We start from the raw sequence: 52,666 nt of genomic DNA on the forward strand, positions 1-52,666 counted from the left end.
TGTGAAATGGTTATATTAATCCTCTACAAACTGATAAATCTAAAATGCATATTTTATCTTATTTTTTGAGACAGGGTCTCATTTTGTCGCCCAGGCTGAAGTGCAGTGGTGCAATTTCGGCTCACTATAGTCTCCACCTCTCAGGTTCAAGTGATTCTCCTGCCTCAACCACCAAATGCCTGGGACTACAGGCGTGCACCACCACACCCAGCTACTTTTGTATTTTTAGTAGAGATGGGTTTTGCTATGTTGCCAAGAGTGGAATTGAACTCCTGAGCTCAAGCCATCTGCCCACCTTGGCCTCCCAAAGTGCTGAGATAACAGGCATGAGCTGCTGCACCCAGCCTAAAATGCATATTTTAATCCCCAGAGTAAATATATTTTTCTAAAAATGTTTATGAGATTAGCTAAGAAGCTATGGGAAGGTTTTCCTTGTCATCTTCCTCTTCCTCTTCCCCATCTCTCGCCAATCCTTTCTAAATAATTTAGAACTAAAGCCAGCAGGTGGAGCCAAGTAAGGTTGGTGTCTATGCCGGAGTTGCAAGGAACACAAAGGCCCAGAGCATGATGTCAGAGTACAACTAAGGTGAGAAAGATGTCCACATGGGGGTGGAATAAATAGGGTTGGGAGTCAGAATTCTAATATACTCCTGTAGTATTAATAGTTTCTTAGGGCTGTTATATCAAAGTACCACAAACTGAGTGCCTTAAACAACAGAAATTTATCTTTTCACAGTTCTGGAGCCCAGAAGTCTGAAATCAAGGTGTCAGCAGGGTTGGTTCCTTCTGAGGCTCTGAGGGAGGAACTGGCCCATGCCTCTCTCCTGGCTTCTGGTGGTTTTCAACAATCCTTGGTGTTTTTGGCCATGGAAGCATAACTCTAATCTCTGGCTCTGTCTTCACATGACCTTCCCTGTGTCTCTGTCTTCTCTCTGTCTATGTGGCTTTGTGTTCAAATACTCCTCTCCTTTCTCTTGTAAAGATACAAGTCATTGGAGTTAGGGCTTACCCTGAATCCAGGTTAATTTCATCTTAACTAATTACATCTGAAAAGACCCTATTTCCAAATAAGGTCACATTCTGAGTTTCTGGGTAGACATGCATTTTTGGGTGATATTATTTAACCCATAGTAACCTGCCAAGACTCCCACCCCCTGAAAATGTAATAGCATTGTGAGATGCTAAGCAAAGAACCCATATGCCATGCCTGGATTTCTGACCACGGAAACCGTTAAATAATGAGTAAGTGTTGTTTTAAGTCACTAAGATTGTGGTAATTTGTTATACAACAGAAAATGAATACAGAGGGTGTCTGCAAAATAAAGTGTCCTGGTGTAAGGTGTAGGAACCTACATGGTATGAGGAGGACACCCGTACAGAAGGCATCCCAGCCTGGGATGTTGGAGTCCCAGTGGCATTAGGAACGTGTTTGCACAGAGGATCGCCTAACATAGGGCATCATTGCCAAGGGAGTGCCTGAGGACATGAGTGTAGGAGGGTAGCACTGGTGACTTGTCAGAGCCTAAACAGAATGAAGATGCTTTCATGTGGGAGGGAAAGTGGCCCAGTGAGGGGAATTGAAGGAGAAGGGTATTCACATGTCAGGGCAGAACAATATGGGTTGTAGAATCTGAGCTGGGTGTGACTCAGTGCCAGGTGACAGAACCCAAATTGGGTGAGAAGGAAATTCATGTAAAAGGACAGCCCAGCTCAGAGTGTCAGAGAGCAAGTGGAGTGAGGGAGGTATCCTGGTGGTATGCTGCTGGTGTGGGGTATCAGAGCCAAAGGGGTGAAGGACGGATTCACACAGGGGAGCAATCCAACATGGGTGCCAGAGCCTAAGCAGGATAAGGAAAGGGCCATGGGTCCACGGGCAGGGAGAGGGTAACCCAATACACCGTGTCAGGGCCTGAGTGTGTAAAGAGGGCTTTCATGCAGTGAAGCAGCCCAGAACAGGCAGTTGAGAAAGGGATAGAATGGAAAGGGTATCCCCACCGGGTAACTGGGGTATGGGAGCCCAGTGTAGAAATTGGAGTCCAACTGGAGAGAGGAGGTAATTTGCTCAGGGGCCAGGAGCAGTGGTGATAGGATATTAATTACATCAGAGAAATTGACTAAATAAGTATAGTAAGGGGCATGTTCTTAGTGCCAGAACAAAAAGTTAAAAATATGGAAAGGAAAAAACTAGAATGTAACTCATAATGTTAGAATTGATTGAAAGTTATGAATGCCTGGTTTTCAATATATCTAGTTATAAGAATAACTATAAATGTAAATGTCTGTATGTGCATACACATTAACGCATATATTCCCTAGCTTTGTCCACTGAGAAGACTTGGGAACAGCTATACCAAATGCCCAAATTTTGTTTTCTAAATAATATATCCATTAAAAGGAACTAGAATTTTTTAAGGAAAATGGCTGACTCCAAGGCTGGGGAGGAAACAAAAGATGAGCTTGTAGCCAGTTTTTGTGTTAGAAAGTAAGAAAAATCTTAAAGAATGAGAGGACATGTCTAAAGAATAAATAAGTCACATTGAAGGGGCAACCACTGGCCAGATCTGGGATGATTTAAGCATCAAAACAAAGAGCAATAGTAATAGAATACAGCCCAAATACAACCCACTGAATAAAATAGGAAACCATGAGTCCATACAAATATAAATTACTAAACGAAATTGACAATTTGATGAGGAATAGCTCACATAGTCTCAACGTACCTCCACCTGAAATACTTATTATTTACAAAACAAAAAAGTGTAACTTCTCTGGGAGAAGCCTCCAGACACTACCTTAATCAAGGGATCAAAATGAACATCAGTAATGGGTCAGACTGAATTTCAAATTCATTAAGAAATACAAAGGCTGGGCTCATGCCTGTAATCCCAGCACTTTGGGAGGCCGACGAGGGTGGATCACAAGGTCAGACGATCAAGACCATCCTGGTCAATATAGTAAAACCTCATATCTACTAAAATACAAAAAAATAGCTGGGGGTGGTGGTAAACGCCTGTAGTCTCAGCTACTCGGGAGGCTGAGGCAGGAGAATTGCTTGAACCTGGAGACAGAGGCTGCAGTGAACAGATATCACACACTTCACTCCAACCTGGGTGACAGAGCGAGACTTCATCTCAAAAAAAAAAAAAAAATATATATATATATATATATATCTTGAAGGATGTATCGAAGTTTGTCAGGTGAATGGTGGGAGGTCATTCTATACCAAGTGAATGCATGTAGCAAAGGCACATGACTAACTGTGGTGTATGAGTTAACGATGGAAAAGAGGAGTTTGGGGAGAAATTGTGTGTTTTGCACTAAGTCAAAGCATTGAGCTTCCATGGTACAAACCAATGGAGATTTTAAAGTAATAGTGATACGATCAGTGCATCTTTTAGTAGTGTGAAGGATATCCTGGAAAAGGAAGAAATTGATGCCAGAGTCCTGGGCCCTCAATGCCTTTTGAACGAAACTGCCCTAACCATAGCTCTTGCTTGAGTGCATATTTTTATCTTTGCTCTGTTGTTGTTGTTTGTTGTTTTGTTGTTGTTTTAAGATAGGGTCTCTCTCTGTCATCCAGGTTGAAGTGCAGTGGCATGATTATGAGTCACTGCAACCTCTACCTCCTACCTCAACCTCCTGAGTAGCTGGGACCACAGGTGTGCACAACCATGCCTGGCTATTTAAAAAACTTTTTTTAGAGATGAGGTCTTGACATGTCTCCCAGGCTGATCTTGAACTCCTGAGCTCAAGCCATCTGCCCACCTTGGCCTCCCAAAATGCTAGGATTACAGGCAAGAGCCACCATGCCCAGCTTGAGTACATATTTTAGAGTGATGATCAAGACTGTCCACTGAATAACCTGGAGGTTTTCCTGGTTTGCATGGCAATGAGCTACCCGAAACTAATGCTTCTCACAGTGACAGCAGGTGAACACGGCCTTACCTATGACATATCCAAATGCTATCAGCAAGGGAATGCAACTCCCCAAAGCAGTTGGAGCCCAAGACCAGACCGTTTATCCCCCATTCACAAGGACATTCTCATACTTGCCTTTTAAAAAGCAAGAGAAATGTGGAGCTAGTGTTTCTCTTTCTGGAGTACAAAAACGGTGTTTCCAGGTAGCCCAAATACACTTCCGGAGGATGAAAAGATGTTGCTGGAGTTTTCCAAAGGCCCTTTTGCCCTATAGTATTTCCAAACTTCCCACAGTTCATTGGACCATGGGTCGTCACCTGTGGTGACCCAAGAATAGCCAGTTCATAGTTTGTTCACCAGCTGACAATGCATAGTCTGGAGTAAAAAGATGAGTTGCATCAGTGAGATTCTTCCTTTTGAGAAGATGAAGTTAGGAGTGCCAAAGGCTTGGTCATTTCACAACTGAAGCAGTTGCTGGAAGAGCATCTCAAAGTGGAGTACCAACTATGGAAAGCCCAAGCCACGTAGAAGAGAAGCAAAGGGGGAACTGGAAAAAGGAGGGTGGTCCAATGTGCGGGGAGAAGTAGGACTCCATGAAAAGGTAAGAAAGTAGCCAGGCCCCAGAACCCTCTTGGTGCAGGGCAGGGAAGGGTTCCAAATTAAGTTTTAAGTCTTATTGGTTGTTTCTTTCATTCTTCCATTACCCCATTATCCATTTTTCTCTTAAGTTAAAAGAGTGGGATTTTTGTTCCTTGCTCTTTGCAGCCTTTGGAATGCTATGGCTATTGTTTTGGGTTTCTTGGTAAGCTGTCTCTCATCCTCACTTTGTAGTTACAGACCCTGACTGCTAGGCATAGGGGAGGAAGGCAGACGTGTCCAGCGGGCTTTTGAAAATTTAAGACGGCAACTATTGTGAGAGTTTGAGCTGAAAAGAAATTTTCTAGTTACCACCATATAAGTAAAAATAAGTCAGGAAATAATATTCATAGAGCACTTTCAACAAAGGTACTGTGTTGGGCATATTACATATAAAAATACCAATTAATTCTTACGATAGTACATGTAGAGATTATCATCTCTACTGTTAGATAAGGAAACTGAGGCTTAGAGAGTTTACATGGCTTGGCCAAGATCACCCAGCTTGCAGGAGTCAGAGGGACAGCAATTGGTCTTCACAGTCCGTGATCCTCAAACCACGCCCAGTTCAGGGGAGAGCATGAGGTCTATCTCCTAGAAAGATATCGATGGTGAACTCTGGAGGCTTGGAACTCTGGAGCACTCCAACGTTTGAGAAGAGGAGCTAGTGACAGAAAAAGTAAAGTCAACCAAGTAGAAGACCCAACTACCATGGTGCGGTGGAAGCCAGAGGCAGTGAATGTTTTGAAAAGCAAGAAGGTGGCTGCAAACAGGTGGTTCAAAAACATGACGCAGAGCAGGGAGTGAGGTGAATTTGGTAATTAGAAGTTCAAGCTTCTAATTGGTGACCTTGGTGAAAACTGATTCTGCGGTGCTCAAAGCAGAAGCCAAGTTTTTGGGTTTTGTTTTGTTTTGAGACGGAGCCTCACTCTGTCGCCCAAGCTGGAGTGCAGTGGTGTGATCTCCGCTCACTGTAACCTCTGACTCCCGGGATCAAGTGATTCTCCTGCCTCAGCCTCCCGAGTAGCTGGGACTACAGGTGTGCTCCACCACGCCCAGCTAATTTTTGTATTTTTAGTAGAGTCGGGGTTTCACCTTGTTGGCCAGGCCTGTCTCGAACTCATCCTCAGGTGATCTGCCCGCCTCGGCCTCTCAAAGTGCTGGGATTACAGGCTTAAGCCACCGAGCCTCGCAAGAAGCCAACTTTTAATGGGTACACATGTGCACAGGAATTGGAGAGTGGGGAGTGTGAGTTGACTGTTGAGTAGGGACTGTGTGTGTGTGAGTAGGGAAGGAGCCAGTGCGGGGAGTGAGAGCTCAGAACTCGGTATTCGAAGCGGGTAATTTATGAGGAGGGGTAAACCTACGAGCAGACAATGCACTCAGACAAGGAAGATCTGTGCATTGGACAGAAGAGACACCCTTTTCTTCGGCAGTAAGAACTAAGGAGGTAAGTAAGGGATCTGATACGAGTTTGTGCATGTGTGCAAGGTGAGAAATTGCGACAATCCATATATTTAAGAAAAAGTGAAATCTTTAAAGGTAAAATAACAAAATTAGCTGTAGCACCTATTGGATGAGGAATTACCAACTGATGATTTAGAAATGCCTTTAAGTGCGTTCGCAGCTCATTTGTTATCCCCATTTTCCAGATGCGCAGCCCCAGAGTCACGTGCTCTAAATGAGACTGCATAGATCGACTCTGGCCCCCGGCAGCTCTCACCTGAAGCTGCCGCGCTGAGGTCAGCGGTGAGTAGGTGACCTGACAGCGCCCGCGGGCCTGCAGCCGAGGACAGGGCTGGAACTACACTTCCCAGTGTGCCAGGCGGGGCGGGGCGCGGCGGGGAGGGCGCAGGCTCCTTCCCAGAAGCAAAAGCGGAAACAAAAGAGTCTCGCCGGCGTCCCCGCCCGCACACTCGCGCTCGGGCGCACACGGAGCAGGGACCGGCGCCCGGAGCGAGCCTGGGAGCGGCGAGCCGGGGACCCACCGCGCAGAGCCAGCCGAGACGACAGAGCCCAACCCGCGACGACCCACGCCCCCGAGCCCCGCAGTCGCCCCCCGCCGGCCGGTGTCCCCACCGCCATCCCTGACCCATGGCGCTGAAGCGGATTCAGAAAGTGAGTGCCGAGGCCGGGCCTGGGGCTGCGGGGCGGGCAGCGGCCCCCTGCCCCGGCTGACCCGGCCGGTGGTCCCGAGGGACGTGCGGGGAGAGCACGGGATGGGAGGGTGGGCCGGGGCACGGGCAGGGAGCCGGAGGCTCGGGCCGGACCAGCGGGCACCGGACAGGTGAGGTGGGAGCTGGGGCAGGTCCCAGGCAGCCGGAGGAGCTTGAAGGCTGGGGGCCCGCTGCGCGCTCGCGCCGGAGCCGCTCCCGGAGCCCTGGGGTAGAGAGCCTCCTCCGCCTCCAGACCGCCCCGAAATCTGTGCTTGACGGTCACGGCTGGGTTTCGCCCTCCGTGGGGCTAGTTTTGACCCCTGTCATGCTGTGTTTTCTCCAGGCTGTTTCTTAAGCCTGTCTTCTTTTATGTTCCTGCTTCTCCGGGCTCCCCGGGAGGGCACGGAAGGTGGGGTGGGCCTGCAGCCTTTCTCCGCGGAGCTGTCGGGGTTGGTTCTTTCTCTCCTCTGCGGTTGGCTCTTGCTCAGTTGCCCAAATGGGCTGGAAAGCCCATTTGCAGCCAAGAAGCCAGGAGAAGGCTCCTGCCCCTTCTATTTTGGTGCCTCTGCTGCTGCTGCCACTTCAGGTCACATAGCTGTAGCGAAAACATAGTTGCTGATACACAACAAGATGACCTCCTGGCTGTGATTCACGGTGAGTCAAGCCAAACAGGTTTTTTTCCCCCTCATGATAAACTTAGATGTAAAGTTCGAGACACAACATAAACTGTCACAAATTAAATTGTTTTGATGCTTTGACACATGGGTATAGAATGAGGAAGAAATGTATATCTTCATCCAACGACTGTTTAGCCATCTCAACCCTGTGTATGGAACTGTCTTCTTTTCACAGTATTTATTGCAACCATTTCAGATCTGAACATCTTTCGGAATTGAGATTCGGGCATTTCTTTCTGTTCATGTTTATTTCTTGTTGGTCTGTGTACTGACCCAGGTTTTAGGTTTTACAGTTATAGTTCACAGTGGGAACATTGAGAATGTGTTTGCTAAATAGGGAGTGTTTTTCAGCAAGTTAAGCAACAATGGACAGTGTGTTTTATAGTTGTTTCAGAATACACTGATGCCCACAAAAATTTTTATCCACTTTTTTGACCAGGAGTCAATATAGCAATATATATGTTAGAGCAATATATATGTTAGAGCAGTGACATTGTATTCTGATTCACCACCGGTGGCATCTTTAGGTACAGAGGACAGCAACTTTTAGAGCCTGCTAGTCTTTTATTTTCAAATTCTGAATCTGTGGTTGACTTGTTATTTTTTTGTGCCATTTAAAGGTCATCTCATTGTAAAACAGTTAACAATCAGCATTTATTAAGTGATACTGTTTTCTTGTTTGAAGGTAGTACAATTATACATTTTTTCATATAAATATCCTAATTTTGAAGCCTCAGTCAGCATGTTTACCATACGTTGCATGCTTACTAATGACGACATAATATTGATTCACATTTGGATCAGATAATGCACATCTTCCAAGGAAGTTTTCAAAGTTTATTTTCTTCTTTCCTAGTTGTGAGAATTTTTCACATGACTTTGCACATACAAGAGCTTTCTAAATTTTCTTTTCTTTTTTTTTTTTTTTTTTAAGAGATGGGGGTTGGAGGGGTCTCACTATGTTGCCCATGCTGGTCTTGAACTCCTGGCCTCCAGAGAGTCTGGAATTACAGGCACAAGTCACCATGCCCAACTAACAATAGCTTTTAAGTGCTGTGTAATTTGTCCACAGTAAGTAGATATTCAAAGAAATACGGACATTATTTGTAACTACCATGCTTAGCAGTTCTCATCAATCCCTATGCTGAACTAGTGTATTTGACTTATAATATGGTATGTGTCCATATCTTTTCTTTTTAGTATTTACGGTTATTAGTTTATAGAGTTGTCCAGTAAAAAAAAAATTATCTACATAGAATTGACATCAAATGTGACGAATTGATATTTTGGAGAAGAAATTGGGGGTCATATACCATCACATCTCTTTGTGTTCATCTTTGGCTTCCCTTTCTGATACCACGCAAGTTGACTTAGACAAATCTTGACATTAATCACATATTCAGACCATTCCCTCAAACCTTAGGGGTGATTATTTTGATTGATTCCCTACTTTTCCTCCTTTACCTACCTCCTTGATTAGAAGCCAATTCCAGGTTGGATGTGCTGCCTGCCATATGAACAGTTACATAGTCTTTTTTGTTGCCATCAGTATACAAATTCTTATTTGGATCTTGCATGTTCCAGCAAATGAAGATGTATACTAACTTTTGGCCTTTCTTCTTAAGCTCATTGAAATATTATTATAATTTTCCTCTACCTAAAGTGGCAGGCCGTAGAGCTGTGTGGAACCTCAGATAAGTCTGCAGTAGTGTAGTAGAGTGTACCAGCAGGGGAACGACTTCTAGGGCAGTGTCTCAGAATCTTCTGTGGGACATTTTCAGACTATCATCACTTCTGTAAATGGATAGATGCTTAATCCCTCAGATGGGTTGCGGTGGAAAGAAGACTGAGAACCACTGATGTTCTGTCTTGTCCTTCTTATTCAAGGAAAGATCCAGAGGCCTGGAGTGGAAGAGTGTTTTGTCCAAGGATAATCTCTCTCTCTTTTTTTTTTTTTTTTTCCCAAAGTCTCGCTCTGTCGCCCAGGCTAGAGTGCAGTGGCGTGATCTCAGCTTACTGCAACCTCCACCACCCGGGTTCAGATAATTCTCCTGCCTCAGCCTCCCAAGTAGCTGGGACTACAGGCACATGCCGCCACACCCAGCTGATTTTTTGCATTTTAGTAGAGACGGGGTTTCATCGTGTTGCCCAGGCTGGTCTTGAACTCCTGACCTCAGGTGATCTGCTTACCTTGGTCTCCCAAATTGTTGGGATAATAGGCATGAGCCACCCCATCCGGCCAATAATCTCTTAATTGATTTGGCGTATTTGAGAATGTTAAAAAGTTTATGATTTCACATTTCTTCATTATGAAAAGAATAAAGATGATTGGATTAAAATATGTAAAGATAGAGCATGGAGATATCAATGCTTAAAATATATTTTCATATTAGAGTATAGTAAATGATTTAATGCTCTGATTTAGACATCCTGTGCCAGTTTTGCATTCCAGCTCATAAATTTACACACCCATGCCCTGTTTTTAGATACAGTGAAAGATGTTATCGCAGTCACCTAAATCATTAAAATAAAAAAGTTTGAATGAAGTCTAAGGAAAGATACCTAAAACATGTCTGAAAAAAGAGGACAGTTTTTCAGCTAGTTATCTATTTTCTAGAATTAATTTTCTAAATGTTTCTTCTATCAATACTATTTTCATTCCTAATACACTTTTTCCAAGGGGAGGGGATTATTTTTTAAATTACAGATGTTAATATCCCAATATTGAATGTTTTGAAAACCAAAGGGAGAAAAAAAGGAAATTCTAAAACAGTCATTATCATCCTCATGGATTTTATTTGATAAAGATTTTGAGGTAATGAACATCATACTTGCATAATGTGTTGTGATGCGATAGGTTTGTTTCCATTTTTGTCTATCTTTTGAAAAGTGAGGCAATAGAGTTTTATTTTACAGATATAGCAACCCAGAGAACTATTCCTTAGTGTGTAGTTCTGGCCCCCAAATGGAACATTAGTTATTTTTGTTTTTTAATAATCAATGTAATCTAAAACATATATATAGACATAGATTAAAATAAAATTTTATAAATGTTTTGAGCTGCTGAATTTTTTTGATTCATAGAATTTTATGTTCAACTGTTTATGGCAGCCTAAAAAACCTTAGGTTACTTAACCCAGCCCTCGATGGTTGGATGGAACATTAAATGGAAAAAGAAGGTCTGGGATTTTTTTTTTTTTCAGACAGGGTCTCACTCTGTCACTTAGGCTAGAGGGCAGTGGCACAATCTCGGTTCACTGTAACCTCCACCTCCCAGGCTCAAGTGATCCTCCCACCTCAGCCTCCTGAGTAGCTGGGACTACAGGCCTGCACTACCACGTGCAGCTAATTTTTGTATTTTTAGTAGAGACAGGGTTTCACCATGTTGGCCAGGCTGGTCTTAAACTCCTGAACTCCACCCACCTCAGCCTCCCAAAGTGCTGGGATTATAGGCATGAACCACCATGCCCAGCCAAAGGTCTGGTTTTTATTTCTGGCTATGTGGCTTACTAGCTTCATACAATGAGACTAGTACATATTTTCCATACATATCCAGATATGTATGGATATCTATACATATGAGGCTACTGACCTCAAAAACCAGGGTGTATATAATGGTTACTTTGTGCTTTCTAAGTAGTTGACATATATTAATTGACTTAATTCTTAGTATACGCAACAGGTAGAAACAGTGTTATTTCATTTTACAGATGATGACATTAAGGCAGGGAGATACTGAGTAGTTTACTCATGATTACCTTATCTTATCTAGTAAGCGACAATGCTACAATTCCAAAATAAACAGTTGGCTTCAATTCCATATATATATTTTAGTCTACAGTCTTTTATTTAATACCCTCTCATGCCCAATTAACACAAAAATAGTTGCAGTTACATGTAGCTACTGAACACCACCAAACTGCCTCTCCGAAGGGGGAGAGTCAAGGATCCTTCTCTTCCACCCCTGTCCTTAGGAGAGAATGATATTTTTTGGATATCGAAGAGAGAGCATTCACTGAGATTGCTGAACTCATCAGATATTCTATAAAGCTTTCTGTCTAATGTAGCCACTAGCCATATGGAAACAAATTGGGTATGAAAATTTAGTTTTCAACCTTGAGCTTTATGAAATCTAAATATAGATCAAGTATTACTGATGAGAATATAGTATCCAGATTGAGATGTGCTGAAGTGTAAAATATATACTTGAATCTGAAGACCTAGTATAAAAATCTAAATAATTGTAACTAATGAGATATTTATAAACAGATATTTTTATATTGATTAAAGTTTGAAATGATGACATTTTGGATAAGCCACCTAGCCAGGTAAGACTAATTTTTTTTTTTCTGTATAAAATGAGGGAGTAAATCACATCAGAGTAGATGGTGAAACCCCCTTGTAGGACCTAATTGCTTTATTCTGTCTTTACGTTTGGGTTCTAGAAAGTGGCTGTGGGCAGGGCATTTTCTTCCTTGTTCAGGCAGAGCAAGTTTTGTGGCTTTTAAAGAGGGTAACATTGTTTCTTAAATCACTTTCTGTAATTTAATATCAGTAATCTATTTATAGAAGAGAACAGCCACATTCCTTGAGAAAGTTTTATATGACTTTACTTTTTATTTTGCTTTTAAGCTTGACTGCAATATTATTGCTAAACCTGTGACACTCTACTTAAAATGTCAAATCCTTTAGTGGAGAGGGTGTTATTTCCTTGTCTTAATTTTTTTATATGCCAGTGATTGTGCCCGCTAGGCTAGCAAATAAAATCTGTCAATAAACTGACTGAACAATGCTGTCCACTAGAAAACAATGTGAACCACACATTTAATTTTTAATTTTCTAGTAGCCACATTTTTTATAGAAGGAAGCAAAATTAAATTTAATATATCTTATGTAATTCCATATTCTTAACCACTTCAGAATATAGCTTCTCTTATCCATATGGACTCATGTCTATTGTATTTAAACTGGAAGGCATAGAGTCAAATGAGTTTACAGGATGTAAGTGCTTTGCAAACTGGAATGTTCTATGCAAATGTAAAGTGGTGTTATAATTAAGACCTCAGCATATTTAATCATTTTCACTGACATATTGCTCAAATGTGTTGATTGTGCTTTGTAAATCTCTGCTCCAAAGTAATGCATGCTGAGATTGTTTAACATTGTAAATCGGTAATATAACTTTGATCATCTTTGTTTTAATCACTTTGAATTTCTCTCCTCCAAAAGGATTTAGAAACATTGGTTGTAGTAAATGCTCTGTCAAAAGTATCATTGCATTGTGAAGTTTTTATTTGAGATAACTGTTTTTGAATTGATAGAGTCATTTAGTTCCTGTAGCAGTTTTCAGCAGCAAACTGTTAATATTAACGAGATTAAATCCAAGACTCCAGTTCTTTCTAGAAAGAAGGATATAACTTAAAGAAAAAGAAGCACAGTACTTGTGCTTTTTGGGATAAATGGTTTTCCTTGAGATGGGAGAGATAGTGTTCTTTCTCTAATAAGCCACCATATAAATGTTTCTTTTAAATTTTTGTAATTAAGCTTATTCTTTCTTTTGCCCCGATACCATATTTTTCTTTCTTTATCACAATCAAGGTGTAAAAAAGTGAGATAACCTATGATAGTTAAAAAGTTCTGAGATTCTTCTCTGTGGAAATAAATAGCCTAGAACTAAATAAGACTGTTTATGCCTATTTTAAGAAGCCAGGCACATATGAAAACCAAACCTAGCAGGATGTGGGATTGCCTCCAGGAAAGCAGAATAGCGTCCTTACTCACTTTCGTTGCCTGAAATACGCATAGAAAACATATGGGCCCTTTATTTTCTTTTAATGAGTGCTACTAATAGAAATGATAAACCTAATATTTAGCCATAAAACTGAGTTAATGGTTGTCTACTAATGTAATAGCCCCCTCCTTTCTAATAGTGAATAAACTGATATCACATCGAATTAACAACAGGAATGAGATTCTTGTCCTCCCTCCTCTCCTGTGAAATGCTGGAATAAATGATACTAGAATATACAATATGACCCATATTTGCAGAGTTTGGGGATTGGAGGGGTGGGTCCTCAGGCCACCTTAGCACATGTGTCTGAAGGCAGGACAGGTTTTATTTCTGGCCCATCTTGGTATTGATGGTCTCTGAGAAGCTAAGGTTTTTCTGCGTTTAATTTGGTTCTAAGATGAATCTGTGAAAGTTCAGTTTCACACATTAGACAATAATAACAGGCTACTGTGTTCCAGGAGTTGTCCTTAGTATGGGGAGGAAGCTGCTATCTAGAAACATACAGTCTGGTGCTGTCCATTCCACCATCGTGCTCTGCATCGTCCTGTCTTGCCTTTTTCCAGATGTTTTTCCCATGGTCTTCTATTCATATGGTCCCTTTTGTATGGCCCATCTCCTTTAGTGACACCACAGTGCTTATTTAGATTCTTGGTCTTTTTTTTCAGACTTAGGAAACTTCTCCAATGGGGGTGAGCTGAGGAGTTGCTTCTTTCACCTTAAGCTTCCACAAATAATAATCTGATTGTTCTCATTCCAGGTGACCACCCTCCTTATGTGCAGAGTTTGGGAGTAGTATGGTTGGATTGCTCTAGAGAACACCAAGTGGACCTAAGGAATGGTCTAGGCTCATTGTTCTTATCTTCTTTCTTTTTTTTTTTTTGAGACAGAATCTCGCTCTGTCACCCAGGCTGGAGTGCAGTAGCGTGATCTTGGCTCACTGCAACCTCTGCCTCCTGGGTTCAAGCGATTCTTCTGCCTCAGCCTTTCAAGTGGCTGGGACTACAGGTGCATGCCACCATGCCCAGCTAGTTTTTGTATTTTTAGTAGAGACGGGGTTTCACAGTTTTGGCCAGGCTGGTCTCAAACTCCTGACCTTGTGATCCACCTGTCTCAGCCTCCTAAAGTGCTGGGATTCCTCCTAAAGTGCTTAGGAGGCCTGTCTCAACCTCCTAAAGTGTGTGAGCCACCGTGCCTGGCCTCTTCTCTTCTCTTAAAACAAAGAATTTCTGGCTTGTGGTTTTGCTTCCCCCAAATTTTGTTATATTTTATTTTCATTTAACTTTAAAGATATTTTCTAATTTTCCTTTTTATCTCTTCTTTGACCCTTGGATTATTTAGAAGTATATTATTTACCTGCCTTATGTTTGGGGATTTTACAGATAGGTTTCTGTTACTGATTTCTAATTCCATTATGGTCAGAGAACAAATTCCATTATTATTTGACTGCTTTTAAATTGTGGGGACTTTTTTTTTGAGATGGCATTTTGCTCTTGTCGCCCAGGCTGGAGTGCAGTGGCATGATCTCGGCTCACTAAAACCCCTGCCTCCTGGGTTCAAGCGATTCTCCTGCCTCAGCCTCACAAGTAGCTGAGATTACAGGTGCCTGCCACCACGCCTCGTTAATTTTTTGTATTTTTAGTAGAGACAGGGTTTCACCATGTTGGTCATGTTGGTCTTGAACTCCTGACCTCAGGTGATCCACCCACCTCGACCTCCCAACTGGGGACTTACTTTATGACCCAGCCTTTCAGTTGTTCAACAGCACTTTTGAATGAACGATGTTTAATAGTTTCTAGACTTCATTTTGGTATTTTCTGGTGGTATTTCTATTGATTGTAGGTTATTTCTAAGAAATGGATACCAAACTAAGGTGTACACCTTCCCAGTATCTTTTTTTCTCTTTTACCAGTTTCTAAACAGTTTAATGAATAATAAACATCCACTTTTCAAAATGGAATAGAAAATATTAGTGCTTTGTATGTAGTAAGGGTGTTGTTCATGAAACTTTTGTTTTAGTTATGTATGTGTGTCTCTGTGTGTATGTGTACTAGGTTGTAATGTAAAATGTTTTTCTTATTATAAATTGCTGTAAGGAAAGCTAGAAAATCACTGTTCCATAACATAAGATCCTTAAGTAAAATTAATGTTGTCAAAAATACATGCTATACAAACACATATATACATGCGAACATATGTATTATATAGGGAGAGCAAATGAATATATATACACACACAGAGACACACAAATATATTGATACACATAATGTAAACTGTTCTAGCCTTGGAAACATTTCCATTTGATACAGACTATCTGCATTCATTGTTTTCTATTACAGGTAGCAACATTTTAGTGACTGATGTACAACCATAATATTCAAGAATAATACTGGGTGATACTAACAGAGAGTAGTGAATTTCTTATGAAATACTTAAGTGTCCACTCTATGCCAGTTATTAGGTGTAGAGTTGTAAGAAGCAATATTTAATAACAAATATTTGGTAGGTATTGGTAGGCATGTTCATGTTTTACACATGTTTTAACAAATAGGCAGCTAGGTTTTCTCTTTTTTATTCCCGAAAGCACCATCTTTTCTTTGGTTACTGTAAAGTAAATAGTAAGTTTTGATAATGGAGCACTCAAAATGCTCCATGTAGCATATTTTATGTCAAAATTCTATTTTTTTTTTAGGTCGTGTATAATTTCCTATCATGTTTTTCTTGCCTCTCAGTGTCTTTGAACACAACTCTCCTGAAAGCTTATGAAGTAGGATTCATTTCTAACCTTTTATATGGTATAAGTGCCTGAGAAAAGATAAGAATTCCTTCTCATTCCGAAATAGAAACACTTTTACACTGTTGGTGGGAATGTAAATTAGTTCAACCATTGTGGAAGACAGTGTGGTGATTCCTTAAAGATCTAGAACTAGAAATACCATTTGACCCAGCAATCCCATTACTGGGTATATACCCAAAGGATTATAAATCAATCTGTTATAAAGACACATGCAGACGTATGTTCATTGCAGCACTGTTTACAATAGCAAAGAGTTGGAACCAATCCAAATGCCCATCAAAGATAGACTAGATAAAGAAAATGTGGCACGTATACACCATGGAATACTATGCAGCCATAAAAAAGGATTAGTTCATGTCCTTTGCAGGGACATGGATAAATCTGGAAACCATCATTCTCAGCAAACTGACACAAGAACAGAAAATCAAACACCACATGTTCTCACTCATAAGTATATATTGAACAATAAGAACACATGGACTCAGGGAGGGGAACATCAACACGCTGGGGTCTGTTGGGGGATGGGGGGCTAGGAGAGGGATAGCAGGAGGTGGGGAGATTGGGGAGGGATAACAGGAGAAATACCTAATGTAGGTGACAGAGGGTGGAGGCAGCAAACTACCATGGCATGTGTATACCTATGTGACAATCCTGCAAGATCTGCACATGTACCCCAGAACTTAAAGTAAAATTTAAAAAGAAAAAAAAAGACTTTCTCATTCCTTCACTCATCACACTTTTTTTTCCCTGGAGGATAGTTAAAAATATGCAGATTGCCTTAATACAGTACTGGAGCATTGTTTGCTTCAGTATTGGTTGAAAATAATGTGCTGTAGCTGTTACAGTGTTGAGGTGAGTATTGAATTGGGGTGGGCAGAGTGCTGGAGTAGAAGTCAGATGGTCTGAACCTTTGTCCTAGTTTCACTTTGTGACCTCGGCCAAGAGACTCATAATCTTTATATTCCTCACCTGGAAATTTAGTGGATTGAACTTGATACTTTCTATCATCCCCCATCATAATTTTAAGCAAACTTAAATAATGTTATTTGCTGTTTGTTGTTTTTTGCAGCAACAGCTTCTTTAATTCCATTTAGCTTCTCTCTATTTCACAGGTGGCTTTTGTACTTAAAAGATTGTTTTATCTACATATTTAGACAGCCTTATAAGTAATAGTTTTTTGGGTTTTTTTGTTTTTTGTTTGTTTGTTTGTTTGTTTGTTTTTTGAGACAAAGTCTGGCTCTGTCACCCAGGCTGGACTACAGTGGTGTGATGTTGGCTCACTGCAACCTCCATCTCCTGGGTTCAGGCATTTCTCATGCCTCACCCTCCCAAGTAGCTGGGACTACAGGCATGCACCACCATGCCTGGCTAATTTTTGTATTTTTATTTTTATTTATTTATTTATTTATTTATTTTGGGAAGTAGTTTCGCTCTTGTTACCCAGGCTGGAGTGCAATGGCACGATCTTGGCTCACTGAAACTCTGCCTCCTGGGTTCAAGCAATTCTCCTGCCTCAGCCTCCCGAGTAGCTGGGACTACAGGCACGCACCACCATGCCCAGATAATTTTTGTATTTTTAGTAGAGACGGGGTTTCACCATGTTGACCAGGATGGTCTCGATCTCTTGACCTCATGATCCACCTGCCTCGACCTCCCAAAGTACTGGGATTATAGGAGTAAACCACTGCGCCCGGCCTAATTTTTGTATTTTTAATAGAGATACGGTTTTGCCACGTTGGCCAGGCTGGTCTCGAACTCCTGGCCTCAAGTGATCCACCCACCTTAGCCTTCCAAAGTGCTGGGATTACAGGCGAGAACCATGGTGCCTGGCCTATCTAATAGATTTTCAGTGCTAGGCATGGTGGCTCACGCCTATAATCCCAGCACATTGGGAGGCCTAGGCAGAAGAAAAGATTGAGCTTAGGAGTTTGAGACCAGCCTGGGCAACATAGTGAGATCCCATTTATTTAAAAGAAAAATTAAAAAATAGCTCAGCATGGTGGCACATGCCTGTAGTCTCAGCTACTTGGGAGGCTGAGGTGGGAGGGTCACTTGACCTCAGGAATTCAAGGTTACAGTGAGCTGTGATTGCACCTCTGTACTTCAGCTTGGGCGACAGCAAGACCCTGTCTCAAAAGATTCAAGTTAATGCATTTATTGAATACCTTCTGGTATAAGGCATATACTAAATGCAGTAAGGAGATGCTAGTTATATAGAAAAACAAGGTATCACCATTATCTAAGAAATTTAAAATTAATAAGTGTAAGAAAAGTCCTGTGACAACTAGATGGATTTAGGAAAGTACCAAACAGAAAATACAATTATTTAAACAGAAAGGGAATCAAAGATGGGAGAGACCAAATTTATTTGGGAAAATCAGGAAAGACTGTGGAGAAGATAGAATTTGATACAGGTTGGGAAGACTGGATAGCATTTTGAAAGACTTAGGGGAGCCAGGCTTGTAGAGGAAGCTACAGAAATGAAGACACCAGAATGTACTTGGCTTATCTGGGAAGGAGCAGATAATGCTGTTTTTGAGAATCGTTTAGAAACAGTAGACTATAAAGTTTCATATTGTGGATGACCTTGAAGGCTCATGCTGAGAAATATGTACTTAATGCAGAAGATTGGGAGCCCATTGAAGGTTTTTGAGTAACAGGAACTAATACTTTTTTTTTAGACTGGGAGTCTCACTCTGTCACTCAGGCTGGAGTGCAGTGGTGTGATCTCTGCTTACCGCAACCTCTGCCTCCCGGGTTCAAGTGATTCTCCTGCCTCAGTCTCCCCAGTATCTGGGACTACAGGCGTGCGCCACCATGCCCTGCTAATTTTTGTAATTTTTAGTAGAAACTGAGTTTTACCATGTTGGCCAGGCTGGTCTTGAACACCTGGCCTCAAGTGATCCACCTGCCTTGACCTCCCAAAGTGCTGGGATTACAGGTGTGAGCCATCACGCCCGGCTGGAACTAACACTCTTAATCATAGTGCATCCTTGCCCTCATCATATTCAAGATTGTTTACTGTTGTCATTATAATTTTGATTGATGTCATGAAAAGGGACACACAGAGTGTTCTAGGAATATAGAGTTCAAGGAAAACCTCTTGAAGGCAATGATGTTTAAGATGAGACATGAAAGTAAAAATAGATAAAATGAATGACTGAGGGAGACAGTGTGTTTTGGGGAGGGGAGGTGATTAAGTATCTTCTGCCTAAAAGGAAGCCATGTTTGAAACTAACGGCCAGATAGCATGTGGAGGAATTAAAAGTTATGGCTGGTGCAGAGAGCACTGGGGAAAAGTGATTGCAGATACGAGGCTAGAGAGGTCAGATCTTGGAAGGTCTGGTAAGTCATTTTAAGGATTTATAAGTCTTACTTGAAGGTGATGGAAAACATTGAAGAGATTTGAAATCACAATTCAAGAAGATGCTTTTGACAGCAGTGTATAGGTAGAGAAATAGGAGGCCAATAGGTAAGTTAAGATATTACACTTGTTAAGTGAGATCCAAAGAGGGTATAAGCTACAGTGTTAGCAGGGGACATTGAAAAGAGGGGTGTGTGACAAAAATTTACAGGGTGTTTGCACCACCTGGCCCTTTTGAGTTGGTGTGATCCACCTATTCCTACACTTACTTGGCCTTTTGAGTCAAGTATCACAGGCTTCTTGGTCTAGGCAGTCTCTTCAGATTCCTCCTCCTGTTATCCAGTCTGGTTCCAGATATTAATATTGTCTGCTTGGCTGAAACCTTGGCTGCTTTTCCTAAGCTACCTCTCCTCTGGCTCATATCAAAGTCTTCTGCACATTGGACCTCAGCTTTACTATTTGATCAGCCTTCTGGGACCCTTTCAGAGGGAGGGATCTAGACAGAAGGAGAATCTGAACAATTTGGTACTGATCAAATTGTATGTAGAGAGTGTGATCAAGAGTCAGAGTCCGCCATCTGAACAGGAAGCCATGTTTGAAAGTAGAGGCAAGATAGCATTTTGGGAAATTGAGTCATTATGGCTGGTGCAGAGAAAACTGGGGCATTGAGTAAATAATGTCTGTAATTCTGATCTCAAGCTTTAATTCTAAATTACACTCTTTATAGTTCCCATTCAATGTATATGACTGATGCAGCAAAGTCAGATATCATTGCTTTCTTCATCTTCCTTTTTTGTGGCATTTGGCTGCATTATTATTTTTTAAATAAACAGCTTTTGCCAGAAAAAAAAACTTGATCCAAGGAGACAGCAAAGCAGCCAGGGCCAGTTTGTTAAAGTGTTTGGTTCCTATAACTTAATTGGATGTTGTCAGCATTTTGAAGTCTTCTGGGAAGAATCTAAATGGTTTAGATGTACTTTAATTCACAGGCTTAAAGAGGTTCTGTATTTGGAGATATTTCTGATGATCGTTTGACATTTTTCTATTGAAATAGCTCTAGTCAACTGGATAAAGAGATCAGGGCTTGAACTGTAAGCCCATGAAATGTTTATTTACAGACAAACCAAATATAGCTCATATATCCTTTTAGAGGCAACATGAAAAATACAATCCAGTAAGAATCACTGTCTTGTTTTAGGAACTTTGAGGTAAAGACAGTTGTGTCATGTTAATTAATTACTAGTTGAGCCAGGAGTTTTGAAATGATGCTTTCATAGGCTTTGGATTCAGTAATTTAAATTTTGGGCTGTAAATCAGCCCGTTGCATGGACTGTTTTATGTCCTTTACACACACCCAGTGGGGTATGTATTATATCCATTATGGAGATTTAGATCTTCTGAATGTTGAAGCTAGAAAACAACAAAGCATTTTCAGTCTAGTCAGCATAATTTTTTAGGGACTATTAACTGCATTGTGTCATATTAAGTTTTATGATAAATAAGACAGTTCTCACTTGTTAGCTTTCATTCCTCTCTGTTCAGATTGGCCTGTTACCCTTCTGGGAGCCAGGAGATTAATGCAGGCCCCTTCTCTTACATTCCCTTCTTTGTTTCCTTTTGTTTGTTTACTTTGTTTGAATTAGGCTGCCTCATCTACTTTTAGATTTTAAGTCCCCTAGAGGCAGGGATTGTGTCTAGGTTGGTTTTATGGAGAACACTTAGCATATTGTGGGGGTGTTATAAACATGCCATCTGTGGCAATTTAAAATTCAGTTTCAGACCTTTCAGTACTTTGTGTCTAGTTGTTTATAGAAATCTGAACTAGAATAGAGGTGCTTAGCCATGTAAGGCTATATAAATCCATTAAATACACATTTCTGTGGCTTTATTATAAGTGCTTTTATAGTTCTAGACATGATATTAAGACATTATCATTTAATCTACTGATTATTAATATATTTTATTTTAAAATTTACATACTCCTAGCTAGATTTTGTATTTGAATGTTAATCACATTAGAATAGAAAATTGCTTCATTGGCACAGACTGCTTTTTTCTGGAACATACTTTCACTAGTTGATATTTATTGCTTGATTTGTTTAGATATAGGGTTGATTTGTTTTAAGCTTATTTTTATCTCAAAGGGGAAGAAGGAAATAGAATCAACAATGCATTTCAGTTTTAGATTTTAAGTCACCGGAAGTGAAACTGAAACACACACACACAAAATATATGTATACTCAAACAGTGTGCCTCTTTAATGAGTTCTTTTCATATACGGATTTCTAACTAGTCTCATTATTTGATAGTCATCTTTTCCATTATGTGAATTGTATATATCCTTGCCCATCTTTTTTATGTTATCATTATGCTATTCATTATGGCAAAATACATTTTACAAGTTATAATGTAAACTTTTTGTTTCAGTTATGCAGACATAAAGTATATAGCTTGACCAATTTTTACAAAGTGAACAAACCTGTGAAACCAGCACCCAGCTCAAGAAATAGTATTACAAGGACCCTAGAAACCCTTTCTTCTCCCTTCTTAGCTTTACCTCTGTCCTCAAGGTAAATCACTATTCTAACGTCTATCACCGTACATTACTGTAGCCTGTTTTTGAAAGTTATTTAAGGGGAATCATACAGTATGTATCATTTTGTCTCTGGCTGCTTTTGCTCACAATATTTGTAAGATTCATCTATATTGTTGCCTGGAGCTGTAGTTCATTCATTCTTCTTGCATGAATATACTTCAAGTTATTCATTCTACTGTTGATGGACATTGGGTTGCTTCTGGTTTGTTCTGGTTTGGGCCTATTACAAATAATGGCACTGTGGCATGCATATATTCACTTTTCTGTTAGGTATATACCTAACAGTAGAAGTATTTTTATGTTTACCATTAGTGGTTACTATCAGTTTTCCTCTTCCACCAGGAGTTCCAGAGTTTCAGTTGCTTCACATCTTTGCCAACACTTGTACTCTCTTCTATTTCATTTAAATCATTTTGTTGGATATGTAGTGGCATAGCATTTTGGTTTAAATTTGCATATCCTTGGTGACTAATGAAGCTGAGCCTCTTCTGTTACATATATGTATTGGCCATTTGGTAGCTTCTTTTGTAAAGTGCCTGTTTAAGCCGCTTTTTAAAAAATTGATCTGTAAGAATATATTTTACATATTCTGGATGAGTCTTTTGTCAGATATATGTAATATTGCAAATATTTTCTCTCACTTGGTGTCTTGTCTCTTCACACTTTTAATGTGTCTTTTGATGAACAGATGTTCTTAATTTTAATCAAGTCCAAATTATTCATTTTTTTAAGTACTCTTTGTGTCCTGTTTAAGAAATCTCTGCCTTTGTGGGGTTTTTAAAAGCTTTATTATTTTACCTTTCACACGTAAACCTTCAGTCTATTTAGAATTGATTTTTGTATAGTCATGTGTTGTGTAATGACAGGGATAATTTCTGAGAAATGCATCATTAGGCAATTTTGTCATTGTGCAAACATCATTGAGTGTACTTACACAAACCTAGATGGTACAGCCTACTATACACCAAGGCTATATAGAGTAGTCTATTGCTCCTAGACTAGAAACCTATGTAGCGTGTTACTGTGCTGATACTGTAGGCAGTTGTAACACAGTGGGAAATATTTGTGCATCTAAATATAGCTAAGCATTAAAAAGATACAGTAAAAATATAGTATAAAAGAGAAAAAAATGGTACACCTGTATAGGACACTTACCATGAATGGAATTTGCAGGACTGGAAGTTGTTCTGGGTGAGTCAGTAAGTGAGGGTGAGTGAATGTGAAGGCCTTAGGCATTACTGTATACTGCCATAGACTTTATAAACACTGTACATACACTTAGGATATACAAATTTATATGAAAATATTGTTCTTTGGCCAGGTGCGGTGGCTCACGCCTATAATCCCAGCACTTTGGGAGGCTGAGACGGGTGGATTACGAGGTCAAGAGATCAAGACCATCCTGATCAACATTGTGAAACCCCGTCTCTACTAAAAATACAAAAATTAGCTGGGCATGGTGGCGCACGCCTGTAGTCCCAGCTACTCGGGAGGCAGAGGCAGGAGAATTGCTTGAACCCAGGAGATGGAGGTTGCGGTGAGCCAAGATCGCACCATTGCACTCCAGCCTGGGTAACAAGAGCGAAACTCTGTCTCAAAAAAAAAAAAAGAAAATATTGTTCTTTCTTCATTAATAAATTAAACTTAGCTTACTGTAACTCTTTTAGTTTATAAACTAATTTTTTTTAACTTTTGGACTTTTTTGTAATAGCACTTGGCTTAAAACACAAAACACATTATATAGCTGTATAAAAATATTTCCTTTTATTTCCTTGTTCTATAAACTTCTATTTTAATTTTTTTCACTTTTTTTTTTTTTTTTTTTTTTTTTTACTTTTTAAGTTTTTTTCTTAAAAACTAAGACAAACATACACATTAGCTTAGGTTTACACAGGGTCAGGATACTCAGTATCATTGTCTTCCACCTCTACACCTCTACATCCTGTCCCACTGGAGGGTCTTCAGGGACAGCATGGAGCTGTCATCTCCTCTGATAATAGTTCCTGCTTCTGGAATATCTACTGAAGAACCTTCCTGAAGTTTTACAGTTCTTTTTTTTATTTTATAAGTAGAAAGAGTACGCACTGACATAATGGTTAAAAGTATAATGTAGTAAATACATGAACCAGTAACATAGTTGTTTGTTATCACTGTCATTTATTATGCACTGTACACAGTTGTATGTGCTATACTTTTATAGGACTGGTAGCACGATAGATTTGTTTACACCAGCATACTAAAGCGTGTGAGACATTGCAGTGTGATGTTAGGATGGCTCCAAGGTCATTAGGTGATAGGAATTTTTCAGCACCATTATAATTTTATGTGACCACTACATATGCAGTCAGTTGATTGATATGTTGTGTGGCACATAACTGTATATTATTTGAGGTAGGGGGATCAAGGTTGCTAGTTTTTTCCTCATATGGATACTTAATTGACCCAGCACAAGCTATTGAAAAAAAAAACTTTCCCTCTACTAGAATGTCATTGTTTTCAAATTTTAATTTTTGAATTCTGGGTTTGACTTTTTTTTTTCCCTCCATTTTTGACACATTAGCACAGTAGCTAAGGGTAAAATAAGTCCTCTTGGTCCCATTCAGATGCCAAACACCATCACTTTTGCTTCCACATCAAAAGTACTGTTTGCCTGAGACAGTGATGACATGCTAAGTTAGGTTTAAAGAATGTGTTCATTTCCTATGTGCAACTTTCTGTATTAAGGCTTTGCAGAACTCCCAGGGAGCAACACTAACTTTGTGGTCTATGTGAATGGTGTCCCTTGTTGTCGGTGGCACACGGTCTGTGTGGCAAGATGACATCAGCCCTGAGTCCTACTTGTAATAACTGGCAAATTAAAAAAAAGTTATGGATGTAGTGATAAGTGCCTGGAATCCCAACTTCCTGGTGAGATTAGGGTGGTAGGATTGCTTGAGTGCGAGAGTTTGAGTCTAGCCTGGGCAGCATAAGGAAACCCCATCTCTTACAAAAAAAAAAAAAAAAATCACTAATGTTTTCTATGCCCCCAGCAATCTACCATTTAACAAATAAGGTGTTTTTTTAAAAAAATAAATACAGTACTAAAATGTGCCCCAAGTTTAAAGAGTTGGATAGGAAGTAAACTCTGATGCAATCCTTGTGACTTTTCAGAATTTACCAGATCTTATAACCTTACTTTTTAATGTTTCATATATCAGTTTCTATTTTTGATTTAGAAGGTAGTTTACATCAGTTATTTTACACTAGTTCCTTACTAAATCACCCTTCTGTCCTAGGAGAAACTTTCTTTCCAGGGTTCCCTACAGTATTCTAAACTTCAGTGAACACATTCAGAAGGGAACCCTTGAGGCTTATAAGTAAGTACTCTTACATGTATTTCCTTGGAGGTACAACTGCTGTAGCTACTTTTAAGCTTCTAAGAACCTAGAGGACCTCTTTACTACCTTTTAAACTATATCTTAGAAAAATTTTTTTTTCACAAATGAGTAACTTCTCCTTTAATTTCATGCCCCAGTTTAATCATAAACAAATGTGCCTGACCAGTGATTTATGAGGATTTTTATTAGCATCAAAATCTGATACTATTGCATTAAATCTTTAATGCCTTGAAAGGGTGTAGTTGGGATAAAAGTGTAAAATCTGAATAGTGCCTATTAGAAAGGATGTAGAAGTACTTAACAAATTTCTATATTTAGCCCATCTGGTTAAGTTAACTCTGGAATAAACAAACAAAATCTCTGTCCAAGCCATAGACTGCAGCCCTGTCTGTGGGCAGCTCTGTCACTAAGGATTGCCAGTGGTTAGAAGACGACTTACTTTAAGATGAGGTCAGCTCAGCACAAACCCCTGACTCCCCTTGGAAAGCAACCCAAAGCTGTGTCCTGAAAGTAGGTCAATACCATCCTAAATAAACAATAAGAATGGAATATTTAGAGCTTTGAGCTCTTCTAAACCAGAGAAATGGAAACAAAAATTTAACAGGAATTTTGGTGGCTTTGGATACGTTGCTAGAATATATAATACATTCTATAAATTGAAAATAGTTGTGACAGTGCTATAATATCTTAGTATTCTTTTGATATTCATTTTTATATTTCACCATGTTATTTGAAAGCTCACCCTAGTGTTTTCAAGTGACCTGCACTATTCTAACACGTGTTATACTTTTTACCATATGCAATTTGCATATCTACATAAAAGAATGATTTAACTCGATTCTCAAATCTAACCATTTGCCTTTGTAAAATATTGAAATTTGAGATATTTATGTTCTGTCGATGACTTATTAAATTTTATTGCTGATTCAAATAATACCAAACACCTTATGTGAAAGGCATTGTGCTAAGTATTATGGAAGGATCCATAAATAAAGTGCATAAAATTCTTATTTTGAAAAGCATTCCATGGCCAGGCATGGTGGCTCACACCTGTAATCCCAGCACTTTGGGAGGCTGAAGTGGGTGGATCATTTGAGGTCGGGAGTTCGAGACCAGCCTGACCAACATGGGGAAACTTCATCTCTACTAAAAATACACAGTTAGCTAGGCATGGTGGTGCATGCATGTAATCTCAGCTACTCGGGAGTCTGGGGCAGGAGAACCGCTTGAACCCAGGAGATGGAGGTTGTAGTGAACCGAGATTGCACCATTGCACTCCAGCCTGGGCAACAAGAGCAAAACTCCATTTCAAAAAAAAAATCCAGTAAAAGAGGAACAGATGGGGGAAAGTTAGCAATTATTAAGCATCTATTATACATGTAAGGTATTAAGCTAGGTGCTTTACCTATGTATTTTGATACATAGGTATGAAATTTTAATTCTCAATACAGTTCTTAAAGGTAAGCAGAGATGTCCATATATTACATATGACACGCTTAAGACTCAAAGAGGTTAAGTAAATTGCCCAAGGTCACACAGCTAATAGTTGGACTTTGAAAAGATAGCATTAAGGAAAACAGGTAAAATTTGAGCGTGGGGAGATGGAAGGAAGGTTATTTTAGCAGAAGGAGAATTATAAGGGCCAGAAAACTGTGTCTAGGAAACATCCAAGCAGTCAGGTTATACCTGCAATTCTCAAACTTTTTGGTCTCAGGACCCCTTTAATGTTCTTTTTTTTTTTTTTTCTGTTGCCGCTGAACAAATTAACCTTTAATGTTCTTAAGTATTGTAGAATCCAAAGAATTTTTTGTTTCTGTGGGTTAAATGTATTATTATTTACCATATGAGAGTTTAAAACATTTTAAATATTTGACCGGGCATGGTGGCTCATGCCTGTTATCCCAGCACTTTGGGAGGCCAAGGCAGGTAGATCACCTGAGGTCAGGAGTTCGAGACCAGCCTGGCCAACATATAGTGAAATCCTGTCTCTACTAAAAAATACAAAAATTAGCTGGGCATGGTGGCGCGTGCCTGTAGTTCCAGCTACTTGAAAAGCTGAGGCAGGAGAATCACTTGAACCCAGGAGACGGAGGTTGCAGTGAGCAAAGATTGCACCACTGTACTCCAGCCTGGGAGTCAGAGCAAGACTCTGTCTCTCATAAATAAATAAATAAATAAATAAATAAATAAATAAACATTTTAAATATTTAGCAAATAATTTAAGAATAATAATAAACTCACTGCATTAACATAAATAATATTTTTATGAAAAATAACTATATTTTCCAAACAAAAAAGTAGAGTGGCATTGTTTTATGTTTTCAAATCTTGTAGTCAAGCTTACAGATGACAGCTGGATTTTCACATATGCTTATGCATTAATTTGTTAAAATACCACATGTCATTAAGCCTCTGGAAAACGCTACTGTATACTCATGAGATATTGAGAATGAAAAGACAGATAACATCTGAGTTTTATTACAAAATTAATTTTGATCTCATAGCCTTCCTGAAAGTGTTTTCAGAAGACCCAAGGGGGTTCTTTGGAGAATCACTGGGCTAGTTTGTGAAAGGAAACCCAACTGAGAATGTAGGTTTGGGACTAGATAATGAAAAGATGTTCATTGGGGGAATTTGGTCTTTACTAAGCAATGGGGAGCCGCTGAAGTAAAGCAGAAGAGCGAAATAAAAAGAGCTGTGCTATTAGAAGATTTTTTTTATTGCGAGTAATGCCTAGAGTGGAAGCAGTTATAATTGAACTGTAATTGACATTTGAGATAATTGGTAAGCAATGTAATGTGTTTTGAGGTAGAATATATTGTACTGTACATCTGTCTAAATACGAGGACAAGACAAAGAAAGTCAAAACAGTGCTGAGATTTTGAGCCTCATGACTGGTTGGCTTATGTCCCATTAACAGGCATGGGGAGTACAGGAAAAGAAGTAAGCTTGGGAAAGAAAGTAGGGAATTAAGTTTTAGATTGTGTATAAAAAGTTTTACTTCTAAAATTTTGAAATAATTTTGTCTTACAAAAAAGTTGTGAAAATAATAAAGTTCATATATATCCTTAACCCAACTTCCCCAATACACTTATATAACGACTGTGCAGTTATCAAAACAAGGAAAGCAACCTTGGTATAATGCTATCAACTACACACATAATTCAAATTTCACCTTTTTTTTTTCCACTAATGCCTTTTTCCTGTTACAGGATCCCACTGGGGATCCCACGTTGGATTTAATTGTTGCATCTTCCTAGTAACTATTCTCCAATCTGTGACAGTTCCTCAGTTTTTCTTTCATTGTCTTATAAAATATTTTTAATGAAAAAAGAAGATGCTTAAAATATATGTAGAGGAAAAAACCCAATTCCATTTTATCTTTTTTTTTATATTTATGTATTTATGTATTACCTCCATTCTCTCAGAGTGGGATATTTTATCTTTTAAAATGCATAAAAACCTGAATAAAAATCTTTGTTTTTCTTTAAAAAGTTACAAAAGTATTATAAAAATTTAAACGATATAGAAAACATAAAGTAGCAGCAACCCAGTAGTATCTTCCAGAGATAACTACCATTAACAGTTTGTTGTGCATCCTTTTATTTTTGCATCTAGAGTTTATATATATGAAATTATAATTGGCATACTGTCCTGTAACTTGTATTTTTCATTTAAACACTATATTATGTTAACTTAACGTTTTTCAGTGTCAACATATATAGATCTGTTTCACTCTTTTAAATGGCTACTCAGTATTTCATAATATAGCTGTATCATTTCATGAAGCCATTCTTTACTGATGGACCTTTACGTTATTTCAGTTTTTCATATTTACACAAGATGCTGCACTAAATATCCTTATATATGTATCTTTAGCTACCTGGGCATTAATTTCTATGAGGTGAAATTACTGGGTCGGAAACCATATGCATTTTCTACTTTTGCAGTTATTATCAAATTGTGTTCCAAAAGACTGTATCAACTTACCCTCCCTCCTACAGTGAGTGACATGCTTATTTCCCAACAAAGCTGTGGATGGATATATTGTAATTGACAATGGTTTGGTTCAGGTAACGGTCTTGTGGGTGCTTAACTATACATTTTTCTCTCTATTTTTTCCTACAAATCACTGCTAACTTTTGTAACACACATACGTAGATAAAATACTTAATGAAAAAATTGAATGCTTTTAAATCCTTTGTCTTTGAGATCTTTTAATCCAACATGCGATTAAGACAAAAGCATAGCCATAAAGAGTTCTTGGCAGGAGGCCTGAGGGGCTTATGAAATCATTACTGGGAGGCTATTTATAGGGTGCATCTTAGGTTTCTAGGTAGTGGTGGAATAGGAAGAAGTATTCAAGAAGTGGGAGTCTGGGGTCATACCTTGTTCTCAGAAGGGACTTCTATGAGAGTGAAGAATGTGGAGTTACACCCTGCCTCTTGTGAGGCTCCTATGGTCTTGAACAAGTTGTCTAATTCAGTGTTAATTCTTACATAATGAGTAGGGGAGAAGGGCAAGGGAAGAGAGTACTGATCCTAACATATCCTTTTGGTATAATACAAAAATCATTAAATTATCTTTAATACCCCATATGTAGCAGTGGTGCTAAAAGTAGATACGTAAGAATGGCAGTTATTAGCAGAGAAAGCATAAATCAGCTAGTAAGGCAATTCCAGAAAAACTTAGAGTAATCTAAATCAAAATGAAGAATTCAACAAATAAAAGTGGTCCTTGATTTTGTCTGTCATCTAAAAGTAGACTGGCTGCTGCATAGACTAAGCGAAAAGAGTGGGGGTTTCGTTTGTCTAGTTGTGGTTTCTGTTTGTCTTACATTTTCACCTCATTAACACATCTCAGAATGTTCCAAAATATCTTCATTTTTCTTTTTTCAAATTTAAGGTCTGTATTTTTGTGGGCCAGAGTGGGAATGTATCTTTTGTTTTTTGTAGGTCATTCTGTCTGCACATATGCATCCTAGTTTCAGTTACATATTTCTGAAAAAATAACAAGACGTATTTCTAGACACATGTATTGACAAAGGGATAGAACATTAGGAATCTAGACTCTCCTAAAAGGTCTAGGTTATGTAAGTCTCTCCGCAAAGCATTACTGTAATTATTTGTAACAAATAATGATCCATGTGAATATTAAGGATGTTTGATATTCTATCAGCTGCCTCTTTCCTATGTGGATGAGCTATAATAAAGTAACAGCTTAAGAACTCTGCCTTTTCAGGTGTGTGTTAGATTTTCTCTCTCTTCCTTAGCCATAACTTCTAACAGAGGAGGTAGAATCAGGACATCAATAATAATAATAATAACAAGAACAAGTTAACCTTTGTTTTTATATATAATATAATATTTTAAAGGTTTTGAAGAACAGCCTGACGTGAAATTTGAATATGGTTCAAGGCTGTTCCAACTAAAGTAAGGTTTTTGACTTTTCTTGTTAACAAACAAAATATGTATTTGTGCCTATATATGATTTATTCACATATACATTATCTCTGTAAAATATATACATGCAAGTCATTAACAGTTTTTTAAATCTACAGACTGTCATTTTCTGATTAACTAGTCTTCTAGTTAAAATGAGGGCAAAGAAATCCCATTTACACTAATGTTTAGAAAATTCAACATGATGAATAATTACAGAAGCAATCTTGCCCAAATTAGAAAACCGTTATAAGGCACAGCCTTCTAAAATGGGGCTGTGACTTGGGAACTATTCCTCCCTCAGTCTTTTAAACTATTTTAATAATTGTATTCTGCTCCTAGAGAATTGGAAGGCTGTCAGTTCCCTTTATTTGAATGCTTACTATGTGCCAGAGACTGTGCTGTACACTTGACATGTATCATTTCACTTGGTTGTCATAGAAACTATGGATGGAGGTAGTGCCACTTGAAAACTGAGCTTTGGAGAGAAAAAAAAGATTTTTCCCAAGATCATGTGGCAAGTAAGTGGTGGCATCCAGACTTGAACTTCAAAGCCTTGCTGCTTTTAACTGGCATATTTAAGTCAAAGTCTGAAATCCATCTCCTTATTGCTTTTTTTTTTTTTTAATATGGTCTTCTCTGTCACCCAGTCTGGAGTGCAGAGGCCCGATCATAGTTCGCTGCAGCCTCGAACTCCTGGGTTCAAGCGATCCTCCTGCCTTAGCCTCCCAAGTAGCTAGAATTACAGGCATGAGTCAGCCTGCCCAGCCCCTTATTGCTTAACTGTAACATGGACTGAAGAAGTAGCTAACCCTGTTAGTTAATTCTTATTAGGAAAAAAAACACTGCACCAACTATTAAAAAAAAAAAAGCAGCAAAACAAAAACTAAAGTACCAAAGTATACTGGAAAAGAATATTGGGCTTGGAAGGAGACCTGAGTCTGTACTTGGCTCAGTTACTTAGCTCATGTATCACTTTCTTAGGAAGGCCTTTCTCTGCCATGCCCTCCTTGTTTGTCTCTATTAGAGCACTGAACTCATTGCCATAATTACCCTATTGCAGTGATTCTAAGGGACACATCTTTCACATTTTAACATTTCTAAAGTGTGGATGCATCTTATAATTGATGGTGTTTTGAAATAAATTGGCAGCATTTTTCCTTAATTATTGGTACTTAAGGATGTGATTTACAGTTGATGACAGATTTTATTAAGTACAGTATTTATTTATATGTGTTCCCATACAAATGTTTATGTCATTCTCATGGTTTTAAATATCAGATACATGCAATAATTTTCCAATTTCTAGCCTTTCTTAAGGTCCACCCCTGTAGATCACATTTTTTCTTCATAGCACAGGGATTACAGATTCAACATATCTACTTCTCCAAATCAATTTGTCTTATAATATTATCCATCTCAGTGAATGGCATCCCCATTTGTTTGAATCCCAGTTCCACCCTATAGTAGTTACTCAAGCATGCAGTGAGGTATGTCACCTTAACTCTTCACTTGTCAAATGGGAAACATAATAACACCTATCTCTGAGGACTATTAAAATGACTAAGACATTGAATAAATGTTAGCTGCCCCTAATCTTCATCGTACATATACATGACTTCTCTCCCTACTCTGCACATGTAATTCATAAAATCCTTTGATAGGTAGGCCCTTCAGAGTGTCTTAGATGTACCACTTCTATCTTGTTGCTACTTCTCCCATCTGAGCCCCCATTTTTCTTGCCTATGTAGTAACTAATCTTGTAGCTCCTCCTCTTTCCCATTTCTAATCCAGTCACAACCATCCATTAAATCAGAGCATGCCACTTCTTAAGACCTCCTTCACCCCCTACCCAATGCATTTGTTATAAAACCCCACATCCTTAATGTGGTCTGTATGGTTTTCTGTTTCCTGCCTGGCTTCTGCCTATTTTTCCAGCCTCATCCTATGCCACTCTGCCTCCCAGTGTCACTCTTTTCCTGCAAAAGTAACTCCTACTCATCACTTAGATTTCAGCCTAAGTGTTACTTCCTCAGAGATGATTATTGATCTTCCAAACTAAATTACATTCTTCAGTTATAGTCTTTTATATTGAATGTGTACCTTTCTATTTGAGATAATCAGTTTCTTTCAAACTGTGGGTAAAGAAGTGAAGTAACTTCCCCAAGGCCATAGAGTGAGATCTGTTAGAACTGGAATTATTCCATCTGTTAGAGCAAAAAATAAAAAGTCCGAAAAAGAAGAAAAATCAAAATTAAAATTAAAAAAAATAAGAAGAACTGGAATTTCAACCTGGGGGGATAAACTCTAAAGCTGAGTCCTTTCTGTGATCTTTGGTCCCTTGAGGGCAGGAAAGAGCATATGAATCAACGTTCTCAGTTTTAAAACATGGCCTGACTGCTGCTTGTTTCTTTCCCATTTCAAGTGGTCCATAAATGAGCTAAGTGCAGTGGCTCATGCCTGTAATTCCACACTTGGGAGGGCAAGGGAGGTGGATCACTTGAGCCCAGGAGTTGGAGACCAACCTGGTCACCATGGCAAGACCCCATCTCTACAAATGAAATTAGCTGAGTGTGCTGGCTACTATAGCATTCCTATAGTACCAGCTACTTGGGCTAGGGCTGGGGGGCCAAGGTAGGAGGATCCCTTGGGCCCAGGAGATTGAGGCTGCAGTGAGCTCTTGTGCCACTGCACTCCATCCTTGGTGACAAAGTGAGATCCTGTCTAAAAAATAAAAAAAGGCTTTCCTTTATTCTTTCTGAGCCTTTATTCTCCCTCATTAGATTGTAACCTGTTAAATTAGGACCTGTTTTTTGATATCTATTATCAACCTAGCACTTACATAGATTACCTTGCATACAGTAGATACTCAATATTTTTTGTCTTAGGGATGTTAAAGAAAAACAGTATTTTATTCCATTTAATCTTTCCAAGATTTGGAGCTGACTCATGGAGGAATTGAATACCTTCTTCCTTCTACCAGTCAATAACAGAGTACATTTTATGTTTTTGTATTTTGAATAGAAATGCTTTAAATGTTTTTAAAGCTAAGCTAATAGTTTGCATCTTAATGGATTATTACCTTTGTTTCATTTGGAAAAGAATGAATTAACCTTACATGTTTTTGCTTTCCTTCAGGAATTAAGTGATCTACAGCGTGATCCACCTGCTCACTGTTCAGCAGGACCTGTGGGAGATGACTGTAAGCTTTGCTCTATTTCTGGGATTTTGCTACCATTAAAAATGTAGGTTTGAACATTTGTTAATGACTCCAAAACTCCTTTGTTTGTTTCAGTGTTCCACTGGCAAGCCACTATTATGGGGCCCGTAAGTATGATTCATATATATGAAATTAACCCCCTCAGCCATACTTCATTCTTGCCATTTCACCTTTGATCAGATGTTTGTGATGAAGGTTGAATATTCTTGTACTCTGAATCACCTAGCAAGCAAAATATTATTAAGGATTTACAGTGATTCTCTAGAGCATTGGTGGCAAATATTTGCTGAGATCCCTATTATGTTTTCCTTTGCTGAATCCCAGATCATTGGACATAGTGGATTGCCACAGCTTGCAACCAAGCTCTGTGTTTACCTTTTTCTTTTGTCACAGAGAGTCAGTTGTGATTAAGCATAATCATTCTCACATCCACAGTTTTGGTAGGTTAGAAATTAGTCTAATGAAGCCAGTAATGGAATTCCTACAAGAAACAGCGTCAATTTGCTGTACGTTTCATCACCGTTCTTTTTTTGTGAAAGAGAATCAATAAAATATTACAATGGGTTTATCTTTGCCACCTTATAAATTTGCTGCTTTTACTTTTATTGGATTGTCCTAAACACAAAATTGTCTACTGTTTTATAGTTGGCTACTCTCAATACTTATTACCTTTGTTAAAATTATTTTCAATACTTGAGAGGCAGTTACAAGACTTGAAACAGGCTTTTTCTTTCTATGAGCAAAAATCTGATTGCATAAGAATGAGCACTGACAGCTCAAATCTACTTTCTGGGTGAGAGTACATTAGTAACATGTTTCCATGAGCATTATTCTCTCCTCCCTCCCCGAAAGAGCTTTATCTAGTGAGTTATAGAGTTTTTAATTATACGGCCTTGTGTTTAACTTTAAAAAACACTGAAACTACTGAATTTCAAAGCAGGACTCTGGGCAGTTGTCTCAAATTACTAAATAGTTTTAAGTTTGTTTTTTTTAAAAGGTAAAATACAACATATTTATTTATGTAATGACTTTCAATAAGTCTAGTTATTTCTGTTTGTTTTTAATTAGCTACTAAGAACCTTCAAAAATACTCTCATTTAAAGGCCCATCCTTACCTTTTGAGTTATGGCCTTTCACAAATATTCTTTAGGTGAATCACATGTAACAAATGGTTATGATTGTATTCTTCATAACACCCTTCCTTTAGTAATATAAATATTTACAGTACTCTGTATTATCATTTGAATATCTCAGCAGACCATATCTGTCATTGCAATTTACCTTCATTTTCTGTATTTCTTACAATTGTTGGTAAACTAGAATTAAACAATATATATAGTAAGAATTATTACACAGTATAATCCTCTAGTATATATATTGAAACTTGAGGAAGTAATGACAGTCCTGTTTTGCTGTTGTTACCAAAATGCTAATATAACATCATATATTTAATTAAATATGAAAGAATTAAAATAGAATTTTAGGTATATTTTCTATCATTTTTCTTTTTTATTTATAGTTTTGCTTGTAATGTTATATTTTCTAATAGCCATAAAGAAACATGGTCAAATTTAAATTTCTCCGGTAAAGTTGATTGCCAATTTGATAGTAGTATGAATATGTAATTTTGTTTTGGACATTTTTGGATTCTCTACATTATTTTATAAATAATTATTAATTGAAGATTTGGCAGATAAATTGTGTAACAGGGTCCTTAGCATTTTCTTTCCATGACAGCCTCTTCAGTTCATCTCTGTTCTTGGCTCTTAAGTGACCATGAGAACTTAAGTTTTACTAGCCCCAACCCTTTTGAAAAAAAAAACTCATTATGGCTGCAGAAAATGATCTTCTCTCACAGCAGTCTTGTATGTATACTGATCTTTAAAAATTTGTACTCATAACCAGATTTGTTTGGACAAGTCACACTACTGTGTGTGTCCTATTTTAATTTTGTTTTAAACTTTATGATGTCAGCATAATTGTTGGAAAATCCTCCTTCATGCCTGCAAAGAGAAACCTGTTCTCAAGGTAAAGATTTGAACTTATGGCAAAATGGTTGCATTTTTTTTCAAACTGGTAATATTTAATGAAATTATTTTAAATATGATGGCATTTTTTTCAAACTGATAATATTTGGGGGAAATAATTTTGTTATAAATATAGTAATCAAATGCTGATGCAAATCTTTTGTAATTTCAGCCTGATAGCGCATATCAAGGTGGAGTCTTCTTTCTTACTGTACATTTTCCAACAGATTATCCTTTTAAACCACCAAAGGTATTTTTATTTTTATGATTGATGTGACTCTCATGTAAGGGATTTTACTTTTTATCTAGTGCTCGTTTCATGATATTAAAGACTGTGGGAGGTTAGCATTTTCAAACTGTTTTGTAAAAACCACTGAATCTAAAATCTGTTTTCATATATGAAATTGTATTGAGTTTATAAACAAAAATCAGTATCTGTGATGCCATAAATTAGATTCCTTGCTTTTCTTTCCCTTCTTATTGTATATGTGTAGTTTGGGACATTTTTATGATTAAGAGTCAGATTTTTTATTCATGAGATTGTCTTTCCTAAGATAATCCTTGATCCTTCTTTCTCTTTTTTTTTTAAGTGTTCAATAAACATTTACTGAGTACCTACCATGTTCTTCTACATTGGGGAATCCAAAAGTAAATATGAAACAGTCCCTTCATTTAATATGGTAGGAGACAGAAAAACATGTTCATATTAAGTTTAGATATGCTCTAAAGAGGAAATAAATGACGGGGATACCAGAGAGGGGAAATATGAGCAGATTCTGTCACTCAGGAAATAATTATTTTAACTAGTTAAAAACAACAGATTAACATTGTATTTATAAAATGATATGACAACTCTTGTGGAAGATTAGGATTCTTGATGGATTTCTTAACTGAGACCCCTCAACTTTGCCCTGAAATAGTATCAGCACCCTGTTTTTAGATCCAACTATCACTTCCAGGTATCACCAATAATCAAATTAAGAACAGGATTACTTCTACGTATGATGAAAGCCATGGTTAATTACTTTAGATGCTACTCAACCAGTCATAGCAGCTACTACAGAGTTATTTATTACACTCTCCAAAATACTTTTCAGTTCCTTGGAGGGGGAAGGAAGGAAGCTGACTTATTTGTATTCACATTCTCACTAGCTAGAACTGTGTGTAACACAAAGTAGATGATTCTTTTATTTGTGCTGAAGACTTTTCTCCTCTAAGGTTATATAAAGTTGAGGATATTTTATCCTAGAGCAGATTGGTTCTGTTTTATTCATAGTTGATGCACAGGTCACATTTTGTTGTTTTGTTTTATGTTTAGATTGCTTTCACAACAAAAATTTACCATCCAAACATAAACAGTAATGGAAGTATTTGTCTCGATATTCTGAGGTCACAATGGTCACCAGCTCTGACTGTATCAAAAGGTAATTTCATTGATCAGATTTAAAACAGTTCATAACAGTGAAACAGTGAAAATACAGCAGAATTACCTATGGAGTAAAGTTTTAAGAAAACATCAACTGTGCTTTCTTCTGTTTTGATTTTGTTTTGCTCTCTTTGCTCTTATGTTACTCTGGCTTTTGGTAGTTAGCTTTGGTTGCAGGGAGTGTGGATGGAGAAATCTAAATGATGAAATGAGAAAAAACTTAAAATAGTAGAGCTAGAAATTTGGGAGTAAACCTATTGACATTTTAATACTGGGAATAAACCTATTGACATTTTAATACTTTTAGCTTGGATGTTGTCTTTTTAAAAAGAGAGACTACCCAGGCGCTGTGACTCCTGACTGTTATTCTAACACTTTGGAAGACTGAGGTGGGAGAATTGCTTGAGCCCAAGAGGTCGAGACAAGCCTGAGCAACATAGCAAGACCCTGTCTCTACAAAAAAAGAGAGAGATAATAAGAGATAGTAAAAGGAAGATTTGGGGACTAGTTGTCCCATTTATTAAATGGAAGTGTTGACAATAATAAAGCTTTACAGCTGTTTTACTTCATTGACGAAAAAAATACCAGATTTGATTGATAAATGATTCAAAATGCAAGACATTTTACACCGTAGGATAATGCAGTACATACAGCATGTTAGTCTAAACTTTGAATAATCAATAGCATCATTATAGTGACTGACACATGATCTGTGCTGATTCTCAACTTTATCGGATGTATACATAGGCCATCTGAAGCCATTTTATTTCATTAGCCAATACTACTTACTGTACTAGCACTCTTAATTTATGTCTTGTTTCTCTAAAAGAAGAGAACCTAATAGTTGGAAAATATTGTTAAGTTAGAAGCAGCTGCACTGAAGTAACCATCAAGTTTTCTGTTTTTATAAAATTGAAGAAAATGTTTCTCTTGAAGGGATTTATGGAAGCAATCTGTTCTCATTTTTTATTTTTAATAATTGCTGCTTGAATATACGACATGTTTTTAAAAGTAATAAGGTTTGGGCTGGGCGCGGTGGCTCACGCCTGTAATCCCAGCACTTTGGGAGGCCGAGGCAGGTGGATCACGAGGTCAAGAGATCAAGACCATCCTGGTCAACATGGTGAAACCCCGTCTCTACTAAAAATACAAAAAATTAGCTGGGCATGGTGGCGCGTGCCTGTAATCCCAGCTACTCAGGAGGCTGAGGCAGGAGAATTGCCTGAACCCAGGAGGCGGAGGTTGCAGTGAGCCGAGATCGTGTCATTGCACTCCAGCCTGGGTAACAAGAGCGAAACTCCGTCTCAAAAAAAAAAAAAGTAATAAGGTTTATAGGAAGCAGAGTCCACAGCCATAGCTTTTTCAAGTATTAGATAAATAATAGCTCTTTCAGTTCAATTATTTATGAATGGTAGTTTTTCTGACCTAAGATGCTCATCTACAATATTCATATAGATTCTCATATTCTTTTAAGAATCTTTCACACAGTGTGACTGTCATGCATTAGATATATGAAAGATTCTGTGTTGAAGGGTAATTCAAGTTCATATGCTTTTTCCTGGAATGATGTCACAAAATGAATCTCATTTGGCATAAACAGCTAAGTCCTTATACATAGAAAAGAAATGGCAGACTGCCAGATGCTGAGTACTTATCTTCTGACATTGGTAGCTTTTTATAAAGAATCAGTAGTGTTAGATTCCAGAAACCATCCTTTGAGAAATGAAACAGCCTCAGTTTCCTTATAAGTAAAATGGGGAGTCTTATAGTATTACCATATAGGGTTGCTATGTTCCTAGCACATAATGGGCACTTACATGAATGTTAACTGTTACCCTTTTCCTTACCTTAAAGGATAGACATGGTTTGTTTGCATGATAGTAATTTTCAGGCAAATTGCTCCTGGCACTAGTTGTTGACAGAGGAGGAACTTCCTTCTTGCTTATTTTTTATAAGATAGATGGTACCTTGTTCATTTTTTTGTATTTTTTTTACTTTTCTATATATTTTTATTTTTTTAATTTTTAATTTTTTTATCTTAAATTTTTTATTTTAATTAAATATAGACAGAGTCTTGCTGTGTTGACCAGGCTGGTCTCAGACTCCTGGCCTCAAGTAATCCTCCTGCCTTGGTCTCCCAAAGTGCTGGGATTATAGGTGTGAGTCACCTTGCCCAGCTTATTTTTTAAATTTTTTTTATTTTTGAGATGGGGTTGCTATGTTGCCCAGGATGGTCTCGAACTCCTAAGGTCAAAGATTCTTCTGCCTCAGCCTCCCAAGTAGCTGGCATCATAGGTGTATGCCACCATGCCTGGAGCTTTTCCATATTTTAAATGACTTCTTTTGCTTTTTATCATGAGGTTAGTCTGGAAGCATTCTGGGGCTGTAAATTAGCCTGGAAAATCTACCCTGTTGGTTTAATATACAAGGCTTGAAGTTTCATTGGGCAGATAGAAGATAAGAAAGATGCATAAAATACTAATTTTTTCTTTAGTTCATAATACCTGCCATTTGCCTGTCATGTAAGAGTCAACTCTGCTCTATAAATCCACCTTTGGACTTGAAAGAGTAGGAAAATAGAAGGGAAACACAGTGAGGTGGGGGCAAGTGGAAATGGGAGGTTGGTCCAGAGGTTCCCTGAAACTCCTCAGAAGTGGTGGCATGCAATTGAAGCAGACAAATGAGGAACCACAGTCCTTGTTCCCTCTTATTTCAGATACTTAGATCTTAGATTGTCTTTTTTTTTTTTAGTGTAGCTATTCGCATTGGGATTTTGATATACTGGAGTAACAACTACTTTTTCAATTTTCATTTCTATTTTAAAATATGCAAGTTATATGAAGATAGCTGTTCACATTATTTTTAAATGCATACAACATGAATAAAGTACATGAAGTAAAGATTCACTGAAAAAATTTTTACAAATTTTTCTTCTTTGTAGACAGACTATAGCTCTAAGCCAAAGTAAAAGAGTGTCTGAGCACAGTATCCAAATGGTATATGGACTGTTAAGTGTAATTTGATTGTTGTATAGAGAACTCTCAAGTTTAAAGGTTGTTAATAGCTACTTTGGAGGGTCACTTTTTTAAATAAATGGAAACTCAAATAGAATTTAAAACTTCAAAAGCTAAAATAATTTTATATTTTATCCATCCTAGGGTAATTTTATAACTTTAAAAATTAAAGATGAATTTGCTATCAACCAAAATAGAATAAAATGTAATTTCATATGTTTGTTTTTTGTTTTTCTAATAAATTTAGTATCTGTATTCACTAAAATTATTTTCACATGTGTAATTTATATGAACTAGAAGGATTATTGTCTAATATGATGTTCTTTTTTAAATCTAGTTTTATTGTCCATATGTTCTCTACTTTGTGATCCTAATCCAGATGACCCCTTAGTACCAGATATTGCACAAATCTATAAATCAGACAAAGAAAAGTAAGTGTTTACTTATCTTAGTTTCTGTATGGATACATTCCTATATAGTATGCTAAAACATGAATATTATCAATGTATTTTAAGTACAGCTTGTTATGCATATATTGTTTGATCTTTTTCCAGTGGAGTAAACCTTTCTTTTAGAACTCAGTTTGTCCTTTTACAATAAATCCTGTTTCTTCCCACTTCCTGTTCAATAGTATATAGTCTGTATTTGAAAAATAAATATATATATTCTAGGTGGTAAATTAAAAATGAAAGCATTTAATCATTGGAAAGTATTAAATATTGTATTGCCTATCTTCTCCCAGGAAGATGAGTTCTCTCTATGCCCATCCTAATTCTATGCCCACTGACCTAATTCTCAAGCTGCTTCATCTTGCCAGTACTGTAGATTTATTTGCAATTTGTAGATAATGCTTCTTCGGGGTTGGCTTTGTAAATTTCTGTTAGAAGTTGGTTTCTGCATTTTGTTTTTTGTATATTTGGATACATTTTCATACAGATTGCAGAGAAATACATTAGTTGAAAAATTGTTTTTCCTGTTTTATTTCTGCATGGACCTAAGTCCCACTGACCCAATAATTGATATATTGTGATTATTGCAATTAAATATAAAAAGATAGAATATATAGTTTTATATAGACAGATGCTTCTAAAATATTAATTTTATATGTTTTTATTATATTCATTTTTTATATCTACAGATACAACAGACATGCAAGAGAATGGACTCAGAAATATGCAATGTAAAATCAAAAACATTTTCATATATACCAGAGTACTGTAAAATCTAGATTTTTTTCAACATTAGCAGTAAATTGAGCACTGTTTACTGTTTCATTGTACCATGAAACCATTTGATTTTTACCCATTTTAAATGTGTTTCTGAAGCAAGACAAAACAAACTTCCAAAAATACCCTTAAGACTGTGATGAGAGCATTTATCATTTTGTATGCATTGAGAAAGACATTTATTATGGTTTTTAAAATACTTGGACATCTGCATCTTCAGCTTACAAGATCTACAATGCAGCTGAAAAGCAACCAAATTATTTTTTGCTGAAACTAGATGTTTTTACATGAGAAATACTGTATGTGTTGTCTAAGATGTCAGTTTTATAAATCTGTATTCAGATTTCATTCTTTGTTAGCTCACTTTATAATTTGTATTTTTTTACTGTATAGACTAAATATATTCTATTTACATGTATGTCAACTCATTACTTTTTCCCTGTGAACAGTATTGAAAAACCCCAGCGGCTGATAATTAAGTGAATTAACTGTGTCTCCCTTGTCTTAGGATATTCTGTAGATTGATTGCAGATTTCTTAAATCTGAAATAATCTTTACACTGTAATAATCAGCATACTGATTATGGAGAAACACTTGTTTTGATTTTGTTATACTTGACTTAACTTTATTGCAATGTGAATTAATTGCACTGCTAAGTAGGAAGATGTGTAACTTTTATTTGTTGCTATTCACATTTGAATTTTTTCCTGTATAGGCAATATTATATTGACACCTTTTACAGATCTTACTGTAGCTTTTTCCATATAAATAAAATGCTTTTTCTACTATTTGTCTTGATTACTTAAAAATATAAAAATATAATTAAGGATCAAAACTCTAAAATTTTGCATGAAAATTACTTCCAAATTGTGAAAATCAGATCTATTATGTTTGGCATTAGTCACCATTAGTTATATAAATTTTATTGTTTTAGATTAGTATCTCTTTACTAAATTGTCAGTCTATAAGATGATATATGTTGATCCCTTGCTGTGGAAGAGAATTTAGAATAATTTGGGGTTTGTCTGGGATTATATCTAAATGGATTATTTGTTAAAAGTACTGAAATGAGTATGAGGCAGTATCACCTATCCTGAAGAAAGGTCTTTATAGACCTGTACAAATCACTAGATTAATTCATTAAAATACCCCACCCCTATGTAATTGACGTATTTCTTAAAATTTTTAAATCTAGAATTTCTGAAATGGAATTTTAATGCCATCACAATTTGAAAAGCATTTTTTTTTTTTTTTACTATAGAAGTTACAAAGGAAGTTCTAAAATTATGCCTCCTTCTGCTTTTATAAGTGGCCATCCAAAAGTGATTTAAATAAGCAGGTTATCTTTATAGATTTTAAAGAAAACTAGAAAGTTTTAATGTTTTAATGTGGGGGAAAATACATCTCTTTAATGTTTAGCATGCTTATCAACCTTGAGCGAGTGTCATTTTTAAGAAGAGTTGCAGCCCTTCTGATTATTCCAGTAGCTGTAGAAGTGTGTAAGAGTCTATGATGGGTGTAGTCATTAGCAAAACATTTAAATCACTTGAGTATTTTGTCATGGTTCATTATTATTAAAGCACAAAATAACCTATTGTTAGAAAATATGTGTTTTTATAAATGAATGTAAAATAAATGAATTGTGAAATGGATGTTTAAGAAAATATAGGCTTAAAAAGTAACTCTATAAAGTGATGTCTTAAAACAGCCATATCATGAAAAATTCTACCTAGCTATATTATTATAAGCTACATTTGCCCTGAATTTGAACACTCAACATCATTAGATTTAAGTATTTAGTATATTTTGATAGTAAAGGGTTTTGTTTCTTGAGTATCTTCCCTTAAAAAAAGAAAACAACTTTCATTTGTGTGGCATTTATTTTTGGAAGTGTCTTTTTTTCTTTATTAAAGTTTTTGAAACTTGTCTAACTCGTTTGCCTTTGCTTACATCTGGATTGTACTAGACTCAAGGAGTAAGCAGAAGTTCTCATAATTAACTAAAAACCTTGAGTTCCACAGTGGCATCATGATCAGTCAGATCACCATTTTGGGCATATTATTGCTTAATTCTAACAGGGAGAACATCAGTTACTTTTTTAAACTATAGATGAAAAGCCAGGGCCTTTTCATAGATTAAGCATTAACTTAAGGACTTCCTTGGAGTGAGAGAAATTGGTAGTCTTTTGGGGATTTAGGATCCCACCTCTTGAAGTTGCATAGCTGAAAACCATGTTCAAATTGGATTCTGAACACTTGTAACTGCCGTATACAGCAGTTATCCACACCAGTGATATGGGTTGTAAGGGCAGCCTCACCACCATCCTCCAACTATCTCAAAAACATGATTCCTGAAGTACAAGCTTTACATATATGCCTCTGCCAACCATATTTAATTATTCATTTTTCCATTATCTCCCTGTTTTACCCCTCTAAACTCTAGGAGAAATTAAAAATTACTTTATAAATGAACTACATATCAAGGGCAACTCTTAAGAGTTAATGTTCAAAAGTTACTTTATTAAATGATAAAAATATATTGCAGTTTTACATTTTTCTTATTTATCACAGTGATCTATCTTTGATGATTTAGTCATTGACATTTGTCAGGATCCTGCTCTCCCACAGTTCTGTATTTTTTAAATGGAGAGATTAAGGAAATTAATTTCCCTCCCAAATTAAAAGAGGTTCTTGATTATGAAACTATATCATGCCTGTTTATTGGTAGTTAGTTTGAACTACACAAAAGCCCAGTCCAGTTGCTTATGCTTTAGAATTTGAGTTCTGCGGTAGAATCATCAGTCCTCTTACTCTGATCTTCTTAGGACTAGCTATGAAAAATGTGATCAGTGCTTTAGCCATGGCCATAAAAACAGCTTCATTGTATTCAGATTGTTGAAATACTGTTTATCTTTGTTTCAATCTTTTAAGTGATTGTTAATACAATAAAACAATAAATCTGATTTTTTAAAAATTAATTTTATCATTTCAGCTGTAAAGTAAGACTTCCACAATTTTTTTTCTTTAAAGCAGAGGCTTAATTTAATAGCTGTAAAATATAAAGCAGGTTATTTATGAAAGATCTTATATCTTATAATGCTTCTCTTTTATCATTCTGATGATTGTGTTACACAAATAGGGCAGCAGGTAGAGACTCATCTAATTTCACTCATAAAGTTCCTATGTGTAAATAACTAGTCATTTCTACTCTTTTTTCTCTCTCTCTTTTTGAACTGAGTAATGTGTCTGTAAGCTCTTCTTAAACTGTGTGATTAATATGTTTTCCCTAGGAGTTTTTGTCAGTAGTAGTGATAACTGAAAATTTGTAGACAGCTGATAGTGTCCTGGTAGCAGCCTAATAGATGTTATATCACTTATTTGTATTTCGTTACATTTACATTTCTGCTCCCATTATCCTGTTATATATAAATATAAGAATATGGTTTTAAATTGTAAATGAACTGAACTAATAGGAAGAGAGAAAATTCACCTAAAAGTATTAGTATTGGGGGACATTTTGTATACTAAGAGACATTTCTCTAAAAACTTGGTTAGCACCCTCTTAGGTCCTACTGTCATCAAGGAAGAGATGTGCCTTTCTTCTCTCATGAAGAGGTTGCTCTTATTAAACTGGCACATGCTGAAGGTCTGAACTAGACTTTCCTCATATAATTTACTTAGCAGGAAAAACTGTTAAGATCTCTTGAATGCATAAGATCACTATAAATTGTATATCAAATATTTCAGTATAAACTCTTAACACATATTGTGGGAACAGTTGTAACACCACTTGTGTTAGCACTGTTGGTACACTTGTTTTGGCAGTCCCATGGTCCACACTTTCAGTATGTCCATAGAAGAATGCAGGGGACTCAGCATATTGTCATCCTCACAGTTAAGATTTATTACAGCCACCTGGCAAGGATACACAATGGGAGCGGTAAGGGGGAAAGACTGACCAGGCAGTCTGGAGGAATCACGTGCAGGCTCCCTGTGCTTTCCCTGAAGGGGCCACAAGAGTAAAGCCTTCCTCTAGTAGTAGCATGGGTATAGCGTTTCTGCCCAACGAAGTCAATGTGAAACTCAAAGTCCAGGGTTTTTATTAGGGGCTAATCACGTAAGCACCCTTTGTTCTCCAAAATTCTGGTCTCCTAGAAGGAAAGCAGGTGTTCACCATAAATCACATTGCTTATTTAAGAAGTCTAGTCAGGCTAGCACAGCAAGCACATCTTATCACTCAGGGATGGTTTCAGAAGCCAGGTTTCTAGATGTCAGCTGAGGGCAAACCTTGTAAACAGGCCCTTCTAAAGATCAGGCAGCCTGTGTAATTTGCTGGGAAAACTATTCTTTCCCCTTGAATGGCTTTAGTACCCTTGTTGAAAATCAACTGACCATAGAGGTTTGTTTCTGTACTCTCATTTCCATTCCATCAATCTATATGCCTTACCCCAGTACCACATTGTTTTGATTACTCTAACTTTGTAGTAACTTTTGAAATGGAGAAGTGTGTGCCCTCCAACTCTGTTCTTTTACAGTACTGTTTTGACTATTCAGGCTCCTTGTAATTCCATATATATTTTAGAGTCAGATTTGCCATTTGTTATGAGATTTAATTGGGATTTATTGAATCTGTAGAGCAATTTTGGTAAAGTTGACTTTTTTTGTTCTAGTTATCTACTGCTGAACAACAACCCACCAAGCTATGTAGTGTAAAAGAACAACTATTTCTTTATACACATGGATTCTGTTGGGTCAGGAATTGGGATCAGTCACAGGAGGGATGGCTTTTCTACTGCATGGTACTTAGGGTCTTATCTCAGAGTGACTCAAATGACTTAAGGCTGAAAGCATTTGGAGGTTTCTCCACTCATACGTCGGCATTGGGACAGGTATTATCTTCTAGGTCACTTATTAATGGCCTTTCTATCTGGCTTGATCTTTGCACAACATGGCTGCTCAAAGAGAGAGCAGTTGGAGATAAGTGTTCCAAGAGAATGAGGAGTAAGCTGCCTGTTTAAAGGACTTAGCATTTGAGGTCAGAATATAGTTCATTGGACGAAACAGTCACAAGCTCACTCAAATTCAAAGAACGTGGACATAGACCCTTACTTTTCCTTGGGACACAATTTGGGGTCACTAACATGTCTTATTGACTAGTCATTCCAATGTAGGTGAATCACTCAGTGTACTTAGGTGGTCTTTAATTTCTAATTGTCTAATTGTTTTATAGGATAATTGTTTTAATTGTTTTGTAATCCTCTGTGTAGAGGTCTTGCACATTTTTCATTGGACTCATTCCTAGGTATCAAGTTTTTTAAACTTATTATAAAAGTTATTTTTTGTTTCATTTCATATTTACATATTCTATATAGAAAAGCAATTTATAATATTCATCTCGTATCCTGCAACCTTGCTAAATTCACTTTTTAAAAAGTGAATTGAGATTGAAACATAATTTTGTAGAATTCTAAAATTTTCTATACTTAGAAATCATGTTATCTGTAGAGATGGTTTTATTTCTTCAAGTCTATATGCTATGTTTCTTTTTTTTTTTCCTTTTGTTGCATTAGCTTGAGCTCCAATATCATGCTGAACAGAAATAGTAATAGCAAGCAACCTTTCTTGATTTCCAAGGGAAAGCTCTTATATTTCAATATTCAGAATGGTATTTCTTTCATATCAAGGAAGTTTTCTATTCCTAGTGCTTAAAGCATTTTTATTACTATTGTTACAAGTTAAATTTAATGCTTTTTCTTCATTTATCAAGATGATTGTGATTTTTATCCTTTTCTCTGATTAATGTAGTGTGATGAATTACACTAACTGATGTTCACATGTTAAATTATCCTTACATTTCTGGACAAAAACTCACTTTGAGAGGTATTTATCTTCCTTAAAACCACTAGATTCTATCTGCAAATATTTTTTTTTGAGGATTTTTGCAACTATGTTTATGAGAGAAATTGGCTCATAATTTCCTTTATTGAATATCTTTGTCAAGTTTCATACCTCAAGTTATGCTGGACTCATAAAAATAGTGAAGAAATATTTCCTTTGTTCTCTGGAAGAGTTTGTATAAGATTTGTGATATTTTTTCCTTAAATATTTTGAAGAATATTCTGAAGGCATTGTGTCCAGAGTTTTTGTTGTGGTGGTGGTGGTTATGGGAAGATTTTAATAACAAATTTTTCTTCTTAATATATATAGGACTAGATATATTTTTTCTCAGTTTTGTGTTTTTCAAGGAATTTGTGCATTTTATCTAAATTGTTGATCTATTTGGCATAAAGTTATTCATGTTATCCTCATCTTTTTGAAGATAATATATATCTGTAGTCATACATATATCCTCACAATTTTTTTTCCTTGATGAGTCTTGCTAGAAGACTATCAAGTTTATTAATCTTTCAGAGAATCAGTATTTTATTTTTTTAAATTTCTTGTGTACATTTGTTTCCTGTTTCATTGATTTATATTATTTCTTTAAATTTTCTTTAGTTTTTTATTTTGATTCATTTTTTTCTAGCTTCGAGAATGAAATATAATTTTTAAAACCTTTCTTCTTTTCTAATATATGTATTTAAAACTGTTTCCCTCTAAGTACCACTTTAGCTGCATCCTACAAATTTTAAAATATCATATCTATATTTTCATTCAGTTAAAATATTTTTTCTTTTTTTGATTTTTTTTTTCCACTTATGAGTCATATATAAGGATGTATGGTTTTATTCCAGGAAATTGGGCTTTTTTTTTTTTTAAGTTAAATTTTTGCTATTGATTTCTAGCTTTACTTCTCCATGGCCAGAAAACATAATATAAATAGTTTCAATTCTTTGAAATTTGTTGAAGGTTGCTTAATGACCCAGCATTTGGAATTTATGATAAATGTATCATAGGCATTTGAAAAGAATATGAATTCTGTTATTAGATGTAGTGTTGACATATGCTAATTAGATCAAGTTTGTTAATTGTGTTTATAATTTTTTTTAAAGACATTTATTCAGCATCATGATCAGACTATTACATTTAGCAATCAACATCATGGGTGCAAAAAAAAAAAGTTTACCTTTGTTGGAATGCTTTATACTTTCCACAGAACAGAAACTAAAATAACCTGTTATACAATTAGTCACAAATACAGTCCTTGAGTTTTTTGCCCATACACATGAGTATTTGTCTAAACCATGTCTTCTTTGTAGCAGATAGGTCCCATCACCACTGTGCTTGGCTGAGTTCACAAATCTGTTGTGACCTGTAGCTTCCCTGTCACGTCTCTGGCTATCCTCTGTTGTTAAGCTTTGTTTCCTAATTAAAATCTTCTGCCACTGCCACAGCTACTGCTGCTACTGGAACCACAATAACCACCTGATTTTGTGGTTTGGCAAAGTATTGGCCTCCGCCACCATAGGGGCCAGAGCTTCTGCCTCCAAAGTTTCCTCTCTTCATGGGTCCAAAATTTGAAGACTGATTGTTGTAATTACCAAAATCATTGTAGCTTCCACCACCTCCAAAATTGCTTTCGTCATTACCAAATCCATTATAGCCATCCCCACTGCCACCATATCCACCACCACCATGGCTGCCACCAAAGCCACCACGATCACTAAAGTTTCCTCCATGACCAAAGTTGTCATTCCCACTGAAACCACCTTCACGACCACCATCAAAGTTTTCAGAACCACTTTGACCTCTTTGGCTGGATGAAGCACTAGCCATCTCTTGCTCTAACAGGGCTTTCCTAACTTCACAGTTGTGGCCATTCACAGTATGGTATTTCTGAATGACAGTCTTATCCACGGAGTCATGGTCATCCAAGGTTACAAAGGGAAAGCCCCTTTTCTTGCTACTGCCTCAGTCAGTCATGATTTTAATCACTTCAATTTTTCCATACTGTTCAAAATAATCTCTTAAGTGATATTCTTCAGTGTCTTCTTTAATGCCACCGACAAATATATTTTTTCACAGTTAAGTGGGCACCTGGTCTTTGAGAATCTTCTCTTGAGACAGGTCTCTTTGGTTCCACAGCTCTTCCATCCACTTTATGTGGACTTGCATTCCTGGCTGCATCCACCTCCTCCACAGTGGTATATGTGAGGAACCCAAAGCCACTGGAGAGCTTGATGTTTGGATGTCTCATTACCACACAGTCCATGAGTGTTCCCCATTTCTCAGAATGGCTCCTCACTCTCTCATTGGTTTTTTTCAAAGCTCAACACTCCAAAGAAGAGCTTCCTTAGCTGTTCAGGCTCTTTAGGAGACTTTGACTTAGACATGACGTTAGGGAGAAGAGAGACTTCAGCGTCCACGGCAGAAAGGAGCAAGCTGATGAAGGTATTGCTACAATTTTTATTTGCTTGTTCTCACAGCCATTAAGAGAGATATGTTAAAGAGTTTCCCATTATGATTATGCAATTGTTTTATTTTTGCCTTATTTATTTTGAAATCATATTCTTGGATATTCTCTTACACACACATACAATTGTGATATCACATTAAGAAATGTCTCTATTAATGCTTTTGCCTTAAACTCTAGCTAATATTAGTATGGTTTCTTTTGGCTAGTATTTGCAATGTATGTCTTTTTCTATTCTTTAATTTTTGACCTTTCTGTGTCCCTTTTTAAATGTGTATCTCCAGTACTCATTTTATAGTTGGATTTTATTTAATTTGGTTTTTATCCAATCTGACCATTTTAGTATTTCAATTAGAGTATTACATTCTTTTGCATTTAATGGAATTACTGATATAGTTGGGTTTATACCAACTATGTTCCCATTTTTGCCTTTTTTTCTTGTTTGTCATGTTTTATTTTTTTCCCTTTCTTTTTACCTTCTTTTGGATTAACCAGTTTTCATAAAGTATCATTTTCTTTCCCTCTGATAACTTGTTAGACATCTTTGTACATGTGATTACTTTATATTAAAAGATCTATCTTTGATTATACAATATCAATTATATAATTATACAAATATTGATTATTATTTGTACCATTTTTCCTGTAATTGTGAACACCTTAGACCACCTGGATTCCAATTGTCTCTTTCCTACCTTTTGCCATATTGTCATGTATTTTAATTTGACATATGTGTTAAATTCCACAAGACACTGATGTTTTGTATGTCAATGTCATACCTACCTCCAATTTTACTTTTTCCAGTATTCATTGCTTTCCTGTTTCCATCTGGCGTCATTTACCTTTTATCTGAAGAACTCCCTTTAGAATTTTGTTTAGTGCACATCTTCTGGTGACAAATATTCTGCTTGGTTTTGTTTTTCTGAAAATGTTTTTATTTTGCCTTCATTTTTACAGGGCATTTTTATTGGGAATAGAATTCTAGATTAGTATTTTCTTTCAGCAGTTTAAAGATGTCATTCCATTGTGTTCTGGATTCCACAATTTTATTGAGAGGTTGACTATTATTAGTCTCTTTTTTATTGAGATGGAGTCTTGCTTTGTCACCCAGGCCGGAGTTTAGTGGTGTGACCTCGGCTCACTGCAACCTCCGCCTCCCGGGTTCAAGCAATTCTCCTACCTCAGCTTTCTGAGTAGCTGGGATTACAGGTGCACACCACCACACCCATCGAATTTTTGTATTTTTAGTAGAAAAGGGGTTTCAACATGTTGGCCAGGCTGGTTTCAAACTCTTGACCTCACGTGATCCACCCAGCTTGGCCTCCAAAAGTGCAGGATTACAGGCGTGAGTCACCTCACCTGGCCTTATTAGTCTCATTATTGCTTTTTTAAAAGTAATATGTCTACTTTCTCTGACTGCTGTTAAGATTGTCTGTTTTCAGCAGTTTTACTATGGTGTTACAAGATGTAATTTTCTTTTTCTTTATCCTGCTTGAGGTTCACAGAGCTTCTCAAATCTGTGGGTTGATACATTTTCATCAGTTCTAGAAAATCTCAGCCATTATTTTATCAAATATTACTTCTGCCCCATTCTATTTCTCCCATTTAGGGCCCCAGTATAAAAAATATATTTGGTCTTTTGACTGTATCCAACATGTTTTCAAACCTATTTTCTATGTTTTTCTTTTTCCCCACTTTGTCCTTCTGTGCATTTGTTTTGTATTGACCTTTTTTCCAGTTCATTAAATCATATCTCCTGGTGTTTTCAATATGCTTTTAAACCCATCAACTCCATTTCAGACATTGTGGTTAATTCCAGGTTTGTTTTTCAGTTCTAAGTCACTATTTGATTTTTTTTTTTTACATATTTCAGTTTTTTGATGAGTTCCTAAATTGTTTAATTTTTCCCCATATTTTTCTCTAGTTTTTGAAGTTCTTAATCACAGTTATTTAAAAGTCTTTGCTAACTCTGTTATCTGAGTTACCTGTGGGTCTGCTTTTATTGAATGCCAGACATGGTGCAAAAAAAAAAAACTGTGAAGACTCATGTTTTCTTCCAACAAAGAATGTGCTCTGCCAGTCAAATAAAGTGTGAAGATAACCACCTTAATGCAATCAGGGCCTGTGCTTAGTTGAGGCTGGAGTGCAGTTTTATTAGACCCAAACTGTATCTGCTTTATCTTTGTTTATAGTACATAGCCCTCTTCTACTGTCTTTTTCTCAGCACAGAGAGACTATAGGAAATTCCACCTTGCTTTTCAGTATTTTTGATTCACTGTTTTAGCCTGTTGCTCCTGGGAGACTCAGACTTTGGCAAACATCTTGAACAAGAAACTTGCTGTCTCTAAAGCCCTTCAGATCTACAATTATGTTACATCTGCCATATGCAACCACCAAACTACTGCTGGTTCTTCTGTCATGAACAGTAACCTGTAAGGGATCAAGTCTGAATCCTCAGCCTTTAGCCACATCCAAATCAACAAGTACCCCAGGGAGAAGAGAGGTTGTAAATCATTGGTGTTAGTTAACAACTTCAGTCTTTTCCCTCCTAGGCTGTTCTTTGGGATCTCCTTCCTCTTTCAGGCTGTTGTCTTCTCAACACTAAGAGAAGAAAATTACACTAGGTTTTTTCAGAAATTTAGCTCTTTAGC

The 52,666-nt window shown here is 37.1% G+C and overlaps 1 protein-coding gene and 1 pseudogene across 4 annotated transcripts; one reads left to right on the forward strand and one right to left on the reverse strand.

Annotated features, from left to right (window-relative positions):
• The first annotated feature begins 6,463 nt into the window (after positions 1 to 6,463).
• Positions 6,464 to 43,589, forward strand: UBE2D1 (ubiquitin conjugating enzyme E2 D1). 4 transcript variants are annotated; one of them, XM_012445760.2, is made up of 7 exons: positions 6,464 to 6,672; positions 33,889 to 33,952; positions 34,046 to 34,077; positions 36,170 to 36,247; positions 37,316 to 37,421; positions 40,775 to 40,868; positions 41,576 to 43,589. In XM_012445760.2, the coding sequence occupies exons 1-7, from the start codon at positions 6,649 to 6,651 to the stop codon at positions 41,619 to 41,621; spliced, it is 444 nt and encodes a 147-aa protein (XP_012301183.1). In that variant the 5' UTR covers positions 6,464 to 6,648; the 3' UTR covers positions 41,622 to 43,589. The 4 variants fall into 4 exon arrangements, with proteins under 4 accessions (XP_012301183.1, XP_064230214.1, XP_012301185.1 ...); XM_012445762.2 differs by lacking the exon at positions 6,464 to 6,672 and adding an exon at positions 7,347 to 7,364; XM_012445761.3 differs by lacking the exon at positions 6,464 to 6,672 and adding an exon at positions 30,753 to 31,271.
• A 5,382-nt stretch (positions 43,590 to 48,971) lies between these two features.
• On the reverse strand, positions 48,972 to 49,814 carry LOC105712592 (heterogeneous nuclear ribonucleoprotein A1-like; annotated as a pseudogene).
• Positions 49,815 to 52,666: the final 2,852 nt, after the last annotated feature.

Source organism: Aotus nancymaae, unplaced genomic scaffold, assembly GCF_030222135.1.
Source record: "Aotus nancymaae isolate 86718 unplaced genomic scaffold, 86718_ANA_hifiasm-v0.15.2.pri h1tg000010l, whole genome shotgun sequence".
NCBI classification, from domain to species: domain Eukaryota; kingdom Metazoa; phylum Chordata; class Mammalia; order Primates; family Aotidae; genus Aotus; species Aotus nancymaae.

Excerpts from the sequence above, each read along its gene's own strand:
- UBE2D1 (XM_012445760.2), top strand. The coding sequence starts at position 6,649 with ATGGCGCTGAAGCGGATTCAGAAA. Across the intron at positions 6,673-33,888 it reads CGCTGAAGCGGATTCAGAAA|GAATTAAGTGATCTACAGCG; the intron begins GTGAGTGCCGAG and ends GCTTTCCTTCAG. Across the intron at positions 34,078-36,169 it reads AAGCCACTATTATGGGGCCC|CCTGATAGCGCATATCAAGG; the intron begins GTAAGTATGATT and ends TTGTAATTTCAG.